This window comes from Meriones unguiculatus, chromosome 1 (genome assembly GCF_030254825.1).
Source record: "Meriones unguiculatus strain TT.TT164.6M chromosome 1, Bangor_MerUng_6.1, whole genome shotgun sequence".
Classification (NCBI taxonomy): Eukaryota; Metazoa; Chordata; class Mammalia; order Rodentia; family Muridae; genus Meriones; species Meriones unguiculatus.
This window is the reverse complement of record NC_083349.1, coordinates 73653881-73725809: the sequence shown is the minus strand read 5'-3', so window position 1 is coordinate 73725809 and position 71929 is coordinate 73653881. Positions and strand designations below refer to the sequence as shown.

At 47.2% G+C, this 71929-nt stretch overlaps 2 long non-coding RNA genes across 2 annotated transcripts; one reads left to right on the top strand and one right to left on the bottom strand.

The window, feature by feature from the left end:
* Nucleotides 1–47994: 47994 nt before the first annotated feature.
* LOC132656771 (uncharacterized) lies at nucleotides 47995–49108 on the top strand. The gene is made up of 2 exons (XR_009594460.1): nucleotides 47995–48275; nucleotides 48847–49108. It is a non-coding gene; the product is annotated as an uncharacterized LOC132656771 (long non-coding RNA).
* A 1004-nt stretch (nucleotides 49109–50112) lies between these two features.
* LOC132656773 (uncharacterized) lies at nucleotides 50113–55624 on the bottom strand. Its single transcript, XR_009594463.1, has 2 exons — nucleotides 55374–55624; nucleotides 50113–52570 (listed from the first exon to the last, which is right to left on the bottom strand). It is a non-coding gene; the product is annotated as an uncharacterized LOC132656773 (long non-coding RNA).
* Between the last annotated feature and the right edge of the window lie 16305 nt (nucleotides 55625–71929).

Sequence of the window (71929 nt, the reverse complement as noted above, 5' to 3'; positions counted from 1 at the left end):
AATGAAAGGGTGAGAATCCTTTCCAAAGGCAGCCTGGTCCTTCTGCAAACCTGCCTCAGATGAATACACATTAGCAATTCTCAGGGTTGAGTCTGGAGCCCACTCATCTGAAACACATGCGCCATTTTGAATATGTGCCTTTCTGTCTTCCTTGTCCTCATAATGGCATACACTCACTGGGGGTGGTTGTGGACTTCAGTGGTGCTTTAGCGATATTTTGAGGGGTGGGGTGTCATGCATTCCTTCTTTGTTTGGATGGAAAGCTAAGGCCCGGGGCAGGGAGGGATCTTCCGCCTTCAGCCAGTATGGCCAGCCCAAGGCTCCTGCCTGCTCATTGTCCCCTATTTTGTTCTGTGAAACTACAAGTTTTGTTCTTGGAAGACTCCAAAATTGAAGAAGGCTTGAGGTCCTCCCAAGCCTCCCTATCGAGATTCTGATTCCTGGGCCAACAGCGCAAGCCTCACTGGGGACCTTGTTAGAAATTCAAGCTCTGGGGCTCTAGGTTCTAGCCACACCCACCCAAGAGCAGGCCTTGGTACTGGGTGCACACATGGGCAATCCAGAGGCACTGAGCATCTTAAGTCCTCTGGGGCCCTTGCACGTAACCCTACCCCACTGCAATCCCAAAGGTGTGTGAGCACCCGGAAGTGACCGGCCCATGATAATGTGCAGACAATCGCATTCAGTCCTGATCTGGCCCTCGTGTACATGGCACGCCTGTGGGCGTCTGCTTGAGCCACACTGAGGACAGAAGCCCACTGCTTCAAAGCTGGCAGCACCTGCTCAAGTTGCATGCCCCCCTGGGTTCTTGCTGACTTCCTTCCTGGTCCTTGGTTTGGTCCACCTCACAGGAGAGTCAGCCGTCCTTGTGGAGGACCATAGGCTTATCACAGGTCTGCAAAAACCCAGGGTCTTTCCTACGCTGTATCTTTCTTGTGCTGCAGTGTGTCAGAGGTCAGTGAGCTCTCTGCACAGTTACTGCGTCTTAGAGAGGAGTGCTTCGTGGTCCCAGGTATCTAGAATGGCACCACAGGGTAAGAACCAACCAGAACAGTGTTGGGAGGTGTTTTCTGTAGAGTTTTCAGTCAAGTGCTCTTTGTAGTTTCGTTTCTTTCGAGTATGCTGTGTTAAACAAATGGACTTCCTAAAAGAAAATAATTCAGGGTCTTTGTGCTGAGCCTTACCCCTCAGTCTGGGCTTCCGTCTTCCTGGTGGGATTTGCTGTTGGTATGATTATAGATTAAAATTGTGTCTTAAAACTAACTCAAAGAAAGAAAACACTGGAAGATTCCTTATTCACTGCGATAGCTATCGATTGAAGCAGAGGTAGGCAAAGGGAGGGTTCCCCACTGCGGTCCTTCAGTGGGTCCCTGGTCACCTTTTCCTCCTGTGTCGTCCTGGTGGTTACAGGCAGCTCTATGGATGTGGGGAGAGAAGACAGCTTCTTCTGTTGAGCCAGGAAAGTCCCCTCAGATGACGAACAGATGAATGCTCTAGAAAGTGTAGCATTTCAAAGCTGCCCAAAGCTTGCAGAATACTTTGCATTTCAGGGGATTCATCTGTTTAACAGCCATGCGCGCCTGCTGCGCCCCTTCAAGGCATGTGCTTTTGGTTTGACTCTTTATTGGTTCTGTTCTTTATTCCACTCTTTCCTTTACATGGGCTCATAGGAAATCATGACTGAAATCACATTCATAAAGTGCTGTGTGGTGTGAATAGAAACAAGTATCCCCTTTCTTCTAAGAGACAAGGCTAAAAACAGTTAAGGGTGATTGATCATCCATCCTGCTGCTGGAGCTGCCTTTGATAGGCACGGAGGAGGAAGAGCCCTGATTAAAGACCATCTCCCACTCTGCTCCACGAGGCCAGGGAAGGTTCCAGAGAGTTCAAACCATAGTCGTACTCATGTGACCACCATAGAACCAAATTGACACTTTTGTATTCAATCATAGCTCCACTTACTTCCCTCTACACATATGTCAGGCTGTAGGAACAATGTCTTTGAACATGTTAGCTTGTGCCAAGGTAGTCGTGTGCTTTGCTGGCTGCTACAGACAAAGCATGGCTGGCTCTGCATGTGTGTGCTGCAGTTGGAAGTTGTGGGACTTTGTAAAAGGACACAGATTTATAGAGAAAGCCTTGCCCTCATTCATCTAGTAAGGCATGGAAGTGGGGGGGCTAGATTTGGTAGTGTTTATCCACCGTGGGTGCTTTTTTCTTTTTTCTTTTTTTAATAAAGTAGGGTCAGTGACTGGCCCAGAGATCTCAGGGATTCCAGGACTCCTTCTCACGTCGCCAGCACTGGATGACCAATGTGTACCACAATGACCAGCTTTCTTACGTGGATTCCAGAGGAAAACTCAGCTCCCCCTGAGGGCAAGGCTAGAATTTCACTGCCTGAACCATCTCCCAGCACTGAATGTCAATTTAAAATTCTGAATCTGACACAGACTCGATGAACCAGATAAACTTGATAGTATAGGATGAGTTAAATGAAAAATTTCATCTTATTTAATTTTATCCCTTCATAAACAGCAAATTCCATCAAAATACACACACAGCCTCAGCTAGCTAACCTGCCAAGTTGAATTATTGCTGTCTCTTCATCTGTTCCACAGGCACCTCTTTGCTGTCTCATGCACTGATGACCCTATGAAAGGCACCTGAGTAAGGCAGGAGAGAAGGTGCAAAGCCTGCCTTCTGCTTTCCTGCTCGCCGGGAAGAGACAATGCCTGAATTTCTCACTATCCGAGACACACCCTAGCATGCTCACTGTGCTGTTCTTCTAAGGTTAGAAAAGCGACAGATGAATGTTTAAAAATGATCTGCTGCATACATTCCAGAAATCAAAACACCACAGGTGGTGAACTTACTCGTGGCCTGGGTTTTTAAATAGTGTGAACTCTAGCTCACCGTCCGAGTTCTTGCCCCTAAACGGAGGGCCAATTTGCATATTGTTCATAAGTACTTAAATAAACTGAGCTCAGGTCTCCACACTACAGTGTGGCCTCCTCATTCTTTCTACCTTCCTATCTAGTAAAGCTGAGTTTCTCAGCAGCTTTCAAACAGAATTCAATAAGTTGTGGAGTTTGGGATTAGGCCAGTGTTGGCGTAAGAGTCTGTATGGCATTTTGTGAGCTCATTACATTGAAGTGGTGATCTTTACAGTAAAATCTTTAGTTTGAAATGAGATCTCTTTAAAGTGGTATGCAGCTAAGGCTACAGTAGTTTGCCAGATAGTGGAATTATCTTTTTAAATGTTTTTTTGGGAGGCGGGGGTGGGATCATTCTTGGTTCATAGTAAGTTTGTATTTGTGTATACTCGAACCATCTTCTGCAGCTGCTCTGGAAATCATCATCATCATCATCATCATCATCATCTTGTAAAGATGTTTGGAGGAAAGAGAGAGAGAGTCTCTATTGGGAATAGAGTTGTTTGAATCAAGATCACAATAAATTCAAACCACACACACACACAAAAAAAAAACACTTCAATTTATTTTATGACATCAGAAAAAAATAACCTCAAATGTCATAAAATTGTACTAAAAGAGAAAAGCACAGACCAAGTTCCCATGTGGTTACAGATGCATATTGAATCCTACAATGTGTTTGTAAATTAATACATCATGGTTAAATAGGATTCACTCCAGGAGTAGAGAAACGATCTAATGTGGGGAATCTGACAGTGTAACTCATTACATCAACACATTAGAGGAGGGAAAACATTACGATGCTATCATTTAAAGAAAACTGAATAAAAGTTCTGGATAAAATATAGTAAAATAAAAATAGAAAAAAATTATTTAAATGTAGTAAATTCCATTTACTCCAAATCATATCAAATGGCAAAACACTAAAGTCTTTCATGTGATCGAAAGCAGGCTGTGTTTTCCCCTCAAACTTACTATGAACCAAGAATGATCCCACCCCCGCCTCCCAAAAAAACATTTAAAAACATTTCCCCTCTGCTGAAATGGTTTCAGAAATTCAGCTAGTGTGATAAGACAGGAAAACAAAACAGTTCCTGTAGGAGAAAATGAAGACATAAGGCTATTTTTAGGTACACTTAACATACGCATGTACAAGTACTAAAGGTTCTATTAAAACTTTTGTACTTCACTTATTTATTGGAAAATCATTTATTCTGTCAACTTCATGTGTACAGCACAGCTTGATTGTCCCCCCACCAGCCTCCCACAGCCTCCCCAAACAGCCCACATCTCCCCTGCCCACCTTTGAGCCCTGCTCCACTTGACTCTGGTAACTCTGGTACAGCGTTTTGGAATGTTGATTGGACATAATGACCTCACCTGTGCAGGTGCCCGTGGCTGAGCTGAGGTCATGAGTGCAATGACGATGCCATGCTCAGAGGACAGCAAACTTTCCCATTCTTTCCTCCCCCAGCAATGAGGTGTTCCCGAAGCTCCCCAAGCTGTGTGTGTGTGTGTGGGGGGGGGGGTTACAGATGTCCAGTTTAGAGCTGAGTGCCACGGCCACTTGTCCTCAGCATGAGCAGAGATGAGAGCCCTACTGGCTGCTGCCCACTGCAGACAGCATCTCTGACCAAAGCTGCGCACAGCAGTGACCGTTAGCTATAAACAGGAATATTTAGAAGTCAGTTGAACAGCACATCCATTTAGCAAACCAGAATTGTCAGGTTCACTGGTAGGGCCCATGGCCTTTCAAGCAGAGGGCTTCCAACCAGGTTTGCAGAACCAAGCATGAATTTCCTCCTGTGAGTAAGATTTCAAGTCTCACCAGAAAATGAGTGATTCTGCTTTAAGCTTCAGGCCACAGTCACTCCAGCGTTCTTGGCAAGGCAGTAATGCTCACAGCCGGGCAGTGACGACTTTTCTCCCTCAGCGGCCTACACAGCATCTTCTGGCTCCATGAAAGCAAGCCCGCAGAAAGGGAAACTCCAGGTCAGTTCTAGCTTTAGTTCTCCAGGACTCTGGAACAAAATACATTGTTTCTGCAGCAATGAAGTTTTGCCATATAGTTATGCTGGGAAACCGAGAAGAGTGTCAATGGCCTGTGAGATCCCCGGGCTTCTGGGACCTCACTGGCCAATTCAGCTCACAGGGAGCCGTCCCACAGCGGGAGCCCTGCTTTCATTCAACGACCCATGTCTCCACACGATGAGCTTGATTTCTGCTCCACACCCACACGCCTCTCCTCCAGATTTCTGTCTCCTGTTTAATTTTTCTCTTTTCTAGATCGTTGACCATTTATCACTTCCTAGAAATTCAAGCATATGCTCAGGTCACTCTAATCCAGGGCAAAAGATGCTTCTTAGAGCAATTCTCCATGGGAGCAGTTTCCCTCTGGCTTTCTCAGGGGCTGCCTTAGCAGAAGCATGCTTCCCAGCATGTACCTTACTTTCTGTGGTCTTTGGAGCTGGCCTTTTCCTCCTCCATAAGTTTGTCCTAGGGACCTTCCTCCATGGACATGGGGGAGCAGGGGGATGACGGCAGAGGTAGACATCTGGAGGCTGACCATATCTTCCATCATTCTCCAAGGGAGTTTTTGTTCCCTGACTTCAGTAAAGTGTGGTTGTGAGCACAGACACAGTCAGATCTTGAGGATGTGGTTCAGCCCAGCCCAGCTTGTTTCTGTGACCCTAGAAACAAGCACTTGCAAAGCAGTTACAAAGCACTGTGGGTACTTACCTGTGTTGTCAGCATTCAGAAAGCCAAAGAGGAGGATCCTGAGTTCAAGGCCGGCCTGGTCTATGTGGTAACACTATCTCAAAAACTACAATGAAACAAAAATACAATTTCAAACTAGAAATTCTTAAAACTTGCCATGCGTAGTGGGTAATAAAGTCAAAGCAAAGGCATTAAGCCTGTGTGGAGAAGGCTATAAAATCTTACTGAAGATCTTCAAATGAGACCTGAAAAATTACAGAGACATATCATGTTTGGGCTGCAGGAAGACTTCATACCATGAAACAGTCTTCAAATCAACTTAGAAACAAAATGTAATTCAATCCAGTATTCCAATGCTGCTTTTTCTATCACTGGAATGTATGAAACTATTTTAAAGCTTTTATAGATTAATAGCTGAGAATGACAAGGAGAAGCTTGCAAAAGGAAGTATTTGGGAAGTTGTCTGCGAAATAATAAAATTCTATTAATAGTCACATATATAATACGCATATAAATAATACTAAATTATACTGTTTATATACATATAAATATATAAATACATATATTTATACATATACATAGTATACATATACTAAACAATATGCCTTTTACAGGAAAATGAAGAAAGAATGGATTAACAGCAAAACAGACCCAGAAACAGGTTACATCTTGTATGGGGACAAAATACACATATAAAGGGTACTGAAATGCGATCTGAAGAGGCTGACAGCAGTAAATCACAGGGGGATAACTGCCTGACTGGGTTGGGGTTGGAGGGAATGAATGTCAGACCTTAATCCTCACCTAGATCAAATACTTAGAAGCCACGAATTTGGAGGAACCCTGGTCCCCACTGACTGAGAAGTGGGAAAGGGCTCCATGCTCCCCTGGGAAGTCAGCCCAGCAGTGTCTGAGGCTCCATTACTTCATGACAAACTTCAGGGATAGGATGGTGGGTTTGTCATTCCAACCTGAACCTGTCCCAAGCCTGGGCCATCATGATTCTAACCTAGGCATCTCCAGAACTCAGTGTCCCAATCCAGAGGAGACTGGGAAGATTCCTTGGGGCTGAGCATGAATCTCAGTGGTAAACTAGATGTCTATCATGGCCCAGGGATGAGGTAACACAAAGAATTCCCTAGAACCATGCCAGGCACCTGTCAGCACCCCGGGAACATAAGATAGGATTATTCTTATTCTTATTCTTATTCTTATTCTTATTCTTATTCTTATTCTCATTGATATCTCTTCAAATCAGCTAGTAGTTCCTGGGAGACCTCCTGCCCAGCAGCCAAACTCCAGTGACCTCTCTTCCAGTCATATCCAGACACGGGCCCTGTAGAAGTAGCAGAAGCTTAAGCTCATGTCCCATCTATGCCTAGCAGCACTGCCCTCTACCACCTCGTTTAATTGGTGCCGTCGTTCTACTGTTGTACTAAGTTAAAAACGCTGTTGGGCTAGATAATGTTTATTATTAGCCCTATAATTATCACAGCAGTACTATCTAACCACCTTGACAAATAAGACACAGACGACTGTTAGATTTTCTAATCGCCTTATTTACCTGGGCTGGCAGATATCCCTACTACACTGTCTGACTCACCTCACCATCCACCTCCCAGCCCCCTCCACCGCCATCCTCCTTAATCATCCTATCTTCCACCCCTAATCTTTCAAAAACTTGCTTTTCTTCTTTATCTGGGTCTTTTTACACCATTATTGTAGTCCTTCTTCCCAGTCCCATGAAGCTTCTTCTCCATGCTAACCTATCTTGGAGTCCTCCTTCTTGTTCTTCTGTCCTTCTGTCATTCTTGTGACTCTTCTATCCTCAAAAGCCCTAGAACCCTAGCCATGCCTACCCCATTTTGCCCTGCCCAGGTATAAGCTGTTTAATCAACCAATCAGGTATGTCTTAGGCAGGTTTACACAAACAAGGATGGGCAGTAACCAAATCTTCCGGGCTAGTAATTAGCATTAGACCAACCTCCAACAATTCCCCTTTTCTGTCTAAATAAAAAGGCCATTTTTTTATACAGCAAGAATAATTATGAAAAAAATATAAAAAACAATAGCTAAGGCTTGCATATATAGTGTCTAGTATAAATGTATTTGGCAATCTTGATGAAAATATCTATTTTATCTATGGAGTACTAAGATTTTGTACCTAAGTTATTTTATAGTTTGTATCTAGCAACCTAAAACATCTATCTAGACCTAAAACATCTTTTTCATGCCTAAGCAACTAAGCTAATTGTAATACTATGACTATCAGTAGCTGGAGAAGGATTGAAATTAATTACTGGAGTAACTAGGAAGTCAATGCTAGCAGCTTCCCTAAAATAGAAAATTGTCAGAGACAATCACCCAAATCTCTCTATAACATCGGAGCACCATCTTCAGCCTTCTGGCCCAGTATATTTGACAGACATATTTATGAAGCAGGAACTATTTTCGACTTGCTTACCCTATCTTGGCAGAATTGGACAGTCGACTTGGCCTGCAATTGAGCTTGCCTATTTTAGGCAGAATTCTGTCTGTCATAAAACAAGGCCTTTTTTTTCCCCACGAAGCGAGGGCATTTTCTTTACCCAGTGGCTGGCTTGCCATATTTGAAGCCATCTCCAGATGGAGGTTATTTGATGCTCATCATCTTCTGTGAGGTAGGCTGCGTGCTGCCAGGAGATGACATGTCTCTGCCAAAGAATCTTCAAAATAATAAAAAACATTTTTAAATGCCATATTCTGTAGGTCTCTGAGGTGTTTGAAAACTTATCTATCTTTTTATAATTTATTTATCTATAGAATCATATCTGTCTGTTAGATGAAGGATGTAAATTTTTTGTGATAAATTAGACTAGTGTCCTTAACTTGCATTACCTAATATCCTAAACAGTTTGTAATAACAGTTTAAAAATAACCTTGAATTTGTGTCAATATACTAAAATTTATACCATTTACCCAAAATAGACTTTATTTTGCATCAATATACAAAATCCTATACCAATGATTTAAAAATAACCTTATTTGAGAATAACAAAGAGTCTTAAGTTGAGTAGATTCAATAATCTATCTTTGTCTAATTATAAGATATCCCTATATTTTTCTTTCTTTCTTTTCAATCGCTTCCTCCTTACCTAAAAAAGCTATAGAAAACAGAGAAATCCCTGAGTCTAACCTTGTTTTCTCTCTGAATAAGATCAGTAATAACCTATAACTAACTCCCAATGACAATAAACATTTATAGCACCAGAAAACAACCCAAAACCTACCCAACCCCCATTAAGGAAATGTGACATCAATCTCATGGATTTTTATTAGCTGATTTTTGACATGTAGAAATCCTGTTACAGGCCCAAAGGAAACTGGGGAAATGGTTAATTAAGCAAGAATTAACATTTGTGGTCCAGTCTTTGAATGTTGAGAAATTCCAGGCTTAATAGAAGCCCTATTTGGAGCAGGCTGAAACGCTGGACCAAGTGAGGTTAGAAGCTTTCTTCAAAGCTCTCCTGGGAGCAGGCTTTGATGAGGAATAGGAACTGACACAGTTGAGGCAGAAACAAGGAAAATGCTGGACCATGCAGGATGCTGGAACAGATGTGTCAGCATCTCAGCATCCTAAGAGGATGAGTCCTGTCAGGTTTGATCCAGCATCTCTGGTGTCCGGTTCTTTTGTTCTGCAAACGTATAATTTCTCACATACAATTCTAAAATTGTAATTGTATGAAATGTGCAGGATGCACAGATCAGTTAAGGATGGCTCTCTGCTTGTTGTATGAGCAAAAGAAAGACATCTGTAAATCTTTATCCCTGCCTTATGAAAGGATGGCATGTTCATGTCATGGCGATTCTGTAGCCAACAAGAAGTATTGGCCATGCGTGGACATCGGTGTCTCAGTCAGTTTCAGAGCTATTCCCATGTAGTAGAATCAGCAATACAAGTTACCATTGTAATTGAACATACAATCATTATCATGTTGAAATAAAAAAAAAAAAGGTTGTATAGATCAAACTCTCTGGGTTCTTGGGCGTCTGTTGTATTAGGCCAAGCCACTTGCTACCTGTCTCCTGAGAGAAAGCCTCCTGTTAGAGACAGGCTGGTGCCTTAAGCAACAGAAAAGGCATGTTTTAGGTAAACTTTATAAACTCCTTTTTAATTTAGAGTTTAAGCACAGCAGAGGCATCGGGTATTTAGAGTGGCCGAGGCCTGGGCTTTACATATGTTGCAGCTATTTTTGCCCTGTCCCCTTTTTCATATGGAACGGGTGTTTACGCCTTTCCAGCCAGACTTCATATAAACTCCTGTTTACCTTTAAGCATGCCTATGCACCTGGCTTTGCATTGATTGTGGTTATTCTTGGCTTGCCCCTTTTCTGATGTGGAATGGATAGCTCCACCTTTTAAACATATGAATTGTAACTTCTGAGTTTGTAGGATTTAACTAGGGTGGTGTGTACTTTGCCATTTGTAAGCCCCCTGTGTCTTTTTTGCATCAGGCATGATTGACATCTGTCCCTTGTGAAAATGTCTCAAGTTCAAAAATAAATAAATAAATAAATAAACCAGCTGCCAGAGCAGTGTGACACCCTAATTTAGTCAGCATTTAAAAGTTTTTTGACATGGGAGGCATGCAGTTGCATGTTTGTCTCCCAGCCTAATTTCAGGTCCTTATATTGACCAACAGAACATATCACTTAAGCCAAAATGCCCTTTGGCATCAGTTGTCCTGTGGAAGTCCCACTTCCTGAGGAGACTGGCTGGCCTTTTTAGAGCGGTATGACATCATCTCTCCTTACCTAACATACGATTGATGTGAGTCCAACTTTTAGATCAGTAAGGACATAACATCTATTATTTTAAAAAGGAGCTCAAATAGTAATTAATCTCAAAGAAAAGTTTGTCACTTTGAATCTTACATTGTCTCTGTAAGTGGCTAAATGGCAGGGGCTGCCACCTTAGCTTTAGTACGTAAATTAGGTTATCAGGCACTCAGAGATCTGCCTGTCTCTGCTTCCTTTGTTTTGGGCTTAAAGGCATGCGGCGTTATCATTTTGTTTAAATGTTTTATCTTAAATCCATATCATTGTAACTCAAAGCCTTTAAACAAAAATCAAGCAAAGAAATAAGAAAATTTTAAGTTTTGGGCCAGTTGTGCCAATTTTGGTTGTAATAAGCAAAACCCAGTTTATCATTTTTTTTTTTTAATTTATTTGTTGCTACAGTGACTCGTCAGACCCTTCCCAGAGAGAGCTTTGAATCCTGGCTGGCCTATGATATCACTTGCTAACGGACTACACTTTTCCTGGTAAGGAATTTTTCTCCACTCCCTTAGAAAGTGACCCTACTGAGCTAGGCTGACCCCTGCTAGACTACTCTCTTCATGGCCCGGCAGATTTCCTAGTACAAAGCTAAGACACCTTGGAGATCTTGGAGAGCCTGAAAAGGATCTTCCACAGAGTAATCTTAGAAAAAGCAGAGATCCTGAAACAGCTGCTTTTCCATAAAATTGTAGATCATGTCCTACCAAGAGTGCCTTGTGTTTTATACCCGCGACTTCCTCCCACAAGGTCTGGTGCTGCCGTTTCTCAGTTGTCTGAGGAGGTGCCCATTTCTCTGCTGGGTTGAGATTGTTACTCACTGACTTTGGTCAGCATAGGAGACATTTTAGTAAAGAAATAAGCACTGAGTGACCTCCTGGTGGCCAGGCACCACACTCGATTTTTGCATGTATATAGAGTATACCAAGATTCCAAGAACTATCAATAATTATTTTTATTTCATGTATAAGTGTTTTGCCTGCATGTATGTCCGTGTGCCATGTGTGTGCCTGGAGCATATGGAGGTCAGAGAGGGCATTGGATTCTCTGAAATTACAGTCACAGACATTTGTGAGCCCTCATGTGGGTGCTCGAAATAGAACCTGGTCCTCTGAAGAAGCAGCAGGTACTCTTAACCACTGAGCCATCTCTCTGCTCCCACCCACAAGAAGTGGGAAGAAAAAGAGCCAGAGTTTCCTAAGTACTTTTCATCCTACTTTCCTGTAACGGTCAATCTTGATGCTAGCTGAGGCTGAGACTCGGAAAGCGCTCCCTCAGGTGTCTGTGGGAATGTTTCCAGAGGTGGTTAGAGCATGAGGGCTTTGTCCTCATCATTTGATGAGTCACAACATGATGGGGATGGAGAAAGGCTGGAAGTAGGGTCTATGGAGGAAGTAGGTCATGGAGGGGTTTCCTTGGGGGCTGTGTCTTACCCTGGCTTTTTTCTGTACCTCCTTTTCTCTGCCTCCTGTCCACCAGGAAGTAAGGAACAACCTCTACCACAGGTTCACCCCTAGGGCATGAGTCAAGCAACCATGGCTGAGCTCTCTAAAGCCATAAGCTAAAGTCTTTTCTCTTTTCTTTTTTCCAGTTATCTGGTCACAACAGCACAAAAGCCTAATACACCCACTGTCAATGATTAAATATTCCATAACCACAGCATATTGTCAAAATTTAATGTTCGTTGGTATCCATCTGCCTGTTGACCCAAGCATCAGCCATTCACTGCTTGGATCTGAGCCTAACTCTAATCTTCATTAGCCATGAGCAACTCAGGAAGATTCTTGATGGCCTCTCTGCTGTGGCTTACTAGTTCATAGAATGAACTTTAATCTAAATGTACCCACAGTATATAGTAACATTAGTTACCCTCTGAGGCACATCCAGTCGGAGGTTAGCTGCAGCGCTGACTACCATGACTTACCTTCTTGATTCACATCCCTCTTAGAAGACTTTGTGCTTCTTCCCATCTAAAGATGAAGTCTATTTTCTCCTCCTTTGGCTTGGGGCTTGACTATATGCTACTTATGTTGGCTGATTAAACACAACAAAAGCAGTGATGATCCAGTCTGAGGACTGCTTTTTTTAAAATAAGGATAAAGCTTCTGCCATATGAATAAGCCCAGGCTAGACTGCATCATGAGACAAGACGAATGACTAAGTAATTCTATAACTTCAGCCTCTAAATCCTGAAGTTAAATCTGCCAACTGACCAAAAGAAAATATAGGTATCAAAGCCCCACGAAAGACCCAGAATGACTCAGCTGGGCTAGCCAGTACTGAAATGGTCATTTAGTCATTAGGCTCCCTTGGTTGTTATAGAACTGTGGATAACTGTTACAGATGACATGAAAGCATGACTAGAAACTGTACAAATAGATCATAATCTCACCTTTTCCTCCATCACTGTCATCTTTGGATTGTTACAGTTGTTTTAAATGCTGGGAAGAAGCCAGCTGAATGTTCCTGACAGGAAAACAAAAACAAAAACAAAAACACAAAAAAACAAGAATGAAAGTGTTGGAGGTTCTCAATAATTGACCTACATGACCTATAACACCTTGACACTTTTCTCCCTCTCAGATGAAGACTGCGGTGAACTGTGGGCTGGCGAGGTATAATGTGCACATCAACACAATAGGAAAGCAGACAAAATCCCATCAGACTCTGTGAAAGAAATGTGACCTTCCCCAAGGAAGGAAGGAAGGAAGGAAGGAAGGAAGGAAGGAAGGAAGGAAGGAAGGAAGGAAGGAAGGAAGGGGAAGGAAGGAAGCAAAGAAAGAAAGAAAGAAAGAAAGAAAGAAAGAAAGAAAGAAGAAAGAAGGAAAAGAAAAGAAAAAGAGAGACAAATGATGAGAGGACAGGGAAGGAAGGTGTATGGGAAGGGATCTAGATGAACTGAATGTCCTGTTTCCATTTTGATGAAAATTCATTGTTTTCTAATACTGCTCAAGACCAAATGCAATAATGGCCAATATGTTCATGTTATACAGATATTCATCTTCTTTTAATAATTCAATAATGTGGTTGTGTTTCTGACCATCTCAAAAAAAAAAAATCAGAACTGTCACCCTCAGCATTCAATATAAATTTGGATTCCAGAGGAGGAAGCAGAAAGCCTGATAGGTAGCCCCTTCACCCACAAGACTGAGACTGTCATTCTTCAGGGCTGACTGCTGTGCTTTGTCACCCAGTACTTGCCTTCCTCCTTTTTAAACTACTAGAGCTGTGTCTTTCAGCCTCTTCTGAAGCCGGGGATGAGCAAGGGGCTGAGCTCTGCTAGTGATGTGTAGAAGCTTTTTGCTTCTTCTTCTTCTCTTCTCCTTGGCATGCAAATGTGATGGTTGGCAGGCTGCACCCAGTTTCTAGTAATGCTCCTCAGAGCATCTTAGCTCTCAGCCTGATTTCCTTCACTAGATTGCTATTGCTAAGCAATGGCTCTAACTTTGCTTCTCTTCCATTTCCTTATCCCTGAAATCTACATGACAATGTGGACACATCATGGCTGAGGTCACACCTAAAGGACCTCAAGCAATCTCAGGCAAGAGCCGGCTACCAGGAAAGTCTGGTGATAGACAAATGCTTTTTGCAGAAGTGTTAAGAGTAGAAAAGATAAGGGTAGTCTCAGTGACAGCTGCAGTGACATTTGTGATAATAAAGTGAGCTGAGGGCTAGCACTGGAAGTACTTTAAATACTATTATAAGGTCTTTGGATTCTAATCTATGTAGAGAATTTATTTGCATAATCTTAAGAGAGATAGTAGCATGAGCTCATCCAAGTGGTATCAGACAGATCATGTTGGATAGATTCAGTGTTGGAGATGAAATCAGCTTGATATCAGCTATCAGGTTCAAGGACAGAGGGTGTTAAATGAGAGACAAAACTGTTGTTTGCTCAGAAATTAACTCAATATCCTCAGTAATAGCAATGAAAGGGTTCGATGGGGCGGAAGGTTGTTTCCTGCATGATGTCTATCCCATGGGGTCTGATGGATGCCTGAGTGGGGACTTCCCATTTTTCCTTGAAGCCCCAGTGCTTGTGCTCTGGTTTGTCATGCTCCACAACTCCCTCCGGTGGACTTTCCTGTACCTCCTTCACTCTACAGTGATTGTTTTTAACTCTGTGCCTATAGGCTTCTCCAAAGATCCCGAAACATTTCAAATCACAAGTTCAGCAACTATACTTGCTCCAGACATCCAATTACTTGCCCCTTTGGCATTCGTGAAAGAAAGCATTCTTCTAAAGTCATCTTTGGCTTGAAAACAGGGGACTGTAATTTGCTTCCAATTTTGAAGCTGGTCTGGGTTCTACCTTGAAGGAAATGGCACATTAGATTTTAGGAAGTGTTCTAGGCACAGGCTGTGTTAACAATCTTGTCAGGGTTAGAATACAGGAAAGCCACTACTGAGTGTGAGCTGCCTTTTCCCTCCTGTTTTGATATAATCAGAAATCCAAAGTTGTAATTATTGTTCTTTAAAAACCACCCCAGCTTTTTAAAAACCTAATGAAGGATTGGAGTGAAATGTCAACTACAGCCTCTGCTGTTACAAATCTATGGGTCCCCAGATGTTTGGACTTGAGAATTTTTCAGGCACTAGGCTGTCATAGGCTCAATTCTCTCTGCTAATCTGGGAAGAAAATCCAGCCTAATGCCAGAGTGAACCAACTGGGTGTCATCTGGAAGCTCTGCGTTTCCAGGACCAACACTGGCCAGCTGGTAGTGATTTCTTGGAATTTGTACACTGAGACTATGTGGGGACTTAGGGGACAATGAACTTAGTGGGTCAGTGATGTCCGCCATAGGTTCACAACTGTGAGGACCACCAGAGACCAGGATTTCCTGTTCCTGAGGACACTAAGAGACAGGCAATGGAGTTGAAGGAATATCAGATTAACTCTGTGTGTGAACTGATAATCTATTGTGCTCCCAAGAAGACCAAAGGCACTTTGCAAAGATAAACAGTTTATATGTGGAAGAATCCAGAACTGCTTGGTCCAGGGCAGTCTTCTGCTAAGATTGTCCTTCAGGCAACTGCCTTTGGGGAGCCTCGGTTTCTTTACAAAATTAAGTGAAATGAAGCAGATCACGTCTGAGCTCTCTTTCAACACTAACCTGCACAGACGCATACATTGTGACTCTTCGGGTCACAACATCATGAACCCCACCACAGCCTGAATGACAACTCATGAAGGCGTCTCCCCGAAACTCCCTTTTCAATCTGCGGGCATATCTGCTCAAGAATCTGCTTTTCCCCACCAATGCTCTCGTAAGCTTTGTGGCTTTATTAGCCAGGTAAGTATCTGAGACTTACAAACTTACCTTCTTCCTCATTGATGGAATGTTTCTCTGAGAGCAGGTCTCATTGTAGCTCTGCTGCATACATCCAATAGTATCCCTCCTCATGTTCCTGGAGCCATAGTATTTTCTTCAAGACTGGCCAATAGACAAAGAGAGGCAAAGTTGGACAAATTATAAAGCCAACAGTAATTAGGTCATATCATTTTCTTGTGTTTAATCTACTGTTATATCCTCCATCCTGGGAAGCTAAATTTAAGCCTTCTGGTCTATCACAGAGTCACTAAGGTAACTAAAAACTGTAAATGGAAACAAGCAGCAAGATGTTCCAGTCGCTACGTCTAGGTTAAGGATTTGTGGGCAGCCTTAGAGCTGTAGCAGCCATATTCAAGACACTTGTAGCCTGATAGTGGAAGGGTTGTCTTCCCTCCATGAAATCATGCTGGCAAATCTTTGCAGGTTTAAGGAAAAGCCCTGGACTTTTGCCAAGTGCCTAGAAATCTTGTAGTAAAAATATTCTTTTGGCTTTCGTTCCCTAAGTGTTATCTGTGGACCAATAACAGCAGCAGCAGTAGCAGCAGCAGCAGCAGCAGCAGCAGCAGCAGCAGCAGCAGCAGCAGCAGCAGCAGCAGCAGCAGCAGGGAGCTGCTTAGAAAAATAAGAATAAGAACCTGTATTTGCAGGAGATCCTCATGCAAAAAGGTGTACATGGGCATTGGAGAGGCTCTGGAGCACAATTTCTGAGCATAAAGGCAATGGCATGGGGGTTGAGGCTACAGCTCAATTGGTGTTTGACTTGTGAGCATGAGGATCTGAGTTCAATCCACAGAACCTAGGTTAAAGAAACAAGGCCAGTCATGGTGCTGTGTGTTTGGAATCACCTTGCTAGTGCGGCTCAACAGCGGGTCCCTGGGGCTCTAGCCAGCCAGCCTGGCCTCGTTGGTGAGTTTCAGGTCAAGGAGAGACCTTGCCTCAAAAACAAGGTGGACAATGCCTGAGGAACAATAGCCTGCACATACATGAGTAAACACACACACACACACACACACACACACACACACACACACTAAGGGGAAAGAGACATAGTGAACCATTTTAAAACTTGTGGTGTCTGCATGCTATATCAATTAAATAAAACCCCTTGGGTGGTGTAGGAGGTTGTCAAGGCTCCCCGTTGATTTTAAAGAGTGGCCTATGTGGGAAATCACTGATTCAGAGCGAGGCCCCCTCGCCCCTTCATCAAATTCAGTATTGCCATTTTTTTGACGTAGCTGACAGCATCATAGCAGGGAAACTCCCCATGTGATCCAAGAAAAGCATAACAAGTTTCATAGACATAAGACGATTCCATCTGAAGAGTTGACCTTTCATCTGAAATTATGTTCTTACTATTTCCTTCCGTGGTATTTTAATTTTTTCTTTCTTTTATGGAAACGATACAAAGCACAAATACCACTCATTAGAAAATAGAGCAACCAGTCTGATTTACTCTGAGGATTCGGAGGGTGTGTGTGGCAGGGGGGTCTCAGTTAGAGCCTGGACTGGCCTCTAACTCATAACTGAGGGTGCCTTTGAACTTCTGCCCTCCTGTATCTCCCCCTAAGGGTTGAGGCAGTGCTGGAGATATAATCCAGCCCCCCATGCCTGATATGCAGGCGCTCAACCTACTGAACTTCAGCCCCAGACTCCCAAACGTGTATTTTTAAAGATGAGATTGTGCTGGCTGGTGAGTCTTAGGTGGGAGAGGAGACCCCTTACATTGGAACTAAGGAGTCAATTTCCATCTGCCTGAAATCCAACGTGCACCTAACGTGACCCACTGCCTCATACAGCAACTCGCCAGCTGCTACCTAAGACTCCCCCCTTCCCGTGCAGCCACTCAGTGCCGACCATAGTCCGCTCTGCAGGCAGCCAAAGCCCAGCAGCCCCACGCAGGTGCACCTGCAACCTGAGGGCCAGCCCGTGGCCTCCAAAGGTTCTTAGCCAAATGAGGCTATCTTTCATTAGCTATCTACCATGAGGCCTCCACCAGGCTGCAGGATGTGAAGGCCATTTAATTAGGCCCTGCACCACTCTCTGGTGTGAAAAGGCTCTCAAACGCTTTGATTCCCCACTGCTTCTCAGCAGGAAGTTGTTGGCGATAATTGACATAGGATTTCCTTGTTAACCAGCAGCAGACATGCCGGATTAAAGCGACAGAGATCTCAAGAAGAAAGTGGAAGAGATAAGGAGCTTGGGAAGACTTCTGCTTATTTGGCACTCGAGGACTGGAGGAAGCAGAATAACCCAGTCAAGTGGTGACTCCGGACTGGAAGGGCGTCCCCTTATCAGGCCCATTTCAGCTTGGCTGATCAAAGATTGACTCCCCGTCAAATCACGTAGGCCTGGGGTTTGTTAGTTTATTAAGCGGCAGGTTTGAGGAATTATCACAGGTTTAAAGATGGATTGCAGTTTATGTGAAGGGGGAGAGGATTATCGGGTTTTCATCTCAACAATTATAAAATATCACAGCTGAAAGCTTACTTGCAAATGACATAATTTTCCACCGCCAACTAAACAGGTCATTGTGAGGCGGTGTGTAGGCGTTCTCCAGTAGGAGGAAATTAACTCCGGGGAAGACGAAGGACCAGAGGCCTCCAAGCCCCTTGCTACGCTTCAGGAGCCGGTGCGATCTCATTTGCCCTGTGCGAGCCTCTAGGTAATTATATTTAATTTCTTACTGGGGCCGTTTAGGTCAGCTTGCGTTAAAACGAGAGGTACGAGACACACAACCCACTGAGGCAATTCTTACAACGCGGCTGTGATAAATGATAGGGAAATAGAGCCTAATGCGTGAAGGGAAATAACTGTCTACTTTGGAGTGTAGACAATTACTAAGTATCACATAATCACTCACTCTTACAGGAACACATGAGGCATTGCTATAGGCCCAGGAGCGGGAAGGGTGTTTGTCAGGCCTTGCTTTTCACAACTGTACACAGGTCCTGGAATGGTCAGGCCAGGAGACACACTTGGAGTGGTGCCCTTGACCCTGGGCCCATGTTTCAGATAAACACACACACACACACACACACAAACACCAGGATCACAGCAGCTGTGTGTCTGCCAGCTTTTTAAAATGGCATTTATTGGTTTGGGATTTTAAGTTATCCAAGAAATAGGTGTTTGTAGTGGAGAATTTCAGAAATACAGCAAAATACGAAGGGTGACTAAAAAGCGTATTTCCTCTTCCCAGTGGTAAACGCTGATAACAGGCTGGAAGTCCATGTGATTTTTTTTTTTTTTTTTATGAAATCAAGCTTGTTGCTTACATTACAAAATGCAAAGCTTACCCAATAAGCCATATTTCCTCTATCTATTAAATAACATTGAGGGTCTTATTAGGGCTTGTGATGTCACATCTGATGACGTAATTTACTTAGCTAGCACTAAGTGGATCAGGGTTTTGCTACTGTGTTCAAAGCTGAAAGGACCAGGTCTGAGTGTCAGCCTCCGTACACGCATTTTACTGCTTCCTGAAAGGCAGAGTTTCTGCCTCAAAGGCCACGGACATGATGGTCATCGTCAGGTTTGCATCTTTTCAACCCAGCTTACAAATCATTTCTTAGTTTGAAATCTGAAGCATTTTGGATCTGCTCTTTCGTCAAGGAAGGAACAGTGCTCTGTCTGGCTCGGCTGGGCTCTCCGGGTCTGAGCCGACCAGTTTCAGCTAAGCCCTGTGATAATGATAATAAACAACGTTCAATAATCCAAGTGCCCACAGTCTGAAGGTAATCACGTGAGCACTGGGGACTTACTACATCTTGTGTCCAAGACCCTGAGGCTCATTATCAAGCCCAAGGGCAAACAGGGTTGGTTTAAACAAACAACGTGACCCTGGGAGGGGGAGGAGAGGAAGCTCATTTTTAGCCAAACCTCAAAAGGGGAGGGAGTAAAACTAGAGTGTCCCCAGCACCTGATCTCACAGAAGGAAGCGATGCTGTTCCTTTTCCTTGGTGCCCTTCCCTTCTCTCTTCAGCAAGAGGGAGCTTCAGCAGCTCCTCGGTGGAGATGTGTGGAGATGTGCTGGTGTCTGAGGGAGTGATGGAAAGACAGGGCTCTGCAGACTTCCCTCGTGAGGTAGACATGGGTGGAACACTCTGTAAACCATGCAGTGTAGGGGAGACCAGAGAATCCAAACCAGTCATTTCAGCCACCCAGGGAGTCCAAGGGCTAAGTTCCCTTCTTTAAAACTAAACTAAACTAAACTAAAATCCAAAAGATTAAATTAAAAAATTGAAACAGTTTTGCTACTAAAATATGTTTTCCTATGTATTTTGTTCATGAAGAAGATGTGGGTAAAGTGGTCTTAATACACAGCTCTATGAAAATAATACATATGTGTGAAAAATATTCTTTATCTAGGAAAACAGTTTTATGTACTATCTATGTTATCAGTGAAAATGCTACACATGATTCTTATTTGTTTATGGAATTGTTTTTAAAACAATTGTCTGTTACCATTTTGCCAGCAGTATTTAACTGTTCATTATTCTGGAGTCATTTGTACTCTTCCACCTGCAAACAAAGCTGGGCCTTGGCACTTAACTCCTCAGCTCCCAGATGAAAGTCCACTATGTTTGCTGCTCACAGTGAGCTCACACAGGCTGGCATGGCCAGGTACCAATGAGCTAGTCCTCTGCAGCCAGAAAACAATTGGCAAGGCTCTTGTTTCTTTATCTTGAGATTTCTGGTTCTTTTCAGTTTGGTGAGTCCTCACTGACATTATAAGACATATTCGATGAATCTTTATCCACAGTGTAGCCTTAAAAACTGAAGGCATTTGTGTCATGTTTCTGTAACAGTAAGTTTAACCTTCAACACTTTGTCCATCTAAAGGGCTGAAAAGGAGCCAGTATCTAGTCCCCAATCCTGCTGATGGGTGATTTGGAAATTATCTCAGCAGCTGATGTGCTCAGACAAACATCTGTCCAGGAAGGCAGGCAAATGAAGGAGGATCAGACTGAAATAAAATACAGCAAGAACGTCACCCATCCACCTGTGCTAGAGCAGGTTTTGGAAAAGACAGCCTGGACCCCGTGGACCCCTTGTAATTCAGGATGCCAAAATTACAGACAAGTGAATCTTATTGTAGTCATTTTCTTGTCTCAGTCTTGAGAAATTTCCAGCCGAGTCTGGGAAAATAGCACAATGTCCCCTATGCTGGTAACTCTAAAGCTCGGAATTCTGGCCTTCACAGCGCCATGGAGACACAAAAGTCTAAGCTGGAGTTTAAGGCTATGTGAGCAAATCACATCACAGAGGAGGCCACGAGTCTATGTCTAAATGTCAGTGGTGAGCTTAGACTTTCAATCTCACACAAAAGGGAACCCCAATCCTCAAAAGCCTTAGCTCTTCCCTTTTGGAGTCCAACAAAACAAGAGTTGTTTAAAAAACCGTTCTGTCAAAAGAGCCTTAGATTTCTTTCTTCTATTATCAGGATGTGAATTTTTAACCCACAAGAGAAGGGGCATCTTATAATATATGGTATAGTCTGTGGTCTCAATATATAATCAATATAATATTTGTAGCATACAGAATATAATATAATTCTATGGCAAAGCAACATTTTAAAAAGAAAAAAAATGTGGATTTGTGTGTGGTGATTTTGTTAGCTTGTTCCCCTGCGCAGCCAATCCTTCTGGAGCAGACAGTGTGCCAGAGTAGTTTCCTCAGGCTTCCGCACTCCTCCAGGAGAAGGAGCTGAGAACATGCTCACAGCAAGCCAATTTTCTCACGATAGAAGGGGCCCATAAAGGGGGAAATAAACACAAGGAGTATGATCACTATAGTACCCTTAGTACTGCAGCAACCTAGAAAAACATGATAGAATTATGAGATTTTAAACAAAAAGTTTCCATTTGAGGAGCTGATCTCACTCCTCAAAGATTGTCTGAGCCTGTCCAGTGGTTTATGCGTGCCGTAGCCCAGAGCTGATGAGTGACGTCAGCTTCTTCAGTGTGGCTCCCTCCTTGGCGTCACAGATACACATAGACATTACCTTTTTATGTTCTTTTAAAAGTTCATCGATGTGCTGAAATGTTCTTTCATCTGTAGAATGAAAACAGCAGCATCCATGCAAGGGTGTGGCGAGTCTAGTAGAAATCCTGTATAGAAAGCCTCCCCAGCTTTGAAAGATCGTTTTTTTGCATCATCAGGGTGACTGGAGCTCGCTGTACAGTACGTAGTATTTTTCTTGGCAAACACAAAACTCAGTTTCAGCCTGGAAGTGTGTGTGCATGTCGTAGTGGGTCTGTTTTCACTTTTCTGGGCACTTGGGTTTGTGTGATGGCTGTCTGAGTCTTTCCTAAGCGGTGCACCTGCTTTTCATGTCTTAGGTGCTGGCATGGAAGAGACGCTATCTCCCATGCTCTGTTTTCTTTCTCCCCCCCCTCAGAAGTCTTGATGATAAAGACAAGCAGCCATCTAATGAAGAAATAATTCCAAGACCGAGTGCCACAGCTGCCTGGTGTTGCCTTCCTGACAACCTATAAAAGCGCCATATTGATGAAGTGAAGGAGACCCTCTCTGGCCATTCTCAGCTGGGAACTAATAACCCGCGCCATGCTATCAGCCATGCAATAACCTCCGTGAACACTTGCTTCGTCCCATAAATCACTCAGGAATTTTTCTCTTTCTTTCTCAGGACACATTGCACATCTGCTCAATGAAAGGAGGAAAGAGGCAATATTTCTTTGATCAGGTTCTCTCTCTCTTTTAATATTCTTGTATCTATCCCTGGGGATGCTATCTTTTCAAGTGGGTGCAGAGAGTCCATCACTTTCTAATGAATGCAGAGAATTTATGAATTTGAGCTATAAAACCAAATATGAGGGATTTTAGTTCATCTCTATCTATATTTTACATTGTCATGAGAAAATAAAGCGGGCCACAAAGCCGTATTGTGCCCTGTTCACTAAATCTCCTGATCTCTCACGACCCCTCAATGTGTTCCATTTGTGGCCACATATGGAAGAGGGCTACAAACAGATGATTGCTTCGTGTTTCCTTCAAATATGTCTAAATGCATAGCATGCTTTTCAGACCATCTTGGCTGTGGACAAGGAGAGCTTGGCCAACGGCAGACATCAGTCTCAGCTAGTGTCCTGCACAGTAAGACTTTTGCTGGTTCCGTCACTGTTCTCCGGGGACTGGAAGCGCTTTGAGAGCTTTAAGCGGGCTTGGTTGTCATCTTATGTCCTGAAGATGTTTAAAGCTTTAGGTCAGCTCCTGAGCTAGAAGGGATAATGGGAGAAGATATGTTTTCTGTGTGAGAAACAAAAGAAGCTGTGCAGACAGCTAGGAGAGCTGGGAGCTTTTGGTCTGTAGGGCGTGAGCAGGCAGCTCTTCCTGGCTGCTTCTGCCGGCCTCTGTCTCTGGCCTAGAGAGGATAATGGTAGAGAGAGCACAGTGCTCCAGTAAACCCACATTCAATCTCCAAGCACTGAAGTTCCAGGGACTATGGGAGACGTTTATCATGCAGACCACCACACTATCTGGCAGTGCTGTGGTAGGCAGTTCTGTCACCCCGGAGCTCCTCATTGGCCTGGTGGAATGGCCACGAGATATTCAGCAAGGTAAAGAAGCAGTTGTGTGGCTGTGAAGAACAGCCTTGCCTGTTCCCTGAAAGTGCTAACTGCTTTTCTCTCGTGTTCAAAGCTCCACCTTGCAGCTTGCCACGGGTGTGGCCTGAGCAGGGCACAGCACCCCTCAGCACCCTGACTGTGAGAAGCTGTGTGAAGGGGATACTTAGGAGAGAATGTGGAGAGCAGGTGCTGACACACGCCAGTGTTACACATTGCTGCTCTTATAAAAACCTGGTACTAGAACCTCACCTGAGCTGCTGCTGCTCCTACCTTGGTTCTGTCTGGGGGGCTTCTGTTTCTTCCCCTGGGAAACACAAGGAGAGGATTGCCCTCATGCCCATTCCTTCTTGTTCAAAGCCACTGTGACTTCCTGGGAAATAAGTTGGTGGGAACCCTAACCCCCTGTGAATTACCATAGTTTCCAAATTTGCTTTTCTAATAAAAAGAACAGTGATTAGTGTGTATTGAATTTGGCTTTGCATGTGGGACACTTGTTTTAGTTTAACATAATCATAGATTTTTCAGAAACATCACAAAGAGTAAAGACTTCTTATGTCCCTGTTCACTTGTGCTGCCATCTTGTGCACATTTATTTAAAACAAGAACCCAGCTGAAAATGCAGATTGAATATTCCGAATCAGGAAGTCTGGAATATTCCGAGATCAAGGTCCTGTATTGATGCTAATACAACCTCATATTTTATTTGAATTTCACCAAGTTTTTTCATTAATATCTTGTTACATTAATATCTTGTTAATATCTGATACATGAGACTTACATATTTTTCTGATCTACCTTTTAGCCCATTGATTTTTCCCTCTTTCTCCCTTTCTCCCTCCTCCCTTCCTCTCCTTCTCTCCCCTTCTCTCCTCCTATCTCTCTCTGACTCACAGTTTTGCTCTTCTTTGCTTTACTCTGCACGCTCTCAGGGCAGGCTACCAGCCCATTTACAGAAAAGCAAATGAGGTAGTCATAAACCAGTTTCCCTCCTGAGCCAGGATCCACACTTGATTCTCACATTCTCTGGGCAAAGGAGGAGAGCAATCTAAATTTCAGATTAAACAGCCCTCACAGCACTGAGGTTCTAAACAAAACCTACACAGTTCATTAGGACTGGAGGGGAAATATGATGCTGGAATATGGTGTCCAGGGCATCCCTCTTCCGAGGTCCCTGGTCACTATGAACGGAGAGAGAGGCCAGCACCTTCATCCAAGGGATCAGGGTAGGGATGGAAGATCTGCTCCCTGCAAAGCTTCCTGAAGACTGCATCTCCTCTGGTGACCATTGGGAGCATTCTTATGCAAGCCTCACCAGACAGAACACTGCTGAGCAGTACCCAACAGGGCAGTAAAACTCTTTGGGGCCTCATTACTAAATAAAGAAATTGGGCATATGAAATTTAAATATTGTAAATAAAATAAACACATTTAGGCTAGACCACATCAGGCTAGACCAGGTATAGAAGCAATCAAGTTCGCTATAGATTTAACATTTGAAAAATAACGTTTGGACTTGGGGGGATGGGTCAGTCAGTAAAGTGCCAAGCAAGCTGAGGACATGGGTTCAATTCTCAGTTCTCATCACCCATACTTATTGAAAAAGAAAATCTGGGCCTATAATCGCAGCACTGGGGCCATGGAGACAGGAGGCTCCCTGGGGCTCACGAACCAGCCAGTCTAGCCAAAGTGCTGTCCCACACTGCCCCGCAGGTCTCTAGAAGAGAAGGAGCTGTTATGGGTTACACCGACAGGCACACCAGCCCCAAAATTAAGAGGGAGAGTGACCGAAACAGACACCTCACAACTGACCCACAATACAATGTTCACAGACAGGTAGCTTTCTACTCTGAAGAAACATTTAACAAAAACACCACAGTAGTTTTCATGCTAAGCATTGGATAACTAAGTTTATAACTAGGACCTCAAAATTCAGCCGTGACCTTAAAGGAGGATTTCCCCATGCCCAGAAGAAATAATAGTGTTTCCTAAATCATTAAAATGTAACTAACATCACAGAAACATACATTTTGTCCTATCAGCTTCAGTTTTGCCAGCCTTGACTCTGGTAGGTTTGCCTCTAGTGTGAGACCAAGGGTGTTTTCTGAAATTTAAGCATTTTCAATGAGAACTTGATATGACCCAGCTGAGCTGTGAAACACCTGTCAGGCCTTCCCCCAGCACCAGGATGACAAAGGCGGTCTGCCAAACACGGAGGGCGTTGAATGGGCCCAGTAGAACACACCTTTGTGGGGGCCCTTGGGGAAGCTGGGCTAATGAATTAAAAGCCGTGATTTATAATTAGGGCAGTGTGAGAGCTGAGGGTGTTTCTAGATTGGCTGAATGTATGCCTAAACCAAGTTGAAAGGGACCTATAATGCTAATTACGTGGGTTTTTTTTTTCCCCTCCCTGTCTAAAAAAAAATCTATTTGCTATGGACAAAGAAAACAGGTGGCAAACAGCTACTTGTTAGGAGCCTACTATGTGTTTGAGCACCTACCATGCATTACGTGATGTCACAGAACCTGTGGGAAGATCGTCCTTTCCAAGCTGAAGAGCGTTGGAAACTGAGGTCTCCAGATGTCTGAGGAAAGTGGCATCACTTCCTATAAAGCCACACTGCCTTTCATGGCCCTGTAGTCAGGCATTCAGGCACTCAGGATTCTCATCTGAAGTCATGGTCCAAGCTCGGCACCCAGGTGGCCCCTTAAGCTCCTGTCCACAGTGTGCAGGCAACATTCTTACATTATTTTCAAGTGTCCTTATAATATTCTACCAAGATCTGGCCCAGTGGCTTCGACTTCACCCACGTTTCCCAGGCAAGTTCCGAAGAGCCACCTCAAGGAGTGAATCAGTCCCCATCGCCTATAAAAAACAAAACAAAGAGCCGGGGTTTGCCCACCGGCACACCACCTCATGCTTGGGCTGAGGTGCTCTGTGACTTGGCCTAATATTGTGAACACATGCCTGGTAACTCGGGGAGGAAGCACTTATGTGGGCCCCTGATTTGAGGGCTACATCATGGTGGTGAAGCCTTGGCCTGTGGAGTGAGCAGACATCATGGTGGTGAAGCCTTGGCCTGTGGAGTGAGCAGACATCATGGTGGTGAAGCCTTGGCCTGTGGAGTGAGCAGGCCGCATATAATGTATCAGCAGTCCAGAAGCACATAGTAGGTGGGAATTGGGCAGAACTATAGTCCAAAGGGTGGACGCCACCTTCTAAAGACGTCATAACGCCCCCAAACAGTGCCAAGTGTTCAAACCTATAGCTTTTACATTTGTGTGATCATCTTCCACATGGCATGTAACTGTGACACAAACAAACCCTCACCCTGGCTCCCAGGGCTCCATGTGTGCTTCCCCTTTCTACACTCAGCCCTCCTTCCTCCCTGCATCTGGCCTGCTCACAGCATCCCACTCAGGATTCCTGCTCCGCCCGCTCGTCCCTTCTCATCCTTTAGCTCTCGTCTCATGCACTGACTCGTCACAGTGCCCAGGTGCGGCCTTACTTGACAGCCTTCCTTGGCAACATCCGTTGTGTTCTGCCTCATGCCCTGCCCGTTTCTTTTGCAGCATATATTCCTACCTCTAACTATACTGTTACACATTTGCATACTTGGTACTTTCTTGTTGTCCCTGCCTGTCTCATTCTGTTAGCAACAACGCCTACCAGGGCAATAGTTATGTCTGTGCCATTCCCCCCTTTACTCTCACCACCCAGGGTGTCCAGCACACATCAGACACCGGAGAGGCGCCTACTGGATGATGGACAGTTAGCAACGGGGCATGGACCCCTGCAGGCTCTGCACATGCACTCCTGTGTGAGACAGGAGCTCAGGCCAGGCAGCCCAGACTGTCTCTGGTGGTGACTGGAGGGAGAGTTGCTCCACTGTACAAGCAAGTCCTGCTTGTTTTCCATGTCTGCTTTCAGGCCTGTGGCACTCTTGCCCAGACATGGTCCAGGATGCTTCCTGGTTTTCTTTCCCTACTCAGATAATCAGCTATGGGAGATGCCTCACGCCGGCAGACATTGTGTTTACAGCTGAGTGCAAGGCCAGAGTGGTCCAAGGAGGAGCCTCAGAGGCCCTCGAGGAAGAGAAACAGGAAGAAACATCCAAGTAGGGAAGGAAGGAAGAAGGAGAAGACCTAGGAAGGGGTGGCACACGGAGGCTGCCATGGTAGGCGCTGGTGCAGCATGCCGAGAGACAGCAGGTCCGTCTTAGAGCCTCCACAGACACGGGGCAAGGGGCCCAGGCTACACTCGGTAGCAGAGATGAAATCAGGTTTATTGACAATGGTGCAGTTTTCTAAGGAAATGTGTGTCAGCTGAGCAGCTAGCACTCGCACCCTGGGCTCCCTCCCTCTGCACTCTGCCCCCTCACACAAGGCCTTGAATGGAGCTGATGATCTTCTAGAGGGAGTGAGAGGGAGACCAGACGCCAGGTGGCTGAAGATCAGCAAGGACCACAGGGGCTTCCGTCTACAGTTATCTCACATTTCTGCTCCTGCTGGGACTCTGATCACGAAGATCACGCTACTGAGTCGTGGTGGTAATATATGGCTGAACAGCAGTCACCTTGCTAAATCCTAGAGGTGCACACTGACAGTACTCACCCCATTTTGTGGATGTCAGAACTGAGGCTTCACATAGCTAGGGAGGCTTAGGACTGGCTCAGTCTCTCCACAGGAGCCATAACAACCCCAGGGTATGTCAAGAAGAATTGTCAAAAGGAAGACTTACGCTTGAAATCATTGGCTATTGTCTGTCATCTTTCTTCAGACACGTGGAGCTCAGGGTGTGACTAGAAACCAGTGATCACAAACCTCAAGCAGACCCTGGAATGAACACTCCCAAACTCAGCATCTCGTGAGGCCCACTCCCCCCATGCCTTACCATACTCCCGAGAATTCTCTTCTCTGGGCCCCAAACTAGTAGTGGTGACTTGCTATGTTCTCCTTATGTCCCTCAGAAAGGCCAGTTCGTGGTGGTTTTCACTCACCTACTTCTTGGCATACATTAGTGCAAAGAAAGCCACTTTTACACAGTCAGAATAGGGTCAGACCAGGAGCCCATCCAGAGGTAGTGGCTGCCATTTGCAGACCATCACCACTTACAGTGCTTTTGTGATGATGACAGCAGATGAGAGCCAAGGACAGTGGTGGCATAGCTACCACTGCCCCCTTTAATAGGCTTGTTTGTCTACCCCAGAGACATGAAACACAGGGTTGGTGTCTGACCGAGCTAGATTTGGCTTCCATTTTGCACCCTGTGCCTGATTGGCCTGGGGCTATGCAGCTCCCACCTTGTTGACCTTGCATAAGTTATTTGCACTTTAATTCTCAGTTTCTTCTGCAGAATTGGGCATAATGATTTGTCTGAAAGTTTCTTCAGGATGAACTAACGAAGCAAGAGCAGCTACCTCAGAGGTCTTGGCTGTTGGCATTGCTCGCAGATGGAATCACCTTGTCTCCAGGAAACCTCATCCTCCTTGGCCTATCCCCCAGGAAGTCTGACCCAGGATACACAGGCCCCATGGCTCACAACCCTGGCTGTCACCCACCTTGCCCATTCATGAGCCCTGTACTGTTCCAGCTTGGATTCCGCAGCCACCCTGCCCTGGGAAGAGGCTGCTGCCCTGCCAGCTCTGTGCTTCCGGGACAGGAAGAGGAGCAGTCCAGTGAGTGACGTGGACCCCACCCTGGGGCAATTCCCAAGAGCAGATTCCTAGCTGACACTTTTACTGACGGAAGAGAATGGGGAACTAGGGCTAAATGGCAGCTTAGGCCTGGGGGTGAGGAGGAACTGAGCTCTATTTCCAGGTGGCCAGCACCTTCCCCTGTTCACTGTGTTTGGTGTTGGAGTGTTTCTCAAGCTCCTTTCCTGGCCACTGTTTATGAAACCCTGTTGAGGTGGAAGAGGCAGGTGGGCCACACACAAAGAAAGTAAGGGCAGGTTAGCTGATCAGCTGGAGGTGCGTGTCCCCGAGGGCTCTCTGGAGAGGCAGATCTGAAGACAGTTCATCTCTCGCCCTCCTTCTCTGGAAGGCTCATTCAAGGGAACAAGAAGACACAAAGCCTTCACTGCTCTTCCTCACCTGGGGTAAAGGGCACAGCAGCTTGCTGCCTTATCCGTGCTAACTTACTTACCCTTTATCATTTCCGAATTCTCTGCCCTGGGCGCCATCACTTAAGAACTAAGACAATGGAAGCATCTGCCAAACAACGGTCTCTCAGGATGCGCTAAGTGATTTTGTTAAAGTACTGAGCTGCCCTTCAAAGCTTTAGGTTGGTCTGGCGGGACCCACACAGAGGACTTCCACTAGGAAAGCCATTCTGCCAACTGAACCCGGGGAGCAGGGTACGAAGAGGAAGGCTCCAGGCTGGTTTGATGTGCTGGAGTGGGTGAGGAGACAGTACAGGGAAGAGCGAGCTTTGGAACGAGTGCAGTGTGTGGAGAGGTGGTGGATGGATGAAGTGTGAGCAGAAGACTATGGGCTGCTGAGAGCTAGCATGGGCCAGAGGGAGGGAGGAGGCCAAGGGGAGAGGCAGGAACTTGGACAGGATCAGCAGAAGGATCCGAGGTAATGACACAACAACAGACAGCAGGCACGGGAAGTAAGGAGGGGGATCTGAGCTAGCCAGCCAGTGTGGCCGGAGAGCCTGAAGAGCAGGATGCATGTGTGCTGATATGTGCGATCGTGAGTCCCAGAGACATAGACAGCTGGATGGGTCTAACCTCAAAGATAGTGTGCTTGTCGTGTCTGCAGCGCAGCCCCAGCTTTTGCAGGGAAGGAGCATGGGTGACAATCAGGAATAACAGAGACAGCTCTTCTCACTGTCTGCCTGTGCACCAGCCTGTGTGATACAGGTCTCCGAGGCTGTTTCCATCTCAAAGCAAAGTGGAGTCAGCACAGTGATGCTCCCATTTTAGAGAAAGGAGTCAACATTCAAGGCCACGGAGCTGCAAAAGTCAGTGCCAGAACGCCACACAACCTCGCTGACAAGCTGGTACCATGTCCAAAACCATCCAAGGCAGCGGGCATTCAGCCAGGAACCCAAACGCCCTACTTGACATAGCCACAGAATAACTGTTTTGTTATTTGAGGCAGTGCCCTACTGTAGAGCTGAGGTGGGCCTGGAAGTTGAGACTGTCCTGAGTTCTACCACGACTCTCAAAACACTCTTTAGCAGTTCCACGGGAATGTGGCATCACGCTGGTTAGTGCAGTCTGAGAAAGGTGGTCAGGGAGGGTGGGTGAAGGAGGTTTGGTTGGCTCAGGGCACATTATATGCAGAAGTAGAAATGTTGCACTTAACCACGCGTGCGTGCTGTTAGTGCATGTTAACAAGACTGCGTTGCTCTACATGCGTCAGCAATGCAAAATGAACTAAGACATTAACAAATCGTCACCGCCTAGTCGAAAGTGAGCGGCCAGCGACCACAAACGACAACCAGACTGGCCAAGGCTCGGCAAGCAAGAACGATGGCCAGTCCCCCGGGAGCCCTGGGCACTCTGACACCCGCAGAACATCAATGAAGAGTGAAGCCACTAAGTGTCTATTAATGACATATACTTTAGTGCAAATATGGTCACTACCATTAAGCACAAGAAGAAAATACCATGTTGCAATGCTATGATGCTCATTTTTCTGACAGGATGTCCTTAAGGGTTTATTTTACTCTGGGTATGGAGCAGTATTCTACGCCTCCTGTTAAATCCTGGAATCCTGGGAAACTGGTTGAAGCAACCTTTGAAATACACAGATCTTGCACACTGAATCAACCTCAGATTGCCATTGGGATCATGGACATTGATCCCACTGGGCCATTGAGGAAGCTGAGTCAGATGTGCAGCTCTGGCCTTAAGATCTTAATACTCCATTTATTTTTCTATTGACCAATGCCACTTTTGCCACTGTGAGAAGGAGGCAAGGGAGAGGTTTCCCTTTTCTAGTCTCTACCCTTAGAACAGTTTATCTCCAGTTTGGATAGTCTCCAGTGGGATAGCACCCACCCACTTAGTGAAGAATTGTCAAACTGGAGAGAGTTTTGGTCCACTGTAGCCGGCATCTGGTTGGAAGAGGACAGAGTTACACTCAATGTCTGCTTACAGACACCCTAAAGTCAAGAATAGCATAGCTAAGCTGTCAATAACATCAGGTTTAAAGGTGGCTCAGAGAGGCACTGAGGTGACAGCCACTCAGACATGTCCACACTTAAAGAAAAGCAAAGATCCAAACAGACCTCCATGATTAGAAAGTGGTGTGAGCCACTCAGGGCTGTTGGCTGTTAAGACTCGACCAGCACTGGGCTGTCCTGGTGATCTCAAGCCAACGCTCTGCCAAACATGCGCATCTCAGGATCCCTGGTGTAGCTAGACCAAGCAAGTCAGACTCCAGGCAGCACTCAGCCATAGCTACAGAAGCAGTACCGTGTGTGCAGGCCAGCCTGGCTGCAGTGTGGGAGCCTGCACCGACAAACACAGACCACACAGTTCCAGGTAGACAAGGCGGTGCCTTCAAGTCAGGGTTAGATGCATGGGAAGAAGGCTTGGGAAGCTGTACGTACCATGAGTGGTTTGTTCTAAAGAACATGGCTGAGACTCTGGGTGTGTTCAGTTCATGTGAGCTGCCATGTGCTTTTCCAAAATTTCCAGCATTAAATGAATTTCTAAAGTGTTAGGTCTCATACTTGGGTATAATTTCAAACTTTAAAAATCAGTTACTAAGACACACCCATAAACCCACGCACAGTTTTACACATGGGTGCATTTTTGCTGCTTCTGTCTCACTAGCCTCCTGCCTCTTCTCCACTGGATGGTAAACTGCAAACACTGGAAACCCTTACCTCATGTGGGTGAGTGCCAACGCCCAGATGGAGAGCTTCACCAGCTATGACTCTTAACCTTGATGGTTTTGGAGCATTCTATACCTGATTTGGCAAAATTACCCTTGGTTTGGGCTTGTCTGGTGCTTTCTGTGCAGTAGATGCAGGGTATGGGTTTAAGACAGGAATAACATGTAAGCATGTTCTTCTAAAGCATTCTCTAATCTTTAAAACATAAAACAGAGAAGACAATGGAAAAGGTCCAGTGTAACCTTTTCTTCAGCTCCTTCTCTGCCAGCACTCGCGGTTCCACCAGCACAGCAGCGTGGGTCTTCCTCCTCATCCAAATGTTCTGTGCTGAGCGTTGATCTATTTGTTTTCTCCATCTCCTCCATCTGGTAGATGTTCCCGGTACACTAGCTCTGTCCTAGCTTGGGTTAGGACTATACCCCAGGCCTAGGATCAATTACCTGCTTGCTGAATTGAATTGCAGCTCCTGCCTCATCGTGGCACACTTGGAGAATGTTTGGGGGCCACACGTGGTCTTCCCTGTCTCTCTCTAAGTGCTCACGGCAGGCCATCAAAATGGCCTCACAGTTTTTGTCTCTCTTCAGCTCTGAGGCGCCTTGCCCAGTGCCCAGGCCACTGTGGCTACATTCTTCCAGAGTAAATGGCATTTACACAGCCACCCAGCACAGGTTTGCCAGGCGCATTCCACCCTGAAGGAGCTCCTGAGAGCTTTCCCGAACCACTCAGCACAGGATACAGTTCTGGAGAGGCCAATCGCCACAGTAGAAGCCTGTGGCCTCTCTGCCTGTCTCTCTAAGTTTCTCTCTCAACTTGGTGCTACCACCCAAACCACATCTCCTGAATCAAACTGACCCCTGTGGCCGGCACGGTTAATTCTGTGTTTCCTGTGTCTAGAGAATGAAACACACACTCTTTTTATCTGACTGTTTGCTCATCTGAAATCTTTCTGTGTGTGCGTGTTTGTGTATGTGATGGCCGGCACCTATATTCTGTGGAGCATGTGTTGAAGTCAGAAGACACCCGAGGGTGTCAGGACTGCTCGTTCCTCTCAGGGGGGCGGGGTCTACTGTTTGCTGTGTATGCCAGACAGCCTGGCCCACAAGCCTCTGCGTCTTCTCCATCTCCACCTTCCGTCTCTTCATTGGACTGCTGAAACCACAGGCATGAACGACCAGTTCCTGATTTTTCCCCCCGTGGGTCTTGGGAATTTGAACTCATGTCCTTACACTGTGTAGCAAGTGCTTTACCCACTCAGCCCCATCCTCGGTGTGCGTGTGCGTGTGTTTGAACTGGCCCGTGCGTGCCCACCCTGCTCTATTACACTGTCAGCCTCTTCTCGCCGGTGCCCAGCGCGACCCGGAGATCCCACTGCCTTCCCTGTTCAGTGCGGGGTACGACCCGGAGACCCCACTGCCTTCCCTGTTCAGCGCGGGGTACGACCTGGAGACCCCACTGCCTTCCCTGTTCAGCGCGGGGTACGACCCGGAGACCCCACTGCCTTCCCTGTTCAGCGTGGGGCCCACCACACTCAGCTCTTCACTGGGCACTGAGCTTTCAGCTCAGACCCTTACCTTTGTGTGGAAACTGCCTGCTGAACCCTCTCTGTCCTCCTTGTTTGACTTTTGAGAAGGGCCTCTTGTACTTTAGGCCTGCTTAAACTCCCTATGGCTGAAGCTGGCCTTGAACCCCGGTCTTCCTGCTTGCAGCTCCGAAGTGCCGAGCTCACAAGTCTGTGCCACCATGAGTGATGGCAGCATATCATTAGGCCATTGCAACTTGAATGTGGCCATTCTTACACTATCTCTCGCACTCAGGGCCTTGATCCTCATTTTGTAACCTCCATTTTTTTCTGGTAACATCCTTCACTTTTGACTTTAAGCCCAGGCAAAGTAAAGAAAAGGGAAAGGGAAAGAGCTGCTATAAATTAAAAGGGAGAAAGAATTAGATTTTGACAGTTTAATTGCATTCCTTCTCCAGCCTAAGTCTCTAAACAAGGCACCATGCATAGCAAGTGTACCAACTGTATTTTTAGATTCTCTTACAGTTAACAAGAGTCCCCAAAGGAAACAACTTAGACTTTGAGCCCCACTCTGGGCTCCTTCGTGGCAAGGTATGGTCTCAGAGGCTCCAGAGAACAGTGCACACCCTACAGAAGCTGCTGGAGGGGGTGGAGGGTGACTTCCAATTCTCAAGCGAGCCGGTGTCCCACGTCTTTCTGCAGAGTCCAGCTGAGTAACAGCTGTGAAAACTACCGGACTCTCCAGCCACTGGGATTTGAGGCAAACACGCCCCTCTCTGCTGCCTAGCCTCAGGAATTTTGTTATAGCAAACACACAATGACACTTACTCAACACTGACTGAGCGCCTCCTGTGTGCGAGCTAAAGACCAGCTCAGATCTAGCCGTGCAGGAGTTAAGCTGCAGAGACAGGAAATGACCTCCTGACAGTTCTGCATCCCTAGGTGGGGGCACAGGGCCACCGGATGAAAAGGAAGACGTCCGCCCAATTCAGACAGCTTCATGCCCCCCCTTCCCTAGGGAGAAACAATGCGTTGTTGTGGGGCGTGGAATGCTGCTCACTAACAGGAGCTGGTCCGGCCCCTCTTCACTGCCAGAAGCACGCCATGTGACTTCCCTACAGCTGGCACAGACGCCAAGGGGATACTGAGCAGGTGTGCGCTGCTTCACACCTGGGGATTGGCGAGGGCTGCAGGTGCCTTGTGGAGCAATTTTAAAGGCTTATGTTTTCAGCATGGGTTCCCAAGTCACCCGAGGACAAGGGGCATCTAAGCAGAGCCAATATGGCAGGGAGCATACGGCCAGGGCCGGCACTGCCTGACAGACCGCATTGGCCCTGGCCACGTTCAGTCTCCTTACACGTGACTGTGTCCCTCTGTGCCCTAGAGCTGCATGTTTGTGTGTGTGTGTGTGTGTGTGTGTGTGTGTGCGCCTGTTTGCGTGTGTGTCTGCATGTTTATGTGTGTGAGTGTGTATGAATGAGTTGTGTCTGGTGTGTGTGTATGAATGTGTGTGTGGTGTCTCTGTGTTTACTTCTGGAAGCCAGAGACCAACCTTGCTGCTTCCTCAGCTGCTCTCCCCCTGCTGGTGTGTCCCTTGGCAGGTGGACCAGGTTGTGTGTGGTAGCTTTGGGTTCTTTTTCTTCTTTTTTTGGGGGGGGAGGGGGAGGTTGTTTGTTCACTTGTGTTTTGGATTTTGTCTGTCTGGGACAGTCTCTCACTTTTATTGGGAAGACGGTGGTTTGCCCAGGCTGGCTGGCCAGTGAGTCTCAGGGAGCCCGCCTCTGTGTCCTCAGTCGTAGGGTCAGTACACACCGCTGCACCCATCTTTTAAGAACTAGATTCTGGGGATCAAATTCAGGTCTTCGTGTCCCTATCCCTTTCAGCATGAGTTATATATGTGTGCTTGATTGTTCTTTTTCACTTTTGACAAAATAACTGATACAAAGAGATATATCCTCAGAAACTATACTGAAGAAAAAAATCAACTAAATTCTGTCTTGCTGGCAAAGAGGAAGTGGAGCATCCTTTCCCATTGGTAAAGAGCCCCTGCTGCTCGAGCTCCCACTGACCCCTGTGGTCAGCATTGAGGCCGGTTCCGTCATTTGGCTCCTCCGAGGTCTTCAGCATCTAAGATGCCCATTGTTAAATATATCTAAGAGGTGGGTAAGATAAAATCTTAGCTTGCTGTCCGAGCTCGAGAACTGTGGCTCACTAAGGCTGTCTGCTGTGGCACCATTCGGCCCTAGAATCTGTTATCTAAGGAAGAGGGGCTCCCTGCGCCCCGCTGGCCAGTTCAACACTTCTGCTTCTCCGTCAAACTCACTCAAGCCTGTTAGCCTGACCGCCCCACAGGCCATCAAAAAGAAGTAGCAGACTCCATTATAGCGCCTCTTAGCACTTCCTGCACTTCGGTGCCTTGCTAGTGGGATACCTGGCTGAGTGACAGGGGACTGCAAATGGGATTAGAGGTATAACACCACCTTGTCTCTCCCTCCAGCTGGCCGGGGGCAGGCAGCGAGGAGGAGGGTGGTTGCGCTGAGAGAGCAGATGCCTCTCTCTGAGAGCCCCGACCAGCTCTGTCACCCCGAAGCTCCACTCTGTTGGATGGAGCAGCAGTCTCAGGGCTGTCACCTAGGGCTGCTGAGCTTGGACAGCTGTGGAAACTGAGTCGCATACCACAAATCAGAGCAGCTCTGTGTACGAAGGTGCTCCTGACACCTTTCTGGTTTCATCTGTGAGTCATGGTGGTGAAGTTTCTGCTCTGATGAGTTTTTCCTCCCAGCATCTGCAAGAAAAATATGGTAACCTAGAGAGGGGTGACGTGGTGTTCCCGGAGCAGAGGCCAGGGGAAGGACAAACGCTTAGCAGTGTAGAGAACAACAATAGAGTGCTCGCTCAGAGTGCGCTGTGCTCACACAAGTTGCTAGGCTTCAGCCCCAGCTTGGGAGAGAGACACAGAAAGAGACAGAGACACAGAGAGACAAAGAGACCTGATTTGAGCTCTAGTATTGCCTACCCAAGTTCACCAGAGTTGACAAGTTGAGGTGTACTTTGGGCCATTTGGACCTCGCCTGCAGCCCTCCCGACTGTCCCAAGAAGAATAGGCCCTCAGCTAATTACCCCAGAGGCAGGCTTTCTCCTCCTTTGAAGAGCTGGCTTTGATGTGATGCAACTCCACTGCCAGGCCCGGCTGTGCCCAGATTAAGCACATAATGAGCAATTATCAGCCAGGCTGGAGGAGCGTGGCTGAGGCAGCCGAGTGGAAACCTGGCCTGTGTCTGCCTATTCTGAGGTTCCTCTGAGTCCCTTTGGGCTGGAATAATTCACTTATCCACTTCCTTCTGCATCCTTGCCCTAGGAAACACTGCTCCCATCTGCAAAATGGGGCCAAGGAGACTCTGGAGATTACATACCATCCTTCCTCAAATGCTGACTCCTCCAACGGTGAGACCCATCTTGTTTTCGACACAGCAGGCATCAACAAAGCAATGGGGTGAGACCCGAGAGGTAACTGGGAAGACAGCCTCACAGGGCAGGCTGTTTCCAGTCATCCTTTGACTTGGTAAGAGGCTTGTGGCTCTCGCTTTCCCTTCTCACGGGAGAAGTGGAATGCCGAAAGAACAGCTGCAGACATTGTGGGAGGAGCTCTGGGCCTATGTGCAGCCTGTTCTCGGTAGACAGTCTCCTCATTGGCATTGTTAGGGTACATGCACAGTGGAGCGGTGCTCCTGGGGTCATTACAAGGGTAAGATATCGAGGCACTGGCTGTCTTAGGGCTCATTTGGTCTGAAAGGCCATTTCAATGGCATGCTGTCGACTTTACAAGGAAGCAATCCGAGCTGCTCTTTTAGGCTGATAGGGATGAGGTCTGGGGATGCTGTGGGTCTGCTGGTTACAGGGCACACCCTATTCTGACTGCTTACCTCAAGGCACAGAACACAAGGCCCGGGCCTTCCAGCACCCTCCTGCTCCCCCTCCCTGAAGTACATGTTTGTCCCCACCATTGATACCCAGAATTCCCTAGCTAAGGCCCTCAGGACAATCTTTGTCTTTCGGTGCTTTCCTGTGCCCAGGCCTCTAGCTTCTCGAATACTCCCATCACCTCCTTCCTGATTTCTGGCCTGGGAAATCTCCCAGATGTATCTATGGGAAAAGTTAAGAGGCTGTGAGCAACTTGAAGCAAAGGCCACATCTGTCCCTACCTGCTCAGGTATGCTGTAGGAGCTATTTGGTTTTTGAAGGACAGCAGGCTGACATCTGTCCTTGGGGGCAGATCGGTAATGAAGGCATATGGTCTACACACGGCAAAGGTAGACAGGAGGAAGTAAGGACAGGCCACCTCTCAGTTTTTGGAAATGGCAGATTTTAGAATGTTCTGTCTGCTCACCCTCCAAGGCTCTGCCTTTACCCCGCCCTCCTTCTAGACCCTCAAATGAAGCACATGCTTCCCTTGGCCTGTTTCTCTTGTGCGTCCTGTTGCTGTTTTCTTTTATTTCCAACCAGCCTTCACAGAGAAGGCTGCCCCTGCAACAGCTACATCTCCAGCCACTGTCACATCTCATCACACCCACGCCTTTTATTTCACGGTCCACAAACCGATCTCCACCTTGTTTATTCATGGGGTTACACAACCGATGCTCATCCCAGGAGCCCATTGGACAGCAGGGAGGCAATGCCTGGCTATGGATCTCCCAGCTTTCCCAATGTCTGGGATGCTACACTGCTCAAAGAGTGATGGTTCGTGACAAGCGTGGATAACCGACATAATTTGGGGTACAGCTTACCCAGAAAGCCAGTCATGTGTTATGTAAACCAGAACTTTTATGAAACTTTTATCTGCCCAGGTAGGAGCACCCCAGACTCAAATGGACCTCAGCTCTTCCCTTCTACTCTCAATAAAATATGATTTATGTTCCAGCAGAATTTTAACCATAGCCAACACAGAGTATTTTCTTAAAGTGAAATGCCCCTGCCTTCTGTAAGAGGACTGAATTCTTGACATTCACCTCCTTTGGGGTCAGTTGCATCCTCTGTACTCCAACACCCAGGCAACTGAGTAACCCATGTCACCTTCCCTCTGACTGAAGGCAACTGTCGCATCTAGGGAAGCCAGAGAAAGGGGGAGGGTGGGAAATGTGGGGGAGAGAAGGCAAGCAAGCAGGTTTTCACATCCTGATCTGAGATGATTGCCTTTCCCTCTCTGCTCGGTGGGGGGGGGGGGGGGGGCGGGGAGGTGGGGAGTTGTGTTATGAGCTGGTAACCTCAGGCTGGACCTGGAGACGGAACAGACACAGGCCCCAGCAGTAGTTAGAAGCCGTTAGCACGTCCCTCCACACCTATCACAACCAAGCCTTGGATCGATCCACAGTCTTTATGAAGGCTGAGCTGGAGGCTACAAGGAGATAGTCAGCGGGTGTCCCCGTCGAAGGGGCACCACAGAGAAGTGTGGAGAAAGAAAATGCAACCTGCTAAAGAAAAGTGCTTAGAGAGGAAGCCTCAGGCATCTCATGAGAGGCCATCTTCATGTCTTCCCTCAGCATCCATGGATCAGGCAGTCTCTATAGCCCACAGAAGCTTCATTCAGCAGCGGGCATAGTGGAGTTTACCGGAAAGTATGGGACTCCAATCCACACATGACAACCTGGAGCTGCTATTATTCACTTGAAAGTTCACCATTTCTGCACACCTAGTATTAACACACAGAGAAATATGTGAACATCACACCACGGGAGCCAAACCCAGTGCCTGCATCTGACCAAGTGCTCAGAGCTGACAGAGTGTTTCTCGCAGATAAGCTCCTGGGATGAGCAAAGCACAGGGTCTTGTTGGAGCAAAAGTACAAGAGAGGTGGGAAAACTCAGTCAAAGGTCCTGAAGCAAAACACAGCTGTGGGAAAGCCACTCCCACAAGCCAGGAGTGTGTCCTCAGTGGGGCCTGCTTCCTCTGCCAGCCACGTCTAGGGGCCTTTCCAGAGGCTGGAGCGCAAGCCCCAGCCATCAATGTCAATGTTTACACATCTACACCCAGACTCCTTCAGAAGGAGCTGGCGTGACCTACTGAAAATAAAGAGATACACATGGGCGTGTGTCCTATGCTGTTTTCAACAACAGCAGGCATGCTTTCGACCATGGTCCCAGGAGATTACGGTGGAGATGAAAACCCTACTGCCTCCTGGTAATGTGGGCCCTGCAATGCAGCTTGAGGCGTTCCTCATACCTTTGCAATGCTAGCAGGAAGAACAAATGCACTAGGTGTGCTACAGAGCGGAGCACACATGTGATGTGTCTATGTGATTCTGGGTGTCAGCCACTTTGCCCCTGGTCCACCTGGTTACAATCTTGTCTGCAGTTTCTTCTTTAAACGACACTAAGTGCCAGCAGCAGCCTCACCTGGCTCCTGCTGACCTAGTTTATTTGTCATCAAAAGGCCAGGTGAGGTGATGAGCCTATAGTACTAAGGCTTGTGATGTAGTCTATGCTCCCATGATGACAAGTCGCTTGATGACACAGGAGTGTACATAAGAGGGGGTAAGGAGGGAGTGGGAGAGGGGGGAAGGAGAGAAGGAAGGAGGGAGGAGGGCAGGAAGGGAAGAATGGAAGGAGGAAGTCAGGGAGAGAGGGAGGCATGGAGAGAGGGAAAAAGAGAGGGAGAGAGAAAGGAAGAGAGGGAAGGAGGGAGGGTGAAAGGGGTGAAGGGAGGGGAGGAAGGAGGCATGGAGAGAGGGAAGGAAGGAGAGAGAGAGAAAGGGAGGGAAGGAGGGAGAGAGAAGGAAATAGGGAGAAAGGGAGGGAGGGACAGAGGGAGGGAAGGAGGGAGAGCTAACAAGTAAATGAAATTAATTAAGAAATATCAAGGAGACAAATTTTTTTTAATCTGGATGAGCCTAAAGATTAGGTTCATAGAATCTGGAGCTCTGCGGGGGGTCCTCTGAAACAATGATATGGGAAATGAGGTTGTAATTACGTTCATGTAAACACATCCCAAATTCCATGGGCCAGAGCAATCGTGGGTGGACACACGCCACAAGTCTCCATATGTGAGGGTCTCACCTTGCATTAATGCTTTACAGAGAATTTATCGCTTGATTCAAAACCCAGACACTACCTTTAGAGCCCATGGTCTCTGGCATTTGTTTTACCTGGTAATGTCCTAGTCCAGATATGAAACTACTCCCAGCCCTAGGCTGCAGTATACCTCACTTGTGAAAGAAGGCAGCCTGAGCCTTGCAGACACAGCGAAGGGGAATAGTGTTGCTCAGGTGTTCCTGGCCTTGCGGTGTTCCCGTGAACATGAATGCATGCTTCCTCCATTCGAGAGAGGGGCCAGGCTTTCAGGAGCACAAGAAGACAGGTCCCACCAGGGACAAGTTACATGGTGGTGCATTTCTTTTTCTTTCCCTTTTTAATGTGGAGACAAGATGACTTCGTATCCTGCCAAATCCTTAAAGACAAGTTTACCACTGAGGGAATGGGAAAGGAAATGGTGCTGTTTCCTTGCGTTATTAAAGTCTTTGAATTTCGTAGCCTTATCCTTTTGTGGGAGCTTCTTCTTCTCTATGTGAACTTTCACCTCACTGCACTGAGACCTCCTCTATACAAATGGAGCAACAGAGAGACACAGCAGAGAGAGTTAGCACGCGGCCTTAGAGAACGTGCCTGGTATTTAACCACACTCACACTCAGGGCTCACTGCTGTTATTCACACCAACTCTGTGATGATAAAGAAAATGATAATAAAGCTTTCAGGCAGTGTTTCTCAACCAGTGGCAATCTTGTCTTCAGAGGATCACCTTAGTTATCACAAGACGGGATAATCCTGGGAGAGGGTGCTGCCAGCCAAGGACGCCATTAACAGCAAATGATAGCTCCCACCACGAAGAACGGTGAGGACCAAATGTCAGCAAAGCGTAGGTTAAGAAACCTTCTGTAAGGCACAGGCACCTTGCAAGCAAAAGGCCTTAGTGATGCCCAGAGCCCAAGCAGAAGTCAGAGCAGTGGCACCGGCTGCAGTTCTCTCCCTGAGGGCATAGGGCTGCGATGACCAGAGTCTGCAGACAGCTAGTCCAGCCTTCAGGGAGATTTCCAGGTCACTGAATGCCCTTGTCTCCAAGAGGGGGTGTGATGCCAAGGAGCAGCCGGAAAAGTCCTCAGCCTCCTCACACAGGTGCACAGGTGCGCTTGTACCTACACACACACACACACACACACACACACACACACACGCACATGCATGCATGGGCCTGCATGAACACACACACACACACACACACACACACAGGCCTGCGTGGGCCTGCATAAACACTCACATGCACACGCATGCATGGGCCTGCATGAACACACACACAGACACACACACACACACACACAGGCCTGCATGGGCCTGCATGAACACACACACACACACACACACATGCATGCATGGGCCTGCATGAACACACACACAGACACACACACACACACACAGGCCTGCATGGGCCTGCATGAACACACACACACACACACACACATGCATGCATGGGCCTGCATGAACACACACACACACACACACACACACACACACACACATGCTTGGGCCTGCATGAACACGCACACACAGTGTGGAGGAACGCCTGAATCAGTGTACTAAGTACTGTGTAGTTTGACTTACTCTACTTGTGCGTCGGTTTGCCATCTGTAAAGTGGCCCGGTAGTGCTCAGAGGTTTCTAAGCATTCTTCTGGCTCCAGCTCACTCAGTCTCTGTGATTTTAATTTTCAACAGCCCTCTTTGGAGCTTGAAGGGAGAGGGGCCAGGCAGAACCCTGCCACACTCAGGAAAAGCACAAGCTCAATCGAATTCTTCTTGGCAATAAATCATCTTTTCATATAAAATCTTCTGAAGACCATTTTGAGAAGAGTGATAGGGCCGCCAGTCCAACACCTGCAAGGTGGGTCGTAATTTACTTGGCCCCCGACTTGGGGGCAGGTCTCTCTCTTGATGAATGACCCAATTAAGCGTCTGTTAATCACAGCACCATCTCACTGGAAGGTGGAATACCTACATCTCCTCAGCGGCTTCTCAGAGAGATAACATCACAGACTCCCAGAGCTTCGAAGGCAAGGGGAGGCACAGCCTTGGGGACCATGCCCCGGCCTTCTCCAGGGCTTTGGCCTCTGCAGGGTCTGGGAATAACCAGTGCCCAGGCCCAGCCCTTCCCCCAGCAACCTCCCCATAACCTCAGCTCCTGAACTCTTGTGTTCATCTGAGGCCTTGATAATAAAGCGACATCTGCAAAAACCTACAAGAACTTTACTGCACTTAATTGAGTAATTGAAGCAAGATGCAGGGAGGGGTGATCTATGGGCCTGAGTTGAGGGCCGAGAAAGGAGACAATGGATTTATTGCAAAGGCCGTGGGCGGCCTTGGGTCCAGGCCCTGGTTCACGGGAAGTTTGAGGTCATGTGGGATTAAAATATCTTTAGAAACAAATGGAATAATTTGACTGAGTTATCAGGAGTGCTGTGCCAGTTCATGCCAGGATAGTAGGTATGATTTATATTCTTGTGCCCAACACTTTTTTAATGTACTCCTTTAGTTTAAATGGATGGATGCGTGTCCCTCTTGTCTGTGTGTCTATCTGTTTCTGTCATCCTGTTGGTTACAAGAAGTCAGGCTTTGTGGAGTTCAAGGAAGTTATGCCTTAAAGGGACAGAGGGCCCAGAAAACATAGGGGGTAGGCAGACCCAAAGATATTTACAATCTAGCAGTTGGGTCTGCTCAAAGTGGGTTATTAGAGAGAATTGGCAATGGTGGTAATATCTTCTTGTAATCTAAATAAATCCATAAATCTATGTGTAAGCATAGTTCACCACCTTGAAGTCGTTGGGAAAGATGTAATTGACTTGCCCGCCGTGCGAATGGCAGATCAACCCGGTACAGATGCATCATCTTTCCCACGTGAGCACCTGCGTGGGCCCTGGCCAGGCGAGCAGCCTGGGCACACAACCCCAGCCATGCAGGGAGACTGGCTTTGGTGTAGCTTATTGTTCCTTTTGTAGTTTCTCTGCTGTTTTATTAAATCCCAAATTCCTTGCAAAACTGTACAATTTTAATAACTCAAATCCGTGTGGATCATAAAGCTGTCTAAACATACCTCACGCCCGGGGTATCGTACAGATCCTAGGGCTATGATGTCACAGGGCCTGATTAACCAGAGCAGGTCACCCGACAAGATTTTATTACAAGTGTCATTTAGGTTTCTGACAGCTTTACAAGGCTTAATGGCTTTTTATTAAATACATTGTGTTTGAGGAAACTGACAGTTGGGGATGCCTTGTAAATACAATACAACGGAATTTCCTTAGAAGCTTCATGAAAGAAAGCAGAAAGGTTGTGGGGTATCTCTCCTGTCCCCAGCCCCAATGCTCAGAAGGCCATAGGTTCACCGCCTCCTCAGACAAAAGACAAATGACCCCCTGATACCAACTCCCCGCAGCTCTCCAAACCTGGGAGGCTGCCCAGGTCAGGTCAGCCCAGATGTCTGTATCGGAAGCACATCAGAAACCCAAATTCCTCAGTCCACAGGCTGACCCTTGGCAGCCCTGCCTGCAGTCCTCCCCAGAGACAGGCGTGCTCCTAGCAAGCGTGTTTCCTGAAAGTTCTCCAGGAGTAACTTTAGCTAAGTTGTTTCTGCCTCACACCTGGAAGGAAGGCAGGAGGAAAGATGGATGAACTAAGTGTGACCCAAGCTGCCACGCGCAGATTCTGGGTACCATGTCGGCTGCGCTGGGTGAGTGGCTCTGCTCAGTGTGTGTACCAACAGCACTGCCCCTCCCCAGCAGCAATCGGAGCGAGAACCTGCCCACTGTGGTTAGACGTGGCTGCGGGATGCTGAAAATGGCGCCTGAACTTGGCAAACTTCGCTGATTGATAAGAGGGAAGTGAGGCAGTAGCCTCCTTGGGTAATGCCCTTGAGTCATGAGGTGTCAGTGACTATGTGGCTTCAATGACTGCTGCACGTGTGCAGTGTCCAGAGTGGGGCTGCTAAGCCATAAACCTAGCACACTCCTAGAGAGCTGCCTGGAGACAGCAGCAGCTTAGTAAGTAAATCGCTACCACTTAACCTAGCTCTGTCTCCAGAGACTCTGCTGGGCAGCCATGCCCCCATGTTTCTTCTGTTTGGAGCTGGGCTTAGGAGAGAGCAGGGGAAGAGGCCAAGGGAGCCCAGGGGAGGCCAAGGGAGTCGGCACGCCCCACTGGGGTAACTTTACGCTGAGGCACAGTGGCCATGTCTCTCCCTGTTTATCTGCCCCTTTTCTGATCTCTGGTGTAAGCTACTGCCATTTTACTCTGTTTCTCAAAGTCTAAGTTCCATTTAAGGGAAGAGTAACTCAAGGTTCTAGAAAATTATTTCTAGAACCCAATGAAGGTCTTACAGAGCAAAACACTATCAGAAACTTACACAGACGTCCAGTTCGGAGCTTTTGTTGTTGTTGTTACTGAAATAAAACCATACATTTTCAAATTTGTGAGGGGCTTCCAGACAATCTGTCTTGGAGTACACTTGAGTCAACTTAAGGAAAACCTGAGTGAAGGGGTCATCCAGGACAGGTCAAGACAGCCTACAGGGGTAGCTCCGGCCACGCTGGCTCGCACCACTCGTCCACCCCTCAGGGAAGGAACACCTGGTCAGGGCGTCTGTGGCCACCCTCAGACTTTAGGTGGCAGCTCGGGGCTAATTCCCATAACACTAAGCTTACCTCCCACACTTGGCAGGCGAGGGCCTGTCCTCTCTGTCACCTGGAGGCAGGTAGTCTTTGTGTTCATTTTCTGTCTCCTCTAGAACAAATGCCATCCATGGGTCAAAATCTTCATGGTGGCAGATTAATCAAAAACTGAATGTTAAAAAAAAGGAAACACCCAGTGTACTAGAAATCAGAGAGTTGGTGACACTTTAACAAATGAGAGACTCCTCTGAAATTGAGGGCTTCTGAGCTTATTTCCCTACATCTTCTAAAACAGAGCAAGCCTGCCCATACCTTCTGTGCTGTTTGAGGATGGGCAGCCAAGCCATGTGGCACCGACAACCACTGCAATGACCTGGAAGTGAGTGGGCCCCAGCTCACACTGAGATTTCTGCACAGTGAACTCAACTCTGAACCTCTGGATTCTACATGGACCACACTAGCTATAGGATGTGGGGGGGGGAGGGCAGGGCTCCTTAAAACCTTCCAGGTGACCAGCAAAGGGCCAGCACAGAGTTGAGGCTCAGCTTCTCCTCGGTGCTCCCCTGGAATTGGCTGAACAGGCAGAATGGGGTCTTGTTCTGCCCATCTATGTGGGCAGAGCAGTCCATCTGGACAACACACCATCAAAGACAGTGGCAAATGTCAGCATCGAGGAGTTTGTGTCTGGGGACTTTGACTTCTGACAGCTGGGTAGTAACCCCACATCCCTTTCCAGGCCTCACAAGTCTGCATTGCTGAGCTCTAGCTCCTGTCCATGTGGCCGCTGATCCCCAAAGCCCCAGGAACCCTTGTAGCATAAGATGGCAATGGAAGCCAGTGGTTGCTAGCCTGCAAGGGATCCTCAACTTGTCTGCCCCAAGCTGTTCATCTATAGGGAAAAAGGAACAAGTGGCCACCCTCTCCCCGCCATGCTGGATCATTGCCAAAGACACGGATTACACACCCCCAAGTGAACGGTGTCATCCGAAGGCAGGGAGGGGTACAGGATAGGACTCCTCTCCAATAGAGCGGGCAGAGCCTTCCTGTGAGAAAGCCCAGTGAAGGCTCAACCCAGGCAGCACCAGAGGGCAAGGTCCCCACCTCCAGTCCCTCAGGCATGTCCAAGCGAACACACTTCTCTGCAGAGTGGTCTGCACTAACAGCTCCTTTCCTCTGAGCCTCAGTTTTCCCACCACTGACAACAAATGTCATGAGGCCTATTTCACCTACCTCTCCTGGATCAAAAGATCTAACATGAGAATGCATGCAAAAGCATGTAATAATTGTTCAATTAGCTAAAAAGTCATTACTACGTGAAGTTCATAGCAAACTCATGGTTCTCAAAAATGGCCCAGGCTCTCAAAATAAATATACTCCCCAGTGCTTAGGCCAAGATGCTATGATGCTTGGCAGAGTTTGTGTATACCCAGAATTCCCACCATGACCAGCCTGTGCAACTATCCATGGGTGCCCTGGGATAGCCTTGATGGACATAATAAATATTTATAATCCAAAGAAAAATTTCCTTGGTTTTCACCCCCCTGAATTATCTAGCTCTGGGGATTTAGTTAAATCCCATTACGGCCGAGAAAGGAGAACCCTCCAGATATCCTCCAGATGTGGCCATGTTCTACCCTGAAGACGTGGCTCACCAAAATACTACTGGAAGAGGAAGGTGGGCAAAGAGCAGACAAGGAAGACAGGCTCAAAGGGCATTCTGGGACATTCTGCACCTGAGAAGTAGTCTGAAATTTGTCTGAGTGCAGCAGGAAAGTATGGATGAACGTTAGGAGAAGAAAGGGTGAGCAGCAGACATATCCCAGAAGTAAAGCATGTAGAGGCTGGCGAAGGGGCTGCCACAGTTGCTAAGCAACCCTAAGGGACCACCACATCCTGGGACACAGCAGGAGGTGGTGGGTATCTCATGTGCCTCGGGCACCACCAGCATCTAGACTTGGTCTCACCCAACCCAAATGCTCCTCTCTGTGGCATCCCTGCTGCTACCAGACTCGTCTGGTCACTTCACACCATGCCCGCTCGCCAGCCCTTTGAGCCTGTCTTCCTCTTCTGCCCTTTGCCCCCTTCCTCCCCCAGCAGTTTACAGTTTAAGCTCAAACATGGCTTTCTCCGATGCCCTTCCAATTCCCACAGCTGGCTGGATGACCCAGCAGGGTATGAGTCCTGCATTCTGTGACTGTTCACCTGATTGTCTCTCTCGTTGACTGAAATAAGCTGCTCCTTCCTGAGATCCCATACTGAGCCCAGAGAGAAACCATCTATAACATGAATGACTTAATAGATTCTCTGTGACTTCTTTCACAGCCAGTACTAAAAGTTCCTTGGGCATCTTGAGACAAGCACCTCAGGGTTCCCATAATGCTCTGGGAGACGTCAGAACTCTCCAGCCTATGGCCCCAGCAGAGGTCTGTGGTTTTCCTGCCTGTGGAGATTGGGCTGGCAGATCAAAGGCAGCGGGGACTGTGGTGGAGATTGCCAGCAGCCGGCGCTATCAGGGCCTCAGCATCAGCAGAATTGATAATTCAGAATTAAGTGAGTTAATGATTGACGTCTACTCATAAAATCTGACCTGCCTCCTCACCTCCCGCAAACAGTGCCTTTCCTAATGCCCCCGCTGCAAGGAATATGGCAAATAGAAGTTCAGTCCTTCTTGCCCTGCCCAGCCCTGCTCAGGCCTCAGCCAGACTTCACAGCTCCCCACAGATGACTGTTACATGTCTTAGCACCTTGGTTCCCTTTCAGAGCCAGAAGCTCACAAATCTGACCGACGGGAAAAGCCTGGTGCAACCTTGCAGGTTGGTGATTTGGCAGGGAGGTGGGGCACGTGTAGAGAAGCGTCTCCAGTGGTCTAGCAAATAGCCACCTGGGTCCACATGTTCCCTGGCTGTCCGAATTTTGGAAAAGAACCCTTTATGTTAAGGAGAAAGGCAGGCAGGGCAATTTCCCCTTTCTGCTCAGAAGCTGAGGGAGTGGGGACCGCAGGAGGAAGGAGTCCACCCTCTCAGATGACTCAATCTGCAGGAGAAAGTCTCTCATGAAGACAGCCAGAACTCCAGGACTTCTAGCTCTCCAGGCACTGACAGCTCAGCAACAGGGTCCTCTGAAGTTTGGCCCGGGCTTGGGATGGCCACTGGCCTGAGCCAGTCCTTGGCATCCCTGCCTCATCTTCTGGTCAATAGGGGTGGTCTCCTCAGCAATGGTGGCCTTTCATGCCGTGAGATCTACCTGAAGCCCCTGCTGGCGCCCTGGGGCAGTGCCCAGCCCATGTCACTCCCTCTCAATGGGCAGCTGCATTCATTCTCGATGATTGTGATGCACAGGTCACTTGTAATCACCCAGGAATGCTCTCCTCTTGCTTGTCTTCAGCCTTTCTAGAAAATGGGCAGAGGACAAAGGAGAGCTGGGACCCATTTCCTTGCCACACCAGGCCTGAGGGACAGCAGGATGGTCCTCTCCAGAGCTCTGCACACTGGCTGGCTCCTGGCCAGGATGGGATGGCACGAATGTGGGAGGCCAAAGGAACACAGATGGCAGGGAGCGGAAGGCCACCTCCAGCTCCCCCCCCCCAGGGTCCTTGAGCTCAACTTGCCTTCTGGGACCACATATTAATAAAACAATGGAATTTTTATTTCTTTTTCTCATAAATTACATAATTTAAACCTTAAAACACCTTTAATGAACAGTGAGTGGGCATGTGACACTTAATAAAGCGGGCTCCGTTCAGTTTCTGCTTGACAGGCTACCAGCCGTGAATGTGCCTTGGGAGTAAATGATTAAGAGGCGGAGGCCTTTCCCGGGCTCTACTATTAAACACTTCAAAGCTTTCCCAAGCCAGAAAAAATGGAAAGCAAATGTGTCCACTGCCTCTCAAATGCCTCGAATGTTTTAGCAGGTGCAAGCAATGAAACCTTCCATGGCGACGGCAGTTTGGGGTCTGCAAAGTGCACCCAACTGGATTCTGGTAATTCTGGGCCAGCTTCATAAAAAATTCATGGTTTGCACTGAGGGGAGATGGTCGTCTTCAGAGCCCATCTGCATATGTGGCTCAGAAGGAAAATATCACAGGGTCCTCAGGGTCAGAGTTCAGCTAAACCTCTGGGTTCTGTCTGAAATGGCCAGCCTCATTTATGCTGGAAGACAAGGAGTGGGTTTTTGTTTTTTTGTTTTGTTTTGTTTTGTTTTGTTTTGTTTTGTTTTGTTTTGTTTTGGTTTGGTCTAGACTTTCTTGTGTGTGTGGGAGGAGATTATGCATGACCCTGTGCGTCCTCACATGTTGAGGGCTACATGTATGTGAAGGCCAAAGAGAAAACTTCAGCTGCTGTTCCGTTCCTTCCTTACGTGCTTTGAGGCCGGGTCTCTCATTGACTTGGTGCTTACCACATAGGATAGGCTGGCTGACCAGTGAGCATTTTCACGAGGGCAGGACCTCATGCTTACAGTCAAGTGACTTACCAACCAAGCTATCAGCCAAGCCTGGATTTTCTAAACGCACCTTCATATGCAGGCCAAAGCCCTGCTCTTTCATCACTTTGGGGACAGGCAGGCAATTGGGACTCAGGTGCATTTTTTGTGAGCCAGGAGCACAGAGTGAAAACCAGCATATTCATCACACATACACATGCACACACGGCATGAAATTATCCTCACTCACTTTTTATTGATAGGACTGGGTGATAGATAGTCTGAGTTTCTCGAGAGTTTAAGTGAACATCCCAGAAGCACTGAGATCACATTGCAGAGTTCAGTATTTGTTCTTGATTTTCCTTAGTATTCCTTTAGGAAAACAGAATGACAAGTTAGCCTTCTGCAGCTTTCCCTTTAACTTCTGTTGCAGTTTAGTTTTATAAGCTATAGTCACCTCTCACGTAGACATATAATATTTTATAGTTTATAGTGGACATTCTGAGACGCTGACTCCGCAGATGCAGATGAAGCCATAAGGGGAAATGTCCGGTCGTGAGCAAATGATATGTCTGCAGCTCTTTTGTTAGAATGGGACCTTTGGGTCTCGAGGGCACCCATCTGTGAAATGGGTACAGACAGACTCCATCTGCCTTCTGGCACTCACACGGGTGAGCTCAGTTCTCAGAACTCACTGGCCCCATCTCTTCCCACGTTTTCTTTCTTAGTCATGCAGGAACGCAAAGCTGTTGCATATCATCTCGAGGATCTGGCAGGCACCTGCTTAGGAGACCTCAATTTTTATTCTTCCCCTGTCCTAACGAGCAAGGTAATGAGGAGGCATTCCAAGAGTCAGTGAAGGAGAACCCTTCATTCTTTCCTCGGGGAATAACTGAGCAGCGATTGCGATCAGAGACCATTCTGATTTCCAAGCAACACAATGGCCTGCCTCCTCCTTGACAACAGCCTCTGCCCAAGGCTGTACTCCCCCAGTTCAGGGAGGTTCCAGAGTGCTCAGAATTGGGGAGTATCTCACAAGCTCTTCCCCATCTGGTGGGAGGGGCAAGACAATCACAGAACTTGAGTTCAGATGCTAAAAACCATGTTAGGAATTATGTATTAATACGTATGTGAAAAAGGAATTTTCAGGATGTTTATCACAGCATCATTTATGAGACAAGGAAGTACAAAACATTTTTCAGAACAGTAATGAAAGCCTTTGGCCAACCTCTAAGTAAGTGACAACGTAGGATGCAACACGAAGTGAGCATACGGCCATGCTATACATCTGATATAACCTTTCCGGAAGTATATGTTGGTTTGTTTTAAATGAGCCAAAGCTGGGCTAGAGACATGGGTCAGCGGATTAGGAGTTCAGTTCCCAGTACTCATGATGGTGGTTCATGAGCATCGGTACCTACAGCTCCAGGGGGCTCCAGCACCTCTGAGTTCAGTGGATGCCCGCATTCACGTGTGGATGCCCGCATCCAGACACACAAACACAGGTACACATTAATTTCTAAAATAATTCTTTAAAAACGAACCAAAGCTTTCATGTGTTTATTCATTGCCTCCTAAGGACTCTTCCACGGCATCCCAAGGTTCATGGCCACATTCCTTAACTGCTGCAGCCACCCACACTACCGGGTTTCCCTTCTTGGACAGCTTTGCATGAGCCTGTCCCTAGCTTCTTCTGCTCAACCTTACCCTAAGCAGTTTGGTGTCCAGCATGACAAGGCCTCCACCAGCCTGTGCTCAGAGGCTCCTCACAGTCGAATGCAAGCACACGGGACAGACTTGGTGCAATTCCAGATGCTCCGTCTCACTCATCAGCTCATGATTCTATCAGTTTAACACAACGTTAGATTTGCTACCTGGAGCTCACACATATTTTCCACACACAGCAACATTATTTCATTCATAGACAATATAAGTGATGTATGCATAGTTTGAAAGTCTGTAGGACCATAACACAAGTCTGTAAATAATGTTTACTTCTCAGGAATGTGATTGGAGACTTAATATTTTTTCATTTCTAATTTACCTTTATTTCTTCATTTCTGATTTCTCTGTAGGAAATGTAAATGGATTTTGTTGCATTATAATGTTTTCAGTTGGAAACATTATAATGTTTTCAGAACCTTTGAGTTTTATATCTGGGAATGGCCTCTGAGGATGTCTGATGGAAGAGCTTTTGTTTCCACACAAGGAAACAGGAGTGAGGAGCTGGCACATGAGTGGCAGAGCCCTGCACTTCCTGCATTCTGTGACCTGAGACACGGAGCAGGGACTTGCTGTCGAGCTGGCTGTGTACGGCCACTTCCTGAATACTGTCACCGGACTCAAAAGCCAGTGGCCTCCGACTGCATCTCTCTTCACCCCCTTACTCAAGGGTTACAGCATGCAGGGTTGAGGCCAGGGCTGCAGGGCAGATTTCAGTATGTTCTTCCCCAACTTCCGCTGCTGCTTCCCTGCCGGGCCACGTGCTAGAGTCTTCATCCTCAAACAGGTAGCATCCCCAAGTGACGTCCCCTCAAAATGGATGTGTACATGAATTTGCCCTATCTGTCCTCTGGGCTCCTCAGGCTCTTCTGACAGACATAGCAAGAAGGTGCCATCCGAGAACCAGAAAGGAGACTCTCTGGACTGACTGCTGACATCTTGACTGTGGGTTTCACAGCTTCCGAAACTGCGAGAAAGAAATGTGTCACAGCAGCCCAGGGAATAAGAATGGCTGCGGTGTGGACAGGTGTTGGAACCCTGCCTGTCCCCTGGGCTCATTCTGGTTCAGCTATGCGGTTAACGAACAGCCTTGCCAAGGCCTGGGTAGAGATTGTACCGGCCTGTTTGAAGCAGAGTTTGCCTTGGTGCAGGTTATTTCCTAAGTCCCCAGGCCTGTAGCCTGCCCCTCTAATCTGCATGGCTCATTCATTTGTTGCTGTTAACTCGGGAAGTGGCTTCTTTGCTCCACTGCAGCCGTTTCTCCATCAAGGAAGGAGGGAATCTGCATTCCAAAAGACCATGTTGAGGGACACGAGCATGTGAGTGGAGTGGAGGTAAAGGTGACTTCCTGCCAAGGAGGCCCAGAGGACAAATACAGGTGGTTTTACCAATGCTCCCCTCCTCTAGGGGTATAAGGCTTCACACTCACATTGGCCCCTGCTGCAGACCCTGGAGATGGCAGCCCGCACCATGCCTAAGGGTCCAGTGAATGTCTTCCAGCCTTTGTGTGTAGGTGTGGCCTTTGGGGGATGTTTCCTTTCCTGAGATAGCGTTCATGCAGCCCCTTTTGACTCACGCTACTCCTGTTTCTACCTCACAGGTCTGGGATTACAGACTGCAAATCCACATGGGTGTGTTCAGTGCTTGGGCTTGAACTCAGGACTTACAGCATGCTAGGTGAGCCTTCTCCCAACTGAGCCATACCCCGTATCACTCTGGAGCAGTCTGAGTAGTTGTGGGTCCCACTGACCTTACAAATACCACGGCGATGCTTGCAGACATTGACGAGCAAAGGTCAAAAAGTTCTACTGCAGGCCATGCCCCAACGTCAGACGGCCCCAAAACTTGTGTTTTGTGACATTTTCTTTCAACCCTCAATGGTCCCAGAGTCTATGAATTTTCACTGTAAGGAAGCACTGTTGCCTCATGACAAGCATTGCAGGTAAACATGTCAGGACAGTTGGCCACGTGTGTTTGTTATAGCTAAAAATAAACCCACAGGATAAAATGATTGCTCAGTGGGCAATCATTCAAAAGAGTTTAATTTCTTGCCACTGTAAGAGCCTTGGTATTTGACTCAAAAATGTCCCTGGCCCACTGGCAGAAGGGATAGGAAGATGCAATAAGCATGAATCAAATGTGAATGGTGACATGTGTTTCTGTCTGCACATTGGCTCTTTATGATGTGGACACAGACTGAGGGACAGAAAATGTAGCAAGTTGCCAGCGTGAGTTACAGGTAGAGATCATGAAGGGAAGTAAGGGTTTTACTTACTTATCTTTCAAAGCCCGTGCTTAAACACAGCCCCTGTGTGAGGAGATCTTCCTTAGAAAGGCTGAGTGTGGGAAACAAGGAAGGAGGGGTGGTGCGGTTGGGCTGCTTGGCTTGCAGAACCATCACATCCACACCCAAAGCGAGGTGGCCGGGGAGAAATGTAGAAGGTGGGATGCACGTGAGATGCAGTAAGTGAGATGCCTAAGACTGCGCCGGGTGACAGCCGCCTGCGAAGCCACAGCAGGGCCGGAGACCCAGGTGGACAAGCGCCTTGGAGCCACTCAGATTTCCCTCTGCGCTTCTCTCCCTGTCTTGGGCCATGCTTTGAGACCTTCTCTGTTTTTCATTTGCCGCAAAGTATCAAGTTGACACTGGTTTTGTGCTGCACTGTTCCTGTTCTCTGGTGGTTTTCAGGGAAGCACCAGTGATCTCTGTTCTCGAGCAGGTGGCCTTGCGGGCCCGGCCTTGAGCTTACAGACAGCGGCTTTTCATGGCTCCTCTGAGCAGCTGGGCGCTGCTTCCTGCGAGCTGGTGAAGGGCTGCAGGTGTCTCCTGTCAGGCCTGGATGTGCGATGGGTGGAAAAGCATTCCACTTCACACCCAGGGAAGACAATACGCCCTTTGGGGTCTTTGGGGAGTCAGAAAAGGCCAGCATGGCCTGCCCTATGCCACCTGGAATCAAATAGTGGGTCCCACCAGGTCTTGTTTCTGAGAGTGGCCCAGACAGAGGTGCCATTTTCTGAGGAGGCAGAACAAGCAACGTCCCTCACGTGTGCAGGGTTTGGTCAGAAGCAGCCAGCCTTGGTTGTTTCACTGTGGTGCGGGCAGAGCAGGCATGGCAATGGGTAAAATGAAGGGTTCCTTTTTTGTTCTCAGGGTCCAGGACATTCTCATGCAGAGGGGGAAGGCTGACAGATATGACAAAGGCTGACTCAGAGCCTCACAACTATTGCCCACGAAAGAAAGTACCAGGCTCACACAGGACACTCTCACAGGAAGTAGGAAGTTGTCACAGGAAGTACCAGCCTCTTACAGAAAATGCCAGTCATGCTAAGCTAGGCTTGAAAGTTAAAACCATGTACAGGCCCCAGAATGAACAGGCAGCCCTCCACTGCTGTGGAGTAAGTAAGCATATAGCCAGCAAAAGCTTAGTTGAAAAACACTATGTAGTATCACTATATTTGACCATGAGAACTATGATTATGTAGAAATGTAGAGGTCTAGGAAGTCAGAAGAGAACAGACTGGAGTCAGTCTGCAAGGAAAATAGTGACTGTGGTCATCTGTCTCCTGACCACATCCCCTCCTTCCTTCCCTGCCTCCTTCCTTCCTTCCTTCTCTCCCTCCGTCCCTCCTCCCCTCCTTCCTTCCCTCCTTCCTTTCTTCCTTTCCTCCCTCCCTCCTTCCTTCCCTCCCTTCTTCCTTCCTTCCCTCTCTCCCTCCCTCCCTCTGTCCTTCCCTCCATCCCTCCCTTCATCCTTCTAATCATGACTCACCTCGTCTATGATTTTCTAGGAAGCCCAGGTGGGCCTCAGTCCCATGATTGTCTTCTTCACCACCCTGGTGCTGAGGTCACAGATGTGTACTGCCACACCCAGACAGGAGGCAGACTTTTAAGGCTTTGCAGAAAGCGCAGGTTCTCCCCAATCAGATCTTTGCTGCTATATATAACATTTCCTCAAGACAGCTGTCCTTAGATCTAACCTTAGTCCCTCCTGCTTCATTTAAAACAGAACAAAACAAGGCCTTCGTTATCACTTGTGAAAATAAGCTTGGCTAGGCTCATGCCTGTGAAACCCTCTACAGACCTGTCCGAGGTTAGTTATTAAGTCTTTCTTCATTTCTCCATCTCTTATGCTCCAGCCTCCCCCACACACAAAGTACAAAATACAGTCCAGCTTGGGAACACTGCCATGTGACTTGTCACCCCCACTCTGGCCTCTTTCCAGGACCTCTTATTGTCCAAACAGGGTGTTCAAAGGAAGGGCCTGTCTACCGTAGGCTGGGCAGAGCGATGGTCTCTGTCTTATAGTGTCCTCCCATGCTTTCCCCCGCAGTGCTGGCTCTGCTGCTGAGAGCACTTACGCTGGGTTCTCCGGGAAGCCCGAGTCGGGGACTGCCTCAGTTTCTCTCCTTCACAGGGCCTCCCAGACTGCCTCCGGTAGCACAGAATGCTGTATTCACCTGGCTTTCCCACAGGCATTATCCACTGCTGCCAAGTACCAGTTCAGCTGCCACTGGGACATCTGCAGCCCAGAGAGGCTACCCTGATGACTCAGGAGGGCCCCAGGGCAGGCCGCCTCACCAGGCTGCCTCTCTCCCGCGGGACCTGACAACGCTGGCTGTAACATCAGGCTGAGGTGCCGGGGTAGCTAGCTGGAAGAGTGTGAGAGGAGCCCTGGATTCCATTCTCAGCCCAGCATAACCTGGGCATGATAGCACACCTGTCATCTCAGCTTCAGGAAGCAGGGAGTCAGGAGTTTACAGGCATGGAGGGTGCCCAGCAGGTTTGGGGCCAGCCTGGGCCACAGAAAACACTGTGGTGGAATAGGTTAGTCCTGTTCAGACACAGAGTCGCTGGTTCAGGGTGCAAATGCACGCGCACACACATGCACTTATTGTTACATTAAAAAACAAATTTAGAACACATTTATGGAGTTAACAGACTGTGAGAGCTTTTTAATAAAATTAATTTGTAAAGGATTTTAAATGTTAACAAATGACCGGTGAGAGTTTCATAATAGACTTAAGAACCTCATTAGGTGCCCTGTGTGGCTTTCTCATTAACTCCTGCTTGGACGTCCAGCTGTGTGAAGCGGAGTTCTTGGGAACAGCCACATCTACGTCCGGCTCGGAACCTGCCCTTTCACCCGCCCCAGATGATGCAGAGCCAGCCCTCAGCTTCTGCGCCAAAGCTCCCAGGAGAAAACCTGTTCCTCCCCATCCACCCTCTGCGCATCCACCGGTCCATTCGTACTTCACTCGTTTACACTCACTGGGCACCCAGTGCGTGCTAGGCACTTGCTTCCTGTTGTGACTGTTGTTTTCCCAGAAGGAGAGCACAAGCAGTAGCCCGGGAGTCCCCAGCAAGGCTGCCTGGTGGCCAGTGGCTACCATTCCTTCCTGCTAGTGCACAGAAAATTCTATAAGACGCCTCTATGCTTCTCAGAGCTGTGAGCAACGAGGCCCTCAACCCTTGGCTGATGCGTGTGCCGACCATCATTGTCATGCACATTGAGCCTACCTCGGAGGTCACCACACACAGCTCTGCCCATCGAAGGCATGTCAGATTCCTCTGCCTTTTTCTGCTTCGAACTATCTCCAACGCTGGGCATCCTACTGAGCTCACCGCAAGAGCAGTGTGTAATCTGGAGGAACAGGAGGAGGCCCGGGCTGGAGAGGGCAGCCTTTCAGCTGGCGAGCTGTGTCAGGCAGTGTGCGGGCTTCCTCAGGACTCCGCAGCGCGGGTCCCGGCACCCAGCAACATTCCTCCACGATGCCTGTTTCCTCTCTTCACTTGCCCACGCATACTTGGGAAGCACTCACGGGCCATGTATCAGAATCATCTCTGCTCTGGATCCCAGATTCTCCCAGAATATTACAGTTTGCATCGTGATAAAATAACCAAAGCGTATCTGGTCAAGACATGCTTGGCTCACTAAGTGCCACACACGAAGGGACCAACAGGCTCATGCCGCCAAAACAGCGCAGCGTGAGACTGAGCAGGCCAGCCTTTGCTCAGCCACCTTTCCTGGGCAGCCCTTCATCACCCACGCTGCAAAGGTCAAGCAGAAGGCTGTGTCTTTCTTGATTGCTCTGGCCCTAACCCCAGGGAGTACGATGTCCTGATTGGCCAGGCCTGGGTCACATGTTAACCCACAGTGCACTCCGGGTTAGAGACACCATCGCCCAGTAGGCGAGTCTTCCGAAGCTCAGCAGAGCAGAGCAAATGTTCCTCCAGAGAGCTGTTACTATCATATGGCCTTTGAAGATGGCGGTGCAAAGAGATTCTTCAGCTTTCCCCAAGTCACACAGAGCTCTGGAGAACTTCTGTTTGTGACTAAACCACTATGTTCCAAATAACAGCCCAAGTGTGGGATACCTGCTGCTGGATCCAAAAACGTCACGCTTCTAGCGTGTATTCTTGAGAGAGAAGGCTAAGAAGCGTGTATGTAAGTGGGCTTGCTTCTTCAAACCCACACCACCTGCCTCGGCCTTGTGGACTCAATAAACATCCTTCCCTGTGAACACAGCTCAAAGCTCCCAGCCTCTAGCCCCCATACACCTTCATTCCTTTTTTCTCTCACTGGGCCAGAATCAAAATATTAGTGTAGTAACTATTAGTTTCAAGGAAAGATTGTAATTGCTTCTAGACCCACTCACAAGTTTCAAGAGCGATTTAACCTTTAACTTTCTCAGTACAAAGGGAGGCTTGCTGCACGGTGAATCTAACAAGTCCATCATTTATCGCTGGCAGAGTTCATTAGTCAGTCTTAACAGTTTAATTATTAGCATTTTAATGCATGAGCATTTAACCACACAGAACAACAAGCTTGGCGCCCAGAACAAGACTTCTTCAAGGGAGCGGAACCAGCCTGACAATTGCTTGTATTGTGATGTGTTATTAAAATGAGATGATTAAAATGCAAGAAACAAATGAGTCCATGTATTTAGCCAACAACCCAGCATTCTGCTTCCTGGTACAGACTGTGAGATTCTTTTGGTTTACATTTTTAATTTTTAAAGCTTGAATTTTTACTTTAAAATAGTTTTCATTTATTTTTTTTCTACCGCAAAGTATAGGTCCGTATGCAGTCAGGAGCACTGCCCAGGAGAGGCAGCTTACATAAGAGGGAAACCTAAGGCAGAAAGCCTACAGGAAGCCCAGAAGGCAGGCTGGAAGGCCTGCCACTGAGGCCATAGTTTTCTGGGGTAGGGAGGCAGTTTCTAGAATGCCCACCCAGGTCATGTTGTCAGAAAAAAGACATCCTATGGATGAAGAGTGGTGCCCAGGAAGATGTTAAAGCTGCTCTTCAAACTGTGTGTGTGTCTGTGTGTGTGTGTGTGTGTGTGTGTGAGAGAGAGAGAGAGAGAGAGAGAGAGAGAGAGCTGTGAGTGTGAGGAACATGCAAAACTGTATGTATAAAATAGGAGCACCGTACGGATGCAGGCAGCCAGGCCGTGCAGAGGCCAGAGAAGGACGTGCAGTGTCCTGTTCTACCATCCTCTCCTTTGCTCCCTCGAGACAGTATCTCTCACTGAACCTGTAAAAAGGTTGGGAGCATTGTTCCTCCTGTCAATACCTCCCCCCAACACTATACAGCTCTGGGGTTAACAGGCCCTCCAAGCCATTCCCAGTGTTTGCATGGGGACTGAAGATTTGAACTCAGGACCTCGTGTTTCCAGCGCATGCTCTCCTACTCATTTGGTCATCCCCCAGCCCTTGTTTAAGCCGTTGTTGTATGCAGCAAGAGCTGGGAGCCCTGTTCCGTCTCATGAGTTTGCAGCACCTCAGCTGCATCAGTCAGAAAAGAACAGTTTGCCCATGCTCAGAAAGCTCCTTAGGAGAGCTGAAAGGGAGGGAAGAACGCAGTGTCCACAGGTGAATAGAGAGGGACACAGCGTGCACAGAACAAAGTGTATTCAGCCTTAGGGTAGGTTGAAATCCCAACGTGCTCGGCATGGCTGAACCTTGAAGGCATGCCAAGTAGAGGGTCCAGCTACAAAAGACAATTGCCCCACGGCTCACGGAGACAGAGAAGGTTAGAAGTGATCAGGCTCTGGGAGGAGGAGACATGAGGTTATCTAATGTCTTATTACATGCACAAAATTACAGGCATATAATTCATTACATGCATAACAATGGTAAGTTTATATCATGCATGTTTTGTTATAATAGAAATTAGGAAAAAGGAGTTAAGCCTTGACATATTAACTCTGTAGAATCATTGTGCACACCAAATGAGATTGGATATAGAAGTCTTTTTAAGCCTGAAATGATACATACACACACTTGTGGAGGTAGTGTTCTTTTATTATTTGTTTTAATCATATTATTTTAATAAGAGGCTACAATATAAACAACTGAGAAGGTTAATTAATAATGTCAAACCTAAACGACTGTAATTAACGTCACTCAACAAAAGCCTTCACTCCACTCAAATCGTTTTCCCTCTAGGGTAATCTTGTCCTCATTTTTCTAGACAGTTTCTCCTTTGGCTTGGGTGGAAAGCAGTGGAAAGTCTGCTATGTTTCCTTTGAGGCTAAAGAGACCAGTGACATCCACACACTGCCCTTTGGGTTAAGGGGAGAAGCTGAGGCTCTGGGTCTTAGGGTCACCTCTCCTGAGAGAAGGGAGTGAGAAAGCACAGCCATAAGCAGGAGAACACTGAGGACTCTCCAGAAACCAGGCTTCCAAAGGGAAGAGCCGTGGGAAGGAAGGGGGAGGGGGTAACAGAGACCTTCCCATTGCGGAGCAAAAACACAGAACCCCCAAAATTAGCACATTGAATAGACGTGTACCACAGGGCCCTCCCCCGCCCTCCCTGTCCCCCGCACCGCCCCAGAGAACAGTTGCCCCACTTCTCCTTCTTATCTCTTTCAACTACCTATCCTGGATTTTATTTTCTCCTACATGCTCTACCTCTAGGATTTTAGAAAGCTAAGCCTTGAAATAATCTTTCTTGTAAGTGCGTGTGTGGGTGTGTGATTCAGAGGGCAATGTAGGCTGCTCTCCTCAGGCACCATCTTAGCTGGTTGGCCAACAAGCCTTAAGGACATGCCTGTCTCTGCACCCTTGGTCCTGAGATCTAGCACACTAGCACACCCAGCTTTTAAGCATGGGTTCTGGAGACCAAGCCCCTGTCCTTATGCTGTCAAGGCAAGCACCGCACCCACTCAGCTGTGTCCCCAGCCCCGTTCCTGCAGCTTTGTGTGTAGGTTTTAAGTCCCCAGCTCTAGATTAGAAGCCGTGCCCCTACAGAAGCTGCCAGGGCCTGGGCCAGGCTTTCCGTGAACAGTGGCCCTGTGCTGCTCTGCTTTCTGCTATAACTTGGTAGAGCAGATGCGGAGCTGTGACTCCAGCTGTTTACAGCTGGAATATGCTGGGGCACAGCATGTGGAGAGCACAGCGGCCTCTGGGAAGCCTCAGCCCTTTCGGCTGGGGCATCTGTAAGCCCACAGTGAGGAATATGGAGGTACCCATCTCTGCCAGCTTGCTGCCAGACAATCTGAAGTGATTAGAGGGATTTTCAGACAAGGCTGCTGTCCCTCCATGAACAATGGAACACTCTTGAAGTAAGAATAAGTCTGAGTTGAACTCGGGTCCTCTGGGTCCAGAGTCTCCAGCTCTGGGTAAGATGCAGCCGTCACTGTGTGACCACCTCTACGGAGAACTTCATTTGGCTTTTCTGCTATTCCTCCAGAAAATGTGACGCTCTGCCTGAATTAAGTGTTTCAAAACCACCCTTTCTATACAGTAGCCATGTACCACTGCAGCTATATTTGCTAAACTAAATAAAAATGTCTGTGCATGTGTTAGGCATGCCATCCCCTATGTCTGGTGGCTACTGTATTACATAGGACAAACATAGAACTTTCCCATCAAAATGTTTTGTCTGAAATCTCAAGATGAATCACACACTTGTCACAGTCTATCGCCTGTCAGCGTGGAATCCCTTCTGACATGGCAGTGATCTTGAGCTTCTGTTTACTATCTGGTACCTGCTGCTGTAATGTCATGTCCACACATACATGATTTACACATCTGACAGAGAGAACCTCCAATGAAATGGGCACCACTAGGACACACGCTAAGAGGAGGGTCTCTGCTGTTGTTCCAGCTGGGAAGAGCCACAGTCACATGGGCCAGCTCTCCTCAGCATGGGACACTCCGACAGGGCTCAGGGCTCTGGGCTCTAAAATGTCACCCCCTGGCATCACTACACACTTTGGGCTGAGAGGTCTCATCTTTCTTTTGTTCTTTCCTTCCTTCTTAACTTAAATCACATTGTTTTTTTAGTTTATTTTTTATAATTTATTCACTTCATATCCCAATTGTAGCCCCCTCCCATGTTTCTTCCCAGTTCCTCCCTTCCTCCCTCTTCTCCCATCCCTCCTTGTATAGTCCACAGAAAGGAGGAGACTTCATCCTTTACTATCTGACTCTAGCCTATCAAGTCTCATCAGGACTGCCTGCATCTTCTTCCTCTGTGGCCTGGCAAGGCTGCTCTGCCAGGGGGAAGTGATCAAAGAGCAGGTAACTGAGTCAATGTCAGAGACAGCCTTTGTTCCCCTTACTAGGAGACCCACATGGAGACTGAGCTGCCCATGGGCTACATCTGAGCAGGGGGTGTAGGTCTCTATACATGGTCATTGATTGATGCATCAGTCTCTGCAGGGCTCTCTGGGCCCAGATTTGTTGGCTTTGTTGGTCTCCTTGTGGAGCTCCTGCCCCTCGGGATCCTTCTGTTTCCTGCTTCTTCCATAAGACTTCCTGCTCTCTGCCCAAAGTTTGGCTGTGAGTATCAGCATCTACATCGATCCCCTGCTGGGTGGAGTCTTTCAGAGGACATCTATGGTAGGCTCCTTTCTTGTTCCCTCTCTTCAACCACTTCTGCTGTCTATTCTATTTGCCCTTCTGAATGAGATTTAAGCATCCTCCTGATGGTCCTCCTTGTTATTTAGATTCTGTAAGTCTGTAGATTTTAGTATGGTTATCCTGTATTATATGGTTAATATCCACTTATAAGTGACTATATACCATGCATATCTTTCTGGTTCTGATACAACCGCTTTGGAAATCAATCTTGTGCTTTCTCATAAAATTGGGAATAATGCTACGTCAAACCCCAGCTATGCTACTCCCGGGAATATACCTCAACAATGCTCCACCATACAACAAGGACATTTACTCAACTATGTTCATAGCAGCTTCATTTGTAATAACCAGAATCTGGAAAACAACCTAGATGTCACTCAATCAAAAAACAGATACAGCAATTGTGGTATATTTACAGAACAGACTACTACTCAGCTATAAAAAACAAACATGTGGCCCACTATGCCATTTCTGGGTAGTTACTCAAGTGACCCCAACACTTCACAGAGCTATTTGCACACCAGTGCTTTTACAACAGTATTCACAATTTTTATTTTAGTAAAAAAAAAAAAAATCATGTAAAATAATTTTTTCACACAGTATATTCTAATCATGCTTTCTCTTCCCTCATCTCCTCCCAGACACTCCTACCTCCCCACCCATCCACTTTTTTCTCTCTCTTTAGGAAAACAGGCAATCAACAACAACAACAAATAAAACAAAAGCAAAGAAAAAACATTAGAAATACATACACACAGAGAGACACACACAAGCACATTCAAAACCCATAATATGTAAGCAATAGACTAATAAGGTAAAAGCATTATGAGACAAAACAAAAATCACCCAAAATGCCATTGGGTTAACTTTGTATGGGACATATGCTTCAGGCAGGGGCCTGCCCGTAAGTATGGTTTGTGTACCCAGGGAGACTCCGCTGAGAAAACGGAATTTTCCTCGTGAGCACGTGACACTTGGAGATAGGTTCTGTGTTGGGGATGGGGCTCGTGTCCCCTTCGCCTCTCGGCATTGGGACCCCATCTGGCTCAGACCCTGCATGCTGCAATGGTCTCTGTAAGTCCATGTGTGTGTCAGTCCTTTTGTGTCTAGAAGTCCTTGGATCCTTTGTGTCTTCCATCCCCAGTGGTTCTTACACTCTTTCCTCATCTTCCACATTTCTGCGTGCACTCTGAAGGGAGAGATTTGATGAAGACAGCGCTTTAGGATTGAGTGTTCCAAGGTCCCTCACTCAGATGACAGGTCTCCTAAAGCTTGTAGAAAGCAAGGCCTGTTTGGTATCTCAGTAAGGCCTTTGTGCCCTGGCTACCTTTGATTAACCTAACTTTCTGGAAATGTTCTGAGGTAAATCAGCTACAAAATAAGCAACTGACAAAAATTAGGTGTCACCTACAATGACCGTGTGCATGCATATTTGTACATGTGTGTGCTTGTGTACAGAGGCCAGAGATCAGCAGTAGATATCATCCTTAATCCTTGTCCACCAAATTCTTTGAGGCAGGGTCCTTGGGCTTGCAGATTCTGCCAGGTGTGCTGCCCAGCAAGCCCCTGGGAGCCACCTGTGTGATGCCTACAGTGTGCACTGCCGTGTCAGACTTTTACACAGGTGCTGGGAGTTGAACTCGGGACCTTGTGCATGAGCCGTCTCCTGAGCTGCGCCTGTAACCCACGTCTCCCTGTTTCTCATGTGTTGATCCTCTGAGCAGTGTTTGGCTAATGATGGTACAGGGCCAGCCTTCCCTGCCAATCTGGAGCAAGCCAGTGGGCTACTCCGTAGTGTCGACTGAGCAATGGGGTTTATACACAGTTTCCAGGTCCATTCCTTCTTGGAGATCTGGTTTAGGACACTGAGTAGTAAGTGGATGTTAATATTTTTCACAACTGCTTTTTGAAATGTGGTGGGGTTTTTTTTGTCTTTGCAAGTAATAGTTGTAAAAAATATTAACATCCAAAACCACGTTGCCCTGTTTCTAAATTCCCAGCTGTTTCTACTGCCTTATATGAATGAGAAGCAGCCAGGGCCAGCCTGTCCTTCACAACCGACACCCAGTTACAAAATCAGCCTACCATGCAAAAGCAGGCAAGCCTCCACCAGGATCATCAGCCCTCCCAACCAAATCGGAAGGTGCTAAACAACATTCTTAGGCTTAAATAGATTTAAAATACAGGGAGAAAGATAGTACTTCTATACCAAATGTTGTCTTTTCTCATATTTGAATTCTAAATGTAAATGGGATCATCTGCCTAGAAGACAGAAGAAAAGAAAAGTAACCCACCTTCCCACCATCTTCCCGTAATATGTGTAAACAAGGTTGTGACTGTGAATAGACATAGACTTAAATTCCCCTCTAAATTCTACTCCCCACACTCACAAATTAGGGCAGGACTCAGACCCCAGCAAAGAAGTCTCTCTGTACAATCAGCAGTGGTTGGCCCAGAAACTCAGACCTGCAGGGAGTTAGAGAACACGGCACATTTAGCCACAAATGGAGACATGGGTGGAGCTGTCTTTTGGATGGCTAGCTGTGTTCATGAATTCATAGCAGTTGTGGCTGCTACACCAGACCTTCACAAGAGCCAGGCAGGCAGCGTTCCAGGAGTGGGAAGATGTGGGAGAAGAAATAAGGAGAGCTTGGAGGAGTGAGTATTACTGAAATCATTATATGCCTGCATAAAATTATCAAAGAATGAGTATTTCAGAAAAAAACCCATTTTAATTGTTTTTCAGTTATATATATGGCAGGGAGGCGCTGATGCCAAGGAGGCCAAGGCACTGAATCTCCCTGGGGCTGGAGTCCTGGTGGTTGTGAGCTGCCTGATGTGGGTGTTGGGAACTGAACTAGTTCAGTTCAATTAAAACGTTTAGTCTCTAGGGCTGAAAAGATGCTCAGCAGTTAAGGACACTGCTCTTGGATAAGAGCTGTGTTCGTGAGAAGGCCCCTACTTCATAGGGGACATTCGTGTTCTAGATGAATCTTTATAGTACTTGTCCGGACCACAGTCTACTTTTCAAAAGTATCCTGTGTCTGGTTTTGAGGCTGATCAGGCCAGTCTGAATTCTAACTTAAAACACAGGCAAGCCTTGCAACTAACTGGAGCGCAGCCCCAGGTGCCAGCTTTGCACGTTGCTGGTTCGTCTCCCAGGGACGAAGTCGCCAGCCTCAGAGTGGGCTGAATGACGGCAGAGAAGGATGCTTATTGGGGCGTTTGGACCCTGAGGACTTTAAGCTAAGGCCACTATAAGTATATGTAAATGACTTCCCACAGACAGGACCACTGCTGGTTGGGAAGTGTTTTTTTCAATGATGCTTTCTCTTTTTTATTGTAATTCAGTGATTTATTTGGGGGAAAGGTACACAAGTCATGGTGGACATTGTGAACGGCAGAGGATGCTGTGAGAATTCATTCCCTCCTTCCATCTTGTCCTGGCAATTAAACAAGTCATCAGCCTTGCCAACAGTTTCTTTTATTCACTGGGCTCTCAATAGTGCTTTCAATAGCTGCTGATACTTCTGTATTGGGACAGCATCCTGGACTATGTAAAGCCTGCCTTGATGTGTGTGTTCCTGTAGCACACACATACATGCTAGTGTGGAAGTCGACAATCACATTCTGGATAAACCACAGCGGCCACCACTGTTGTTCAGGCTGTTCCTTCACAGCCTCTTTACAGAAGCAGTGCAGAATCCAAAGACTGAGCTAACAGCCTAGTGGTCAGGGCCCTGTTTCCCTGTAGCATTTGTCACACTGTGATCTCTTCGGTTGTTCACAGCCATAGGGTGGTTCTGGAGAGTTCACACTATCTTCAAATATTCCAACACATGTGAAACCTCAGGAAATCCAACTGATATTTTTGAAGGAAATTTTGAACAATATATCTATGAAATATATGAAAAATAAAAATATTGTGCTTATATACACGTCTTATTTTAAGATTGTACGAGACTTGTGCTTTCTTCTTAATATCTATTTTCAGAAACTGTATTTTGTTTTGTTTTGCTGTGATTTGTTCTGGTGGTGTTAGGAAAGGACTACGTAAGCATTCTTCACCCCACGCCACACCTCTAACTACTATCTTTGGTTTGAAAACTTTCTATGATAAATTTAAATGACTGTCACAAGCATTAAAAAAAAGCCAAGAACACAGCTGTGGATTTTTGTACCATTGGAATACAGAGCCTGTGTAACTCTAGAGATGGCTCAGAAAACTACAGAATCTCCCTTTTAAGCCAGGCAAGTCCAGATGTCTGTGCACACCCTCTGGCAGCTGTTATTTTCATTGGCTCTGGAATCTCCACAGCTGCCCAGGAGAGGCCTTTGCTCTTTGCATTTAACACAGAGCGAAACCTTTTGCCTTGAGAGCATAGTCCCTAGTTAAGAAGGCCTAGGGAAGGCCAAAAATTAAGATATTGGAACTGGGGCCTCTCTGGCTTTGTAAGCCCACACTGTTTTCAGTGCACGTGTGATTTCAGTGTATTAGCTTATCCCAACCTGAGCACCAAAAGTTGCTATAAACTCCCACAGCCAGCACAGAGGGCCTCCCTCAAGATAAATTCACTCTGGGTGGAATGCACCAATATTGAAAAATAGTACTGAAATCAAAGCATTTTGCACCACTTTATTTGTTAGCTTTATGGTCCTTCAGGATTTTTGTGGGATTTGTTTTTCATTTCACTTCTGTAAGCCTGCCAATGCTTTAAAGCAATATTTCAATCAGGGAAAGAAAAAATAGTCTTCCCAGCAAAAACTCAATGGTTTCCATCCTTCTTCCACAGGCTTTGGGAACTCCTCCCTGCTGTGCCCACCCTCCTCCCCAGTGCCCTTTGAGTGAAAACTGAATATTCAAACTTCTGTTTAAAGGTCCCCCCCTGTTCAAAAGAAGTTTGGAATGACGATTTTAACCTCTGCAGCATTGCCAGACAAGTCACAGATCATCCTGGGGGCAAATGCAAGAAAACTCAGCTATGCAGTCTGAGGAGCATCTCTGTCACCAAAAAGGACAATGAGCAGTGACAATAAGGGTGTCCAAAGACCCAGGAAGCAGGTCTTGAAATCAGAATTAACTTTGACTTTATACATCCGCTGAGCAGACTCCCACCATCTTCGCTGTGGGCTGCCTCAGGACTGATGTCCTCTTGAGCAGTTGGTGATTTGGTTGGGGTCAGGGGCAAGATGTCAGTGATTGAGTCCTGCAGGTGTCCGTCTGTCTGTCTATCCATCTGTCCTGTAGAGCTGCAGCCCTGACCCTGGAGGGATGAGAAAGAAGTGCAGATTCTCCACACAGTCTTTAACAGCGTAGCTCTGTCATGGTGCCTTCCATGTGCTTGGACTACCTACACACACCAGCTTCATTCTAAAGAAAGGGCAATGCCACCTAAGGCAAAATGTTTGGGGTCAAGAGCTGCTACACTAGAAACTCTGAAGTAGAAATACAAGGTTTCGTGTTCGTGAAAACATAGCACCAGAAGTGTTTTCGCCTGCAGTGCTCAGACCCTCCTTGGCCTAAACTCCTAGGATAATGGAGGAAATTGAAGCCAGAGCCAGGTACAGCCACACACATGGCTACAAGTGTGCAAGTATTCTGCAGCAAGTGTCTGCTGCTACCCAGCAAGAAAACTCAACAACAGGACTTTTTATAAAAAAAAAATTAATTTCCAAAATGCATTTCTTCATTTATTCCTGCTTCATTTCCAGTTGTAGCAAATAGGTGGAAGGGCTACCATACTTTATCACTAAATAAAAAAATAATAATAATTCAGAGCTGCCTACTGTTCCATGTCAGAAGAGAACCCGCAGTGCCCAGCGTTCCCACCCATTTGCGGGGAACATCAATGTTTATTAAGTAGGATTATTTCAAGAAGAAATGTCCTAATGTAACCTCACAGGGAAAACAACACAGAATCTCATTTTGAGAGGAAAATGCCAAGTCCAAAGACATGCGCTTTCCCATCTAAACTGACTCATTTGGTCAATTTGCACATTAACACACGAACTCACCCCATGCCTGCTTCAACTGGCATTAAACATGAAATCACTGATTTTTCTAAAGCGGAAGGTTGAAAACTCTGTTTTCTTTTCTCTCCTCGGGTTTCAGGGCTGCCTCTCTTGTAGTAAACTTTGTAATATCTGCACCCAGTAGTTTTAATAATGGTAGTAGTAGCAGTAATAAATCTCCCTCTCTCTCACTCACACACAGAATCAAAGCGTGCAGCTTGAGCGACTCCATAACTCCATGTGCTATCTTGTGGCACCAGCTCACACTGCAGATAGCCCCCTCCCTCATGCTCCCTCCCAGTGACACAGTTTTGGGAAGTGGGGACTCCCTTGGTGCACAGCCTGGCCCTAGAGGCAAGACCCACAGCAACACTGAGGCTATCTGCTGAAAGCCAGGCTTGTGTGAGGCCATGCTGCTCACTGAACAGTCCCCTCCAAGCCTGTCTTCACATGTCTCTGGGGCAGTGTAGCCCAGTGCTCTCAGCCTTCCTCATGCTGTGATGACCCAGCCGCAGTTACTCTCATTGCTACCCCACAACTGTCATTTTACTTCTGCTACGAATCGTAATGTAAATATCTGTGTTTTCCAACACAGGGGTCTTGGATGACCCCTGTGAGAGGGTCGTTCAAGCTCATCACAAAAGGGACTATGATCCACAGGTTGAGAACTGATGGTCTAGAGGAAGCTAGCAGTCAGCAAAGAAGAGAAAGGCAATGCAGAGAACCATGTACTGCCTCATGCTGGAGAGGCTCCAAAGCGGGGGACAGACGGACAGCTGCTGAGAAGGGCAGAAGAGGCCTCCTGAAACCTCGAGAGCTCTAGCTGCTCACAAATGGTCACTTGGAGGAGGGGACAGGGAAGCTGAGTCCAGAGGTCTGGGAGGTCTGGGGGCCTGGAAGGTCTAGCTTGCCTCTGGACTGCTTTCTCTGGCAGCCCTGTGGGGCTTCAGAAGCACCCAAGACTCACACACACAGTGGCTCTGAGAGGCAGAGCGAGCTGATGAAGACCACACAGGCAAGTCAAGACTGGAAACCTTGGAACGGGCAGATCAGGCCCCAGATGTGCTCTTCACACTTACCTGGCTTGACTTGTCCCACCGGCTACCAGAGCCAACAGTTCAGTCTACACTGAACCCCACCACTAACTACTCGGCTATCTAAATGGGTTTTCAGTGTGTGTGTATGTGTGTGTGTTGATATCTAGATGGGTTTTCAGTGTGTGTCTGTGTCTGTGTCTGTATGTATATGTGTGTCTGTATGTGTGTCTGACTGTCTGTCTTATGTGTATAAGTCTGCGTGTGTCCCTATGTGTGTCTGTGTATGTCTGTATCTGTGTGTGAGTCTGTGTGTGTCTGATGTCTGAGCAGTCCAGAGGTCAACATCAAGTGTCATCTTGTGTGTGCTGTGTCACTGATATGGGGCTCAGTAAGTAATGTAGAAGAGCTAGCTGACACCCCCCAGGGTCCTTCTGCCTCTCCTCCCCACTGCTGTGAGTGCCGCCATGCCCTGCTTTTATGAGACATGAGAGACCAGAGTTTACTGGACGTGCCATCTCCTTGGCCTCTGTCTACACACTTTCTTCTTGCTCAGCCTCATTCTAAAAGGATTTCAAATCCTCAGGCTTCCTGTGCTACTGGGGTCTCCTTCAAATACAGCACCCCACTCCTGCAACTGGGCTAGTGGTGTGGAAATCCAAGGAAGACAGATGTCTTTCCAGAGCGCAAGAGCGCCTGGCCCTGCTTCGGACCCTCCACATACTTGGGACCCTCTGGTCCTCTGCTGGAAGCTAGGGGTTTTCACGAGTCACCACATCACATGACTATCATCAGTTCTCCAATGATCTTGCATGCCTCAGGAAACTCAAGTTTGCCTTCTCCATGCCAGCCCATCCCTTCCCCACGAAACCTCCCACCTCATCAGCGATGCTTCAGATGAGGAATGTGTGCTCCATGGCTGCATTTGTCTCTGTGGAAGCAGATGGCACCACCACGCAGTGTGCAGCGTCTTCCCACCGCTGCCGAGATGGCAGCTGTGCCGTGGAGATGGCGGTTCACAGCAGCTGTGTGTGCTCCTGTTGGCTGAGGGCCAAGGGTGTGGGTTGATGAAACCCATTGCAACAATGGGCCGCCCACATCTGCCCAGACAGCCAGAGTTACATCAGGGCCACCAGGGCCACTTCCTTCCCAGCCAGGTGTGACATGAAGGGCCTTTCCTGAGTCATTTGGCAGAGGAAGGAGCAGGCTGTGGTTCTGGGGGCCTTGTGAGTTCAGTAGAGCTGCTTGGCCTTATCCAAGGCTAGGATCTCTTCCCAACCATTTCATGCTCCCAGAATCTCTGCACAAGTAAGGGGAGGAGGAATGAAGAGGAGAGGAGGAGGAACAGGAGGAGGAAAAAAGGAGAGGAAGAAGAAAAGGAGGAAGAAGAAGAGAAGGAGGAAGAAGAGGAACAAGGAGAAGGAGGAAGAAAAGAGGAGAAGGATGAGGAGGAAGAGAAGGAAGAGAAAAAGGACAAGAAGGAAGATGGGGAGGAGGAGGAAGAAGAGGAGCAACTGTGTCCAGAGAAATAGATGTCACACAAAGTAAGATGCAAAAGTCCCCCATCACTCCATGCAAAAGTCAGGACTTCCTCTACAGCTGTCATTATGGACCAATAGAAAAAAACCAAAGTGGTCAAATTGACATGGAGAGAGATATTTTCATGTCTGCTTGCATTTTTATGCATATGAAAGTCACACATAGCAAAGAAATTGGGAGCAGAGATGAAATGATGGTAAATGCCCACAGCTGGGCCTGACTTAGCAACAGCTGGTTACTGTGTTGGTGCCCTAACTCTGATCACCCTGTAGTTTGCAGGGCAACAGGCTTGTTCCGGGCCTCTGGGGATCAGGCCTGGCCTACGAGTGATCTTTCAGGAGGGGCAGCTGCCAGGGTCTTTGCCCCTGTATTGATAACAGCACTCAGAGAAAAGCCATGCCCCGGGCAGACATCTTTATTCTGTGCTGTGTGACACTGAATTCCTTCTCTGAGAAGTTCTGAATGCAACAGAAGTTGGTCTTTCTCCAAAGAGGCAATGCCGAGCAATCATGCTCTGGAGGTGAACAGTGGTTGCCTCTACAGCCACACCTTTGTCTCCTGGTAGTTCTGAGAGAAAAGGGTGACAGCCAGACACAAACGCACACGCTCTCTTCTCATTGGAGCCCAGGGAGCCCTCGGGAACATACAGTGGGCGTTCAGGGATGCCTGGGACGATCAGGTTCGTATTTGGAATGAACCTGCAATGACCTTGCTTGGCACAGTCCAATAAAACCAGAATGTGAGCCACATAGCTTATTTTAAATGCCACTTTAAAATTTCTAACAGCAATGGTGGGGAAGGGCAGGAAAATGAGGGACAGGACAAATTTTATTCTGCTACTTTATTTAGCTCATTATATCTAAATATT